Source organism: Halichoerus grypus, chromosome 12 (assembly GCF_964656455.1).
Source record: "Halichoerus grypus chromosome 12, mHalGry1.hap1.1, whole genome shotgun sequence".
NCBI classification, from domain to species: Eukaryota; Metazoa; Chordata; class Mammalia; order Carnivora; family Phocidae; genus Halichoerus; species Halichoerus grypus.
This window is the reverse complement of record NC_135723.1, coordinates 72,749,918-72,822,006: the sequence shown is the minus strand read 5'-3', so window position 1 is coordinate 72,822,006 and position 72,089 is coordinate 72,749,918. Positions and strand designations below refer to the sequence as shown.

At 37.5% G+C, this 72,089-nt stretch overlaps 1 long non-coding RNA gene across 2 annotated transcripts; it reads right to left on the bottom strand.

Moving 5' to 3' along the window:
- Window positions 1–29,482: 29,482 nt before the first annotated feature.
- On the bottom strand, window positions 29,483–62,677 carry LOC118535518 (uncharacterized). Of its 2 annotated transcripts, none has more exons than XR_004917219.2 (3): window positions 62,126–62,677; window positions 61,867–61,935; window positions 29,483–29,601 (listed from the first exon to the last, which is right to left on the bottom strand). It is a non-coding gene; the product is annotated as an uncharacterized LOC118535518 (long non-coding RNA). The 2 variants fall into 2 exon arrangements; XR_004917218.2 differs by lacking the exon at window positions 29,483–29,601 and adding an exon at window positions 59,993–60,103.
- Window positions 62,678–72,089: the final 9,412 nt, after the last annotated feature.

The following is a 72,089-nucleotide window of genomic DNA, read 5'->3' as shown; positions in this document are numbered from 1 at the left end:
TGAACCTCATCTTACTTCTTTTGACGTCATCTGTGTTGTCCTGCATTTATCTGTGTGATGGCTAAGCTGGTCGCTTACTTCATAACCTTTACCACTCCTCTCTTCCAAAATAAGCAACCCATAAGGACACAAAAAGGAAAAACATAAAAATAAGAGGAAGTTGATAGGAGGGTAGGAAGAATCAGGATAAATAATAGAAGATAGAGCCAAGTATAAAATTAATGCACAAATAATTTAATTCCTTACATGACTTTTTAAGAAACTGGCTACAGATTTGCCTCTGAGCTTCCTAAGAGTCAACCCAAAGACGGAAACATGGTCAGTTACTTAACACACAATTGCAGAAAAATGAAGGTTTTCACGTGCAGAAAGAACCCACGTAGGATAGTGAACAATCTGCCAAGGTATAAAAGCAGCCACTTAATGCGTACCATGTGCTACCAGCGTCTTTATAATAAATCTAAAGACAGGTTCTCCATGACTTTTTAAAAATGTTTCAGTACGGCCTGCTGGCATAAGCCTACATACCAGTCAAAATAATCTGGTTTAGCTTTCCATGACCTGGATTATTCCAAGGACGTCCTTTGGATTTTGGAAGGGCTAAAAATACTTTAATTAGTAGTTCTTAAAGTGTGGACCCCAGACCGGCAACATTAGCATCCCCTGGGAACTTACTAGAAATACAAATGTTTAGGTTCCACCTCAGACCTTCTGCATAAGAAATGCTGGGAGTGAGGCCCAGCAATTAATCAATTAAATTGCACGTTGGAGAAAGATAACAAGGGGAATTTATAGTTGAGAAATGCAAATAAAACATGTTTATACAACATATACCTTTTAGTGTTCCTGGAGTATATACTGTGAAACGAATGACTTGGTCAAAGGAAACTGAATGAACAGAGGAAAGAATTTATGAATTTAGAGGGTGTTTCAGAAAAGAGTTGTTATTTTAGGAAATCTTAAGTACTTAGTAGAGAAGGTGAGGAATGGAGTGATAAAAAGGCTGTGAGAGGGGATAGGTTATGTGACTCATGACAAAACTATGTGATCCTGAGCGTAGTTGGTTCTGCTTTTACATGAAACAAAAATACGCAACACCAACAGCTGAATTTTAAAGATTGCATCTGCTCAACCATAGCAGAGTCAGTCATGACTTCAGTGTTGTGAGAAATGCTTCATGAAATAGGGTGTATTGATTTGCGGTTCTGAATGTTCAAAGGGAGACCAGCCATGGAAGTTCAGATATATTGCATTGCTTGGTTCATTATCATTAGGTATGTAATTACATATTATAATTTTAGATATATATTTATATATTATATATATGTATTGAATTTAAAATACAAAATTCAAACATAAGTGCTGTGGACTGAATTATATTCCCCAAAATTCATATGTTGAAGCTCTAACGCCCAAATGTTATGAGTTTTGGAAATAAGGCCTTTGGGAGGTAACTAGGTTTAGATGAAGTCTTGAGGGTGGGGCCCTCATGACGAGCTTAGTGCCCTAATGGTAAGAGACACAGAGCTCACCCTTTCACCCCCTCTCTCTTTCCCTCCTCCCCCTCCTCCTCTTCCTCTCTCCCTGCCTCCCTGCTTTCCTGCCTCCCTCATCTGCCACCAGGTGAGGACACAGCAAGAAAGCAGACATCTACAAGCCAGGAAGAGAGCTTTTAACAGAAACCAACCATGCTGGCACCTTGATCTTGGACTTCTAGCCTCCAAAACTGTAAGATAATAAACATCTGCTGTTTAAGCCAAATAGTCTTTTGCATTTTGTTAGGGCAGCTCTAGCTGACTAAGATAATAAGTTTGAAACAATTTGATTTTAGTCCTTTAAAATTTAGGAGGAATTTTTAGTGCTTTAGAGATTTATGATGCAATCTTCAAATTACTAATCTCTGATAATTGAAGTGATTATTGGAGGCTTTGTTTCAGACAGTAAGGCGCACGAGATGTTCTGCCAGGTCTTCTTGCCATTGTGGAAAAACTAGACCATACAACATTTGACTCAGGGTCAGATTTGGCCCATGGCTTTGGTGGCCAGTCCCTACTCTGTACCATTGAAAACTAATGATCATGTAGTATATCATTTTTGTAAAACTGAAAAGTAACCAAATCTAAGTAACACATTTTGTTGTGATGAACCTATTTTTAAAAGGATTCGGTAAACACAAAATTCAATATAGTGATTACCTCTAGGGGAGGAAAAGGAATGGGAGCATATGAATAGCCAAACACCTTTAATAATATTCTAGTTCTTAGGTTGTATGATAGAATCACGGGCTCTTTTCTTACTGTGCTTCATAACTCGCATATATGTTTCATATATTCTTTTTATATTTCAAATTTTGCATAATTAAAAATATCACTGCCTCCCTAAATGCTTTAATTTTCTAGATGCGATTCTTTGCTTAGTGGTTAGGTCACTGGTTCTCCATGACATCATGTTTCTCACCACCAAAGGACCAGTTGTGAAGCCTTTCAGGGGAAATACGTGAATAAATTAATTTAGACAGACTTACATAGGCAATTATGAAACTCTTTAACATGTATAAATATTGTATATATGCATACTGCCATAAAAATTTTTAAATTTGAAATACGGGATAAAGTAATCTGTTTCCTGAGTTTAGAATAGTTCATAAGATTATGTTTATATGATTCAGAGACAAAGGCTCAATGGCTATATTGTATAGCAGGGACAGTTATAACATCTGTCAACCGCATGTATATATTTTCTAAATATACACATTACGCAAAGAAATTATAAAACCTCAAAACTATAGTTCACCTAAAGTAAATATGGCATTGTATACAGGGTGTTGGCCCAGTGCTAAGTAATTATGGGAAATAAGCTGAATGTGATCCTTAAGTTATACAGGCTTATATCAGGTTTCTGCAAAAATCGTATAAAATTCCTCTTTCTAAGGGTCTGCAGGGGAAACACAGAATATTAATTTCATGGAGTTCCATTCCAGTATTTCTGTAAGAATTATATGTCTGGATAAGGCAGTTACTACATACTGCACTAATATAGTTGAAAACATTCCATGAATTGAATAAGAATATTTCCATCCAAAAAGTGCCAAATAACAGGTCACCTCAAGTGAATGGAGAAAGGTATAATTATGGGTGCATTTAATACCTGTAATGAATTCAACTTTGAAAGCTTTCCATTGTTTATATGTCATATACTGGTTATAAATAAAATTTTAAAAGGTATAGCACAAAGAGAACATTAAAACTTCAAAGATTATATATATATATATATATATATATACACACATATACTGTATTTGTTATGTTGCGATGACATACTGTATTATTCAGTTATATGAGATCCTGACTGCCAAGCAAAATACATTTGTCCAATCTCAAACTATGGATTTTTATTTTCTTTTCTGTTCAAATCCTTTGGATTTAAGCTAGCATTTATAACTATCAAAGCCTGATGGATGATCAGAGAAAGACTCAGAAAAAAATATTCACGTACTGTAAGTTAAAATATGAGTTTTTGGAGGAAAAAAAATCACCACTTTATAATAAATTGAAGTGATAAAAAGAATGTCCATTCAGATTTCATGGAAAAAGTGAAGTAATATTACTTTATGTTATTCAGATAAACTGAACATATTTCATGAGCAATGTTTTAACTTCTAAAAAAAATTATAAAAGTGAACTTTTGGGTAGTATTGTAGATCCCCAAAGACAAATTTTTTAAAGTTTAAGTGCCAATGATATTTAAGAGTCGGAATGAATAGCGTGGTAGGTGTCTTTCAAGTTATGATAGCAGCCTGTGTAATAGACCCTGAATTTTCAGCCATTTTCTTGGATTTTCTCATTATTGATTATGTTGGTCATTGCTAACAATATTAAAGTAAATAGACTTTTTATGTATTTATTCACTCACTAAAAAGCAAGATTTAGCAATTCTAGTAAGTGTTTAGAATGTATTGTCACAGGAGGTGAAAAGATAAATCATATAATCTGGAGAATCACATAGTCTATTAAAAGAATATGTTTTTAAAACTTAATTGGCTTTCATTGTAGTAAATGCAAAACTGTGAGTTCTATTACATATACTTTTATATTAAAATATCATTTTACTTCCTAATAGCCAGGTTTCATTTTCCCCATCTCTTCCAACAAGATCACCAAAATGACATTTTGTGTATCGTACCTTGACCGATTCATGTTACTTTCTTTTCATGGATATGTTTGTAGTATATATTATTTCTAACCACTTATGATAAAAAATATTTTATTTAGAAAATTGGCACATGCTCAGTGAAAAGGGTTGGTAAACAGTGAACTACACAGATAACATTAGATATCATCTAGGTTTCCACCACAAATAAATGATTTCTGCTAATATATGGGCATACCTTCTTCCAGACACAGATTCAGATACAAGTATGCGTCTGGGTGTGAGTCTATGTCAGTAGGTAAACAGATGTGTGTGAAGCAGGCAGTAGGATCTTCTTGCATGCCTGAGAAAAAAATGACCAGTGGTTACAAGGCAGCACCTAAAGAAAGCATAGATGCTGAAGAACAATGTATGGATGTATGGAGGGCCCGGGCATGGTGATTATAACTATTTGTTAGCACCTTACTACTCTAAAAAGTGTGGTCCATGGACCAGCAGCTTTAGCATAACCTGGGAACTTGTCAGAAATGTAAAATCTCATAACCCACCCCATACTTACTGAATCAGAATCTGCATTTTAACAGTATTTCTCTGATCTTCATGCAGATTAAAATTTGAGAAGCACCACCCTAGATGAGTTGGGAGCCAGAAGATACACTGAGTAGATGAATCAGGGCCAACTCACTCATTAGAATAGACAGTGGCTAGAACTTACGATAATTTAAGGGGTCCGTAAAATCATTAAGAATAAAAATTCATAAAAATTGTTAAGAATAAAAATTTAATGAAAATTAAATAAGAATTAAAAAATAAACTTTTAGGTAGAAGAAAATGTTTTAATACATGATCTGGTTATATTCAGCTTTATATAAGCACAACTGTAAAATATAATTTTTCATATGAATTTTTAATGGAGGAAGGCGCCCAGGAAGACAATTTCCTAGGGCTCACAAAAGTCATAATGCAGCCCTGTGATGAATATTTTTCATCTTTCTAATTAAGTATTTAGAATAATTAGGATAATTAAATAAATGACCAAAATAAATGTATATGCGAATTCAAAATCTTAGAAGAACTAGGAATGGTAGACTTCTAAACCAGAAGAAACCTTAGGAATCAGAGGATACAGTCCATTTATGAAGATAAAGGAAAATATATATTTATCTGATGACAGATGACACTGATAATAATTTTCCTTGTTGTGTTTCATTTTAGCGTCATTATTTTTAAGCTGGGACCTCACGTATAAAAGTTTACTAATACCTCTGAGCAACGGGGCAATATTTTTGATAGTTAAAACTAAAGGTGTACAGGCAATTTTCTCTGCTTTTCCTTTTTATATTTCAAATAAACTGTATAGAAATGACTTTGTTTATTCATCTAAGTTCACTTCACTTTCAAGGTCCCAGACTTAAAATTTTGATACTGAGCAGAGGAAATTTCTCTAACATCCATTAGCAAGATATTGAACATGTTTGGACTACAGCCTCCTACCCATGTATCCTTTACATTATATAAGATAGCGCATTCGCTGCCAAACATACATTTTAGAAATCAAATAAATTTTAGCGTAAAGCTAGTTAATGAAACTAGCAAATTTAGACCTGTTTAAATGTCAGTATAATATTAAGTACCATATGCTGTGTGCCAAGCAGTTAAAATTGTTTTTGGAAGGATATGAAATTAATTGTTAGAAAGAGAATTTAGTGACTTAAAGTACTTCACCATCAGTGTTATCATTTAATGCATCTTTTGGCAATTATTAAACCCTCGGGAACAGCATGAATATCCTTATCAAGTCTGGAAAGACACTAATGGGGAGGAGAATGGAGTGATGCTTGCATTTACATGTGGGCATGAGCCCAGAGAAAAGTGAAGGGGGGGAACCATAAAAACACCCTCGGGCTCAGTGCCCGGGGCAGATACAATGGGCAGCCACCAGAGTCTCCAATAGCACCATTTCCTTCATTAATCCAGTGTTTTATTCCTTTTCTTCCTTTTGCATTTTTGGATGCTTGTCAGTTTTAAGGACAGACTTTTTGAAATCCCTGTGCATTATTTACTTCTTAGATGATTTACTCAAATCCATGATTAAGAAGAAAGGCATATTAAGGTCAAAAATGTGTTGGAGAGTTTGGGTTGGTTGAATTTTAAGTGCTTAATGACAAAAATAGAAGAAAACAAGCATTAAGCACTTACTGCTAGGCACTGTTCTAAGCATTTTACAATTATTATTTTATTTAATCCTCCAAATTATCTTATAAGATATTTACTAGTTTTGTCTCCACTTTACAGATGAGGAGACTGAGGCACGGTGAAGTTCAATAACCATTTTAGTTTTAACTTGATGGGAAACCATCTCAAATACCTACTTGCCTGGCTTGGGAAATGCAGCTGTTGGATATAATTGCGCTTTCATTTATGTCTCAGTATCACAAATGCCTCAGTTATCGTGTAACAAAAATACTAATTGTGCTGAAAATATCAGCAGGCAAAGGAAGTAATTGGCAGGACTAAATCCAGAGTTTTGTTTGTTTTGTTTTATTTTTGCTTTGCTTTTTGTTCTGATTTTCTAGTATCCAATTGAATTCTCAATCTAAAAATTTGATTAAAGAAGGATAAAACCTTTTCCGATACTTGAAGAATCTGCGCAGTTTCCACCTAATCTAGATGAGTGGAATGTTGAATGAGAGCAAGAAGACTGTACCTCACTTGGAGGATGGAGGTGAGAGGTGGGTTCCAGGGCAGTTCGAGGGATGTAAAGGGAAGAGGCGAGAATGTCTCCCAGTGACATGTTTGAGACAAAGCATTTTGTGCCAGAGAACACTTCCCTCTACAGTCTCCGTCTGCCGTTAACCACATTCACACCATCACCTCCTAACCAGCAACAGGAGACCAGAATCCTAGGATTTCTTCATAAAACCAGAAGGGAGGGCCTTGGCTTGTATGATTGTAAGAGCTTGAAATGGTCACTGCACAGTCAAATAACCTAGGTTACCAGGTTTGCCAGCTTGAATTAATATTTGATCCAATGTTTTAATTTATTACTACATCTCATAGGTCATGTTTTTAAGTGTTCCTGTGAAAACCATGGCAGGGTTATATTATTTCACTGGTATAATCACAAAGTCTGTGCTTTTAAACAGCGCATGTACTGTGATTAAGCTAAGTAAGAATTATATAATTTAGGACAAGGAAGGGTTTTTTTATAGGCCACGTAGGTAAACGATGGACGTGGGTGAGGTTGAGAAGTTCCAGAAAAGCCTGCTCCTGCTAAGTCTGTCTCCCACTGAACGTTCCATGTGTCCCCTTTTTGTGAAGGCTCTGCATGTGAATGCTAAGAGGTAAATGGTATGTTGGGGAAGGACAAGTAAAACGGAAAGAATTCCTATTAGCTGAGCATCTTCGGCCTGCTGTGCCTAGAAACTGTGAAGGTTTCGATAAATCCTCACATGAACCAAAAGGGGGGTGTTGTCATCTTTCAGAGGTGAAGAAAATAAATTTCATAGTGAGGCTAAATAACTTGTAAGTTCACAGTGCTGTTAGGTAGTAGAAACAGGATTCAAACTCGGGTCTTTTTGTATTATAAGGTATATGTACACTTACATTCTCTTTAGAGCCGTAGTTTAAATCATTTATCAACTAGCTTAGCTACCTAACAAAATCCAGGAAAAGTGGTCATGGACAAGACATAAATTTGGGTCACTATGGGATAAAAAGGATAGAGAGGAAGGAGGACAGTCGTGGAATTGGTATGAAGTGTTCAACTCCACTTAGAAAAAGTTGTTACGGATTTCCCTCCTCAAAGGAAAATATTCTTATTTTTTCTGGAATGCCAAGGCATGCCAATACAACATTGGTTCGTATTACTATAAATATACTATGGGTACACTATACAAGTGAACAGAACCCCATCAAAGTAGAATAGATTAGCAACAATTCTATACATTTTCCTATGTTTCTTTTCTTTTTCATACATTTTCTTTCAAAATTATCTTTGTTGCACGAACAAAGAACTGAATGGAACTATTGAAATGATTCTAGAAATTGCAACGCCAGAAAAGATGCCCACAAACATGTTCTGTTCTCTAAAGTAAGAAGACCGTATAACACTGTATCTGTTTAATTACGAAGTCCATTTAAAAATAACTCCCTGAGGATCATAGAAGTTGAATCTTCACAGTGTACAATTATCTTTACCCAGTCAGCGCATGAAATAACTACTCTGTTCCCGGTTCTCAGTTCAAAAAAATTTTTAAATGTGGTAAGAGATAAATATAGCTTGTGAGCAAACATGGTTTGCTGCTCAATTGTTCAAAAATGTGTTCACACAAACAATTGTGGGGTAATTATTAATGCTAAAAATATGTGAAGTTGCAGTGACTCTGCATTTGAAGTCTAGAATGTGTCATTTGTTTTATTCATGATAAACAGATCGTTTAGTTGGAAAAATCCCATCTGCTTAGATATATCTCTTATTATTTATGAGAACCGTGTTTAGGAATGCAGGCAGCACATGTGCATAATTAATCCTGAAGAGAATTAGACATTGTTTGATTCACAGCTGAATGCAATTAGCATTAGGAAGTTTACATATGTTGGCAATAACACAGATTAGCAACTAAAGTGCTTGTTAAAAAATTTAACCTGAGGCTGCTGGAGCAGACCTCTCTTAATGATGCTTTAAATGTTGTTGATGAAGTAATAATCAATTTTGTTTTATAAATAGTAAATCAAGAATTTAGGTCTAATTAGCAGTGCTACAGATCACTTCACTTACATATCAGATGTACTTGTGATGTGTGCTATGAACTTTCTTGGAGTCTTGTGTGCAAACAGTTGTTACGGAGAAGACGTGATCCCTTCTTGGAAAAAGAAATCATGCCCCAGCTAGAGAAGAGTAAGGTGTCCACCTTTTGGAAGGACTCCCCCAGAGATGTTGAGCCGGAGAGTTCTGGCTTTGTCACTCTGCAGCTTTTAATTGCAGGAGAGAGAAACAATGCCCTCTCTTCTGCAAGCAGAGCCATTAGCCAGCTTTACAGACTGTGAAACGGAGTCATCTAATGGGGAGGGAGGAGAGAATGGAAATGCCGAAAATGAGGCCGAAAGTAAAATTGAGCTGTAATTGTTTACACTTCAACTTGGAGAAGTTCACCATTAATTAAAACGTTTCTGCACCACTCACCACCAGACTGGCAAGAAGGAGGCAAGGCTACGGGAGAGGCAGCCCAGGAACCTGCGGGGAGAGCAAGGAGGCCTTTCAGGAGGGAGGGAGCATCTTCAGCCCACAAATGCCCAGAGTCACGGAAATGCGGGCAGACCACTGTCCACAGGACCGTTTTCAAGCAGCCAGCCCGTGGTGGGGATTTTGACTCTTCCTGCGCCTCCTTCAAATTCGTATTCTACATTTTCAGAATGAATCAGGATGGAGAACAATTTAGCTAGGAAACATTTACCCTATTCCAGAGTCTAAGTCTCATATTTCTTTCACATTTTAACATCTCTGAAATGTGAGTGCCTCTCCCAAGGATAACCATCTTATGGTTAATTGGCAACAGTTTTTTCCTTAGTACGTGAAATAACGCTAATAGCACATGTGAGCCATTTAAATGTGGTACTGAACGTCTCTTCTGTGCCAGGCACCGTGCTAGGGATGAGGAATAAAGGAGATGTAATATAATGCAAGAAGGATTATCATAAACGTATGTACAAAGAACATGCTTGCCATTGAACTGGCAGAATGTTAACTTCACTTACTCACGGCCCTCTGAGCGTGTGACTGTTAAGTTTTCTAACAGGGCCTTAGACTTGCACCCATCATCATTATAGTGACTCTTTTCCAGATAAGCGATGACAGCGGACAAATGTAGAATGTAAGCTGTGTGCAGCCAGGGAGGTTTTTTTGTTTGTTCGCTGCAGAGATCCTAGCTCTGAGAACACTGCATGGCACATGGGGTCACTCAGCAGTTTCTCACTGAATGAAGAACCAGGCCAGGGCTTGGCTTTGCCCTATGAGCAAAGACAGTTTTTACATTTATAAATGGTTGAAAACAAAAATCAAAGGAAGAATAATATTATATGACATACTAACGTTACCTAAAATTCAGATTCCCATGTACATAAATCCCATTTTCTTGGCACATATCCAGAGTCATTCATTCTTTCATGTTTTGTCTGTAACTCTCTTCTCATTACAGAGGCCCAGTTGAGTAGTTGTAACGGCGTTCTTATGGTGCACAAAACCTCCAGTATTTATTGTTTGGCCATTTACAGAAAAAAATGGGCTGGCGCCCAGACTAGGCTGTTGTGGGAAGGAGCAGCCCAGCCGCGAGGAGCTTTGGTAGAGCCCCACTGTCCCGTGCCCTCACTCACGCCTTCCTGTCGGATGACCTCCTATTCCTCTTCTCAGTGGATTAGGAAACCCGAACATCATCACTGCTGACGTGCTCGACGACAGGGAAGCTGAACCCCATCCTGAGCCCCCTCACACGCACACATAGCAATTGTCCCTTGACCCTCATAAAATTAAATTAATTTTGGCTCTCCTGGTAGAAATGCATAAGCTGAATTGTATATATTAAAGCTTAATGATAATACCTCCTGGTACAGGATCAAATTTGGTACAACTTTATTCCATTTGGCTTCTATCCAAGAAGAGCCATTATAGAGAGGGAGTACCAGCTGAAATTCATTATCAAAATACTTTACGTGTTATGTGGTCCTGAGACGTAAACCTAGAGAGTGTTATGCTTTTAATTAAAGATTATCGGTTCTGAAGATCCTCTCCTCATTCGCATCTGCTACGTGCTAGATGTTTTCACTTGTCCACTAAGAGTCCACTAACAGTGACTACAAAGGAATCACAAAGCATGACAGACAGGCAGGGAGCCAACACAGGCTGAGGGTATCTGAGATCAGGGCAGAGTTGTTAGTGTTCCCCTGGACCTGGGTACGGTCACTGACAGGACACAGAAAGCAGCCTTTAAAGAGGAGGAACGTGGGCAGAGAGATAGAGAAAGCACATGTATTCACTGTAATGTTCTGGGTTCTCCCCCTTTTACTCTCAACAGCACAACTTGCTGGAGACAGGAGTTAATTTCTTGTGAATGCAGAGACACAAACTAGCTCATGATTATAGTTTCTGCAAATCTCTAGGCACCATGAAGACAGGGTCCAGATCTGTCTTTCTCATGGCTCTAGGTACGCCTGGCGTCTTGGCATAGTCCGTAGCCAACACATCTTTCTTACTAAAGGAAGATACCCTGGCTAGGTCATAAGCTAGCTGGGTTCTCTTAGATCTCTCCTTAGAGCATGCAGTTCTTTGCCATGTCTTGATGTTATGGAGTCTTTCTGAATGTATGATAGATACAAGTGTGCAAGAAGAATCCTCCTTTCAACAGAATAAATGGGAGGGGGAAGGGGACAATTGGTTAAAAAATAAGACTTTAAGATAATGCTAGTCATTGTTTTATCTTTAAGGAGTAAATCCTAAGCACAGGCAACAACTTCTGCAGTATCTCAGTGAGACTGAAAAGAACACTGGCCCCAGATTTCTTCCTTATCTATCTGCATGAGGATCTGAAACTTTATATGTAGAATTTTACCAGTTTAGGTTAAGATTTAGCAGTTCCTAAAGGTTTATATTAAAAAGAAAAGAAGTTATTTGGGAGCATTGTTATGCAGTAGCCACTAATTTATCACCTATTAATATTTTAGTATAAATTAGTAAGATCATCACTCTCTAAGAACGTAGAGCTGAGGAATGAAACAGGATTGCAAAAAACTTTGAAGAGCTGGATCAAATATCAAAGATAGGAATATAGGGTACCGTCGACAGGCTGGTTCTACAAAGTCATTTGTTGGGAAGCTTTTGAGTCCCCAAGAGGTCCCTCTGAAAGAGATGCTACAACTGGGAAGAAGATTGTTTGTTGCAGAGACTACTAGGTCCCCAGTGTACGTCCCTGCTTCTGCCTTTTAGTTAGAAGTAACACGCACACGCACGTGCGCACGCGTGCGCACACACACACACACACACTGAGTTTTAGCAGGAAGCAGGGTAACCCATTAGATATTTTCTAACCTTCCTTATGGCTAGGCCTGCCCATGTGTCTAAATACTGGACAAGGAGAAGTTAGCAGAGATAATATTTGCAATTTCTATATCATATCCTTAAAAGGAAGCTGCTTATTTTCCACCATGTCTCTTTTCTCCTTCCTGTGTACAAGAATGAGGACGTGCTGCTAGTTATCTAGGGTATTAGTCTGCTAGGGCCGCCATAACAAAATACCACAGAGTGGGTGGCTTACATCAAAGAAAGAGATTTTTTTTACCAGCTCCAGAAGCTAGAAGTCTAAGATGTAGGGGCCATCAGGCCCGGTTTCTGGTGAGGCCTCTCACCAGAATGGTGCCTTCTCACTGAGTCCTCGAATGGCCCTTCCTCTGTGCACACATGGAAAGAGACCTCTGCTGTCTCTGCCTCTTTGTGTGAGGCCCCCAGTCCTGCGGGATTAAGGCCCCATTCTTACGACCTCCTTGAATCTTTATGACCTCTTTCTAGGCCCTATCTCCAAATGCAGTCACATTTGGGATTAGAGCTTCAACATACAAATTTGGGGAGGGACACAGTTCTGTTCATAACAGCGGTTTTGATGACACACCCAGGCAACAGCAGTGTGCAATGGTGGAAGAAACCAGCGGCTCTGGATGACTCCTTACAGCAGAAGTTGTGAACCCTCCTACCTGCCCACTCCTCTTAGGGCTGTTCTTTCTCAGCCGCTGGGATCTGGATGTGTTTGTTACAGCAGCTACATCCTTACTAACCGAGTGTGAAAGAGGAGAGCCAAAAGGAACGTTCTCTTCACAAATCTGCTTGGGGAACTATTCATAAGAGGGAAAAAAAAAAAACAAAAAAACAGAACAGGTCATCCATCCTCTTATCTGAATCTCTTTTTGAATGTGCTTTGACTCCATTTAATACTAATCTAATTACATCCCAATAGGCAAATGCTTAGAAATCAGTCTCATTATTCATATAACGACTCTATCTAATTTGTGGCAGTGGAATTTGTTTTGGTCCTACTTTGTGATAGATGTGAGGATACCAAAGGTATAAATTTAGATATCAGCTTAATTGTATTTCTTGCCAAGTTCATGTTGCCAACTTGAAAAGACGATGCTCATTTTTAAAAATAGATACTTCTGTAAAAATAGAATTATTTGCCATGTAATTAAAGTACATTATGAAAACACCTTCTTTAGGATGTTGAGAAAACCGAGGAGTTCTTGGGTTTCTTTTAGGGATAGTAGAATGTTCTAAAAGTAGATCATGGTGATGGTTGTGCAACTCTCTGAACATAAAAAAACACTGATCCGTACACTTTAATGGGTGAATTTATGTAGCATTGAGTTATATCTCAATCAAGCTGTTAAAAAAAAAAAAAAAAAGAGGGAGGAGTAGGAGGTATATGGCCAAACACATTGAGAAATCTTCCCTACTTTATCCACCCTAGGAGGATTTATAGGTGCTGGAAGATATCGGCCTTAGAGCAAACAAACAAAAACCCATATAACTTTGCTTATCCAAGGTCTTCTTGAAATTATTTAAGCATGACTCACTTAACCTCTTGCAGCCAAGATGTGTGTTCAGCTAAAATAATAGAATACTCTGAATCCCTGCTTTCTTGGCTTCACTAGAAAGGTATATAAAAGTTTCACACAAGTTATGCAAGAAGCCCAGGGGGAGGGCATCCTGGGGCTGGTGCAGCAGCTCAGCAAAGGCCGTCGTGAGACTCTTACTGTCTCCCACTCTCCACTGTCCTGGTCACGTAGGCCTTCCTTTGTCATTTGGCTTGGTGGTGCAAGTCTTTCCCCAGCTCTGCCCTCTGAGCATGAAGAAGGGAAGGACTGGGCAGAAGTTTCCACTTACCTTTTCTGGTGCAGAAATCTGCCACGTGGCCTCTCCTGAGAAACCTCGAACTGAAGCTGTCCAGGGTGTACTCTGCAAGAGGAAGGGGACGAGGAGATGGTTGAGAGCTTTTGGCCTTCCACTGCAGCTTTTGCAAGTCCATCCCTTTGACTATTCAACAGATACGTAATATATATTTCTAAGGAGATGTAGCATGTTTATTGAGAAAAGTATTTAGTGATTGAGAAAAGTCTTCTGTATCAGGTTTAAACATAGAATTAAATTAACGGTGTATCAAATCCTCACCAAATATTTGGACATTGATAGAGAATTAAAATTGTGAAATTATAGGATTTGGGAGTTGGAAGAACCTACATACATATGTGTGTGTGTGTGTTCTGCTGCCCCCCACCCTCAGGCTCTTTATAAGGAATGCGCGTACTCTTCCCTTCAGGACTCAGTTCCCAGGCCACGCCCAGTAACTGCAGCCGCCGGAAGTCCGGTTTCCGTGTCATGTCAGGCCTTCAGCACTAGGTTCTACGTTTCTCCTTAAAGATCGATAAGCTAAAAATGACTTATTTGCCCTGAACCAACCTCAAGACAGTCTCTCTCTACGTAGTGGTTAGAACTGATCACCAAGTGTGTCAATACAAATGCGTATTCCCATAAGGCAGCTTCTAATATATAAATGGACAGCTCAAAACACAGATCTATCATCTATGTGTGCATGTATACAATATATATATACTGATATATATTAGTAAGTCCTTACTGTTTTAAAAATCCAGGCTATATCCAGTTTTTCCTAGGCTCTATAAGGTACCCAAAATCCAAAACAAAAAATTGGATTGGAAAAAGAAAAGGGGGAAAAGCTAAGTAAAAAACCCTACAGCCTTAGAATTGTATTTCAGGGATAAATACGTGGGAGGGACACTAAGAAATCAAGTCAGCCTTTGCTCTGGACACATTTATTTTGGATGCTGTATACGGGTGGAACCAAACAGCTCTGTGTATGTGGAAGAGCGGACACAGAAGGAGACCGCTGGCACGCACATGCGCAGGAGCTAGACTGAATACCCGGGTCGTGAGCATGCCCAGGGATTTTCCTACGGAAGTCACTAAATTAAATAGGAATTTCCAAGAAGACAAGACACACATAGTGCTGGAGTCTCTGCACCTGCATAATCTGTGTTCTGCCTTCTGAGGGGTCCCTCACAGAGTGGGCCCAACACACGCATGCACACGCACACACACACACACACACACACACACATCTTTGTTTCCTTTGTTTTTTTTTTCTTGTGTTATTACAAAATGGAGAGGAACATTAATTAAATACTTTTACCAAGCCAATTGAATTCATTGGTCCCTTTTATACTTTATTCTAAATCTGATACTTCTGAATAAATGGAAGTCTCTATACCTTTGATGGGGGGAATCTTAGGGTCCTAAACAATGAGTTAGTTGTAGGGATTGTTCAGACTCATGTCTTTTAAATCTGAGCATCCAGTTGGCCTTACCTTGTACGTTTATTCCTTTTTATGAGAGTGTTGGTGAAAGCCAAAGTTAGTGCATCTTACAAAGTTTCACAGTTTCCACATTTTACTCCAAGTCTAATTCCTTTTCTTATGCCTTCTCTAGATGTAGAGAACAGCAGGTGATTATTTTACTATACTGTTCTTGAACTGTAGATACTGTTAGACCTTTCTCTTGGCTAAATAATCCAAGTTCCTTTCCTCAAATTTTCCTTTGTAGCTCCTATTTCTCAGCCTTTAACAATCTTCATTGAGGTCCTCAGTTGATACAAATAGTCATTTTCACTTTTTTTTTCTCTGCATGATTACTTGAAATAGTATTTCTAAGAAAAAATTAATAGAACGCTAAATGGTTTTACACTATGCACATTACAGGGTCTAAAAAAAATACACTCCCAAGATTCAAAAAGCCTGGTGATTACTTTTGAAAACTTAGGCTGAACTAGGTAGCTCCAGAAAATGGGGTAAAATAAAACATATAGGTTTTATTTGTCAGAACAAAGAGATTTGCTGTGATAATTACAATTTGGCAAGTCTATTGTGAGGTCCCTGGGGTGGAAAAAAAAAAAAGACTCCTACAGCTTATATGGGATAATAGAAACAAGAGGAATAAGCAGCATGGGATTTTATAGGGAGAGAAAGTCACTCAAAAAACTAAAGTCCTCCTTTCTTTAACAAAAGTACAAAATTAGTAGATGAAGGAAAAGTATTTAGTTTAATGCACCTGGTCAGCTATAAAGCTTTCAATAAAATTTTACCTCAAAATGCAATTCAAATTATCTTATGAAAAAAGTATAACTTTTGAGACAAGTGAAACCTTTTACCTAATAAAGTGCTTACCAAAGATTTGAAGCCTAACATCAGGCAAGGAAATATGAAAACTAGGCTTGCTTCAGTGTTTAGAGAACAAGGTGACACCTGTCACATACCTCTGGGCTAGTTCTCCCCTATTGACCTTCTCCTCAAAGACCAGAAATTGAGTCTCTGAGGGGGGAAAAAAAGCACCAGAACTGTTATAAAGTCCAGGACATCAGGCACTTTGAAGGGTAGAGATAATGTGGGAGGGGGTTGGGGTGGTGCACATGATACCTGACGAACACCCCAGCTCCCTCCCCCAGGCCGCCCACAGTGTGGTGCCCACACCAATCCTGCACCCACACAGCGCTCCCACCCACCCCTAGGAGGTATAGAGGACTCTTCTCTGGAGAAAATAAAGAATTCTAGTGGAAAAACCCATAGACTCTGACATTTGAAGTTCCCGTCACATAAATATCCATGTGGAAATCTTTCTCACACACCAAGAGATGTCATCAAGTTTTCCTTTTTCAATTTATAAATGTGTCTCACTCCTAAGTTTGAATGAACAGTCAAGAAACACCAAATATTTGAAGGAAATATGAAAATACAGTGACACAAATAGAATAAACTAGAGAAAAATGGAGGCAACATAAAGCACAAAAAAAACTTTATTTAAAAATATTATATAAATGATTATTATTCTCCTGATCGATGAGAGAAGATATTGTACCTAAAAGAAACAGCTTGTAATAATAAGAAGGAATAATCAGAAAACAAAGAATAACACTTAGAATTTAAAATGTGATTACAGAAAAAAAAAGTCTCAGAAGATATAAAAGATAGTGTCAAGGAAGGTAGTGTCCCAGAGGGGGGGAAAAAGACAAACACTACAGAAGAGGAAGTAGAGAATTGAAAAGCTACAAAATCCAGAAATAAAGAACAAAGAAAACAGAGGCGACAAAATTATCAAAATCAGTTCAGAAGCATTTCACAGAACTGAAGGTCATACGTCTCCACATGGAAAGGGCCTACTGAAGGCCAAGCACAAGGGAGAAGGATTCTCACCAAAGCAGATTGTTACGAGCTTTCTGAAACACAGGGGTGGAAAAAGATTCTAAGAACTCCTGAAAGAGTAGAAGCAAGGCATGGAGAAATGCTTAGGAAGAAGAAATTGTATTCGAATTCTTAAGAGCAACCCTGAGTTCCAGAAGACTTTGTGGTTCAGTGCCTATAAAATTTCATTATAAAGTGATTTTAAAGTTACCAATCATATATGAGGGTAGAATAAAGGCATCACCAGATATTCGATATCTAAATTAAGTAAATGTGTTTCTTGTGCACTCTTTCTTAGGAAGATACTAGAAGATTTACTTTAGAAATACAAAAGAAGAAAAAAAAAAACACTAACGAAGATCCGGGAATCCAGGGTTCAAGTCCAGGAGACCTGCAGAGGTAAGGACCAGTATGTTAGCTATGCATAGAATAGAGCAAGAGACAGAGGACTGGTATGGGGATGGAGGAGACTGCTTAAAACTGTGTTTCAACATTAAAAAAAGAAAATGTTAGGGACGGCTGGGTGTCTCAGTTAGTTAAGCATCTGCCTTCAGCTCTGGTCGTGATCCCAGGGTCCTGGGATCGAGTCCCACATCGGGCTCCTTGTTCAGCAGGGAGCCTGCTTCTCCCTCTGCCTTAAGCTCCCCCTGTTTGTGCGCTCTCTCACTCTCTCTCTCTCTAAAAGAAAAAAAAAATGTTAATAGCCCTTCGACATATTTTGGGGGTATTTATTTTAATGGATTTATTTTGAAAACTACCTCATAGGAAATATAAATGAAAAATAGAGAAAAACAAACAAGGAAATAATGAGAGAATATTAATTTCAGGGGGGAAAAAAGCTTTATTAAAAAAGAATTGTAATCCCAGAGTGAAAACTATTTACATAACAATAAATAGTTTATATTTATATAAACACTGACTATTACCTTAACCAGAAAATTATAATTTAACTATATTGAGAGATTGGGGAGAGCAAGCAGATGGGGAGCATAAGAGAGAGGTAAATTCTATACTTCCAAAACAAAAAGTCAATATATTATTTCTATAATTGTTAAATTAAGAAATGGATATACATGTGATATATATGGATATATATCTCTGAATCCCAGAATATATATGGAATATATAGGATATATATGCCATAAGTGGACATATGCATGACACATCTATATGAATACCATAGAAGTACCATACCAAGAAGAAATACATTAATGGCATCGAAAATGGTTGTCTTTATAAAGCAGAGTAACTAAGGGCTGTAGTAAAGACTGTTGGATTGTGACATAAGCCTTTTTAGCCCTACATTCATGTGTTAGTTTCAGAAAGTTGAACACACACTCATAAATACTAATTGGAAGAAGGAGGTTGAGAAGATTGTGCTGAGTTTTCTCCAAATCAGTCAAACTGGTTAGGTTAAGCAGTGAAGTAGTGACCTTGACTTTGGTCATTTTTTTTTTTTTTTTAATAGCTAGGAATGAACCCTCTGGGCAAATTCAGACTTATGTGCAGTTACAATAGGTACATAGATTAGGTTACTATTTGTAAAGTGCTCTTTATAAATATGATGTCATTTTATTTATATGCACACAATTTTATTGTTCAACTTGGTTTTCTCAAGTGATTTTGTCTGGCATACAGGGAGGTACAAATCTCATTTAAAGAATTAAAACCACACATAAAATCCCTGAAAATATTAGAGGAGTATATTTTTCATCTGAAATTTTCTGTCTTTATATCTTATGGCTTCTCATCTCTATTCAAGATTTTCTTGTTCAAATCGTCTTCCTCGTTTTTGATACCCGTTTCTTTTTGCCCACATGGTGATGCAATTTCTACCAGCCCCTCAGGCTCTCTGGGACCTCCTGTAACTACTGAGGGCAATGATGGCTAAGAGAAGCTAACCTGAAAGGGGCTTCAAGAATTGCTGCAAAAGGGGCGCCTGGGTGGCTCAGTCAGTTAAGCGTCTGCTCTCGGCTCAGGTCATGATCTCAGGTCCTGGGATCGAGTCCCGCATCAGGCTCCCTGCTCAGTGGGAAGTCTGCTGTCTTCCTCCCCCCTGCCCCTCCCCCGCCACCCGCTTGTGCTCTGTCTCTCTCTCTCTCTCTCTCTCTCTCTCTAATAAATAAATAAATAATCTCAAAAACAAAAACAAAAAAGAATTGCTGCAAAACACCAGTCCCTGCAAATGCTGCAAGGCCCTGTTGGCTCTAGACTTCGGGAAGATAAACTTCCCAAAAATAATCTGAGTTGAATACAGACCAAGACTGTTAGACATTTGGTATGGACTGATATCTGCAGGAGTCAAAAAGAAAAAAAAAAAATTTAGTAAGTTTGCATAAAACAAAGAGTCATTCAGATTTGGTCACAAATAAGAATTTTCACCAAGAATTGCATGATACAGTACAAAATCGAAGTAGCACGCAAGCAGCTGGTGTATTTGTGCAAACCAATAGAGAAAAACCTCAAACCAGTGATTTGGCAGGCAGAATAAAATAATAACCAAAGAAAAGTTTGGCCTGGTTCTTTTACTTTGCAGACAGTTTTGTTGCCTTCTCAGTTCAAACATCATAAAAATAAACTGCTCTACCTCAGCTTTTGGAGATACCTGTTCCGTGTTATTTTTGACGACTTAAAAGGGAGCATACCATTCTGAATTTCACAGTGACCAGCGCATTTGTAACACAACGAGGCTCTTTTATTTCCGGAAGCAGCCAAAAGCAATTAAGGAAGACTGTATTCATCACAGCAGAATGCATCCTGTTCAACTAATTGGAACATTAGACACTACAATCTTGGCCAGACCTACCCACTATGAAGAGCTGTCACTGTCTTAATAATTCTATGATGGCCAGAGGAAGACAAACAGTTGTTGTTGACAAGTGTTTGATCTTCATAAGTCCGCTGCTGCGACAAACTACAAACTGTATTTTATCCTCCACTTCTGTGATCCTTCACCCAGATAAGAACCAACACCTGGCATCTTTTCAAATTTTCTTTTTTTTTTTCCTTTTACATCAGTGGCAAAAGTTAAAAAGGTAACATGAAAAGAAAGATGAAACAGGAATACTGTTCAAATTGAAGGACTGGAGTTTCAAGTTTCAATCCTGTATCAAAACATCTCCGCCTTATCTTCTTTTCTAGTCATCACAAATGATGAGGATAAAGAGATACACAAACATCAGCACAGTGCTGTGTGTGTACTGCAATCCAAAAATCACAGCTACAAAATTATACCTGACATATCAAAAACCGACCGTCACATCCTCCAGATTTCCTTCTCTCGTTCCCATGGACCTTCTTGATTAATAAATCTGACACATAAAAAGCATCTATATGACTAAAGTGCCAGTTGCTGGAAAAGACCGTTTTGATCTATTTCTCAACTTTTAGAAGAAATATTCCCTTTTTCATGAATACAGGATCCGTTCACTGACTGCCAGCTTTCAAATGACCACCTCTTGAAGTTTAATTTTAAGTTTTAAATAAATATTGTATGCATGCAGAATAATTACGATGCTCTAGAGAGATACTGTATAATGACATTGATTCTTTTTTATCTGAAAATGCCAAGCCCTTAAGGCAGCAAAGTCTGCATTTGCTACAGATGTGGAAAGGTTCATTCCATGTGTTAAATTTCAGAAGGGGCATGCAATGCACTTTCATTAAGACACTAGCGGTATTTCCTGAGTAAACTCCAATTTTCATGAGCGTAAAACTTATTTCCATAAGACTCATCTGGTCTAAGCTACAGCAAGGAACTCACTGGCCTTCAAATGAATGTTAGACATATATATATATATTTTAAGTGAACAAAATGTTTCTTCATTCTGAAATGAAGACTATTTTAAAAACTATTCATTAGGCTGTTTCCCTATATACGATACCACAGTTCCCTCCCAAACTTCACAGATTCTACCCTGCATCTTTTTCACATATATAGAAACAAGATGAAGCTAAGACAAGGATCGGAGTTAACATCAGCACTATGTCTCATCTTTTGTGTCCTCTGTTGGGATTCCTTAGGGGAAAAAAAAGCGTTTTATTTAAATATAATGACACTCATAACAGCCATGGGCATACGTGAGGGTTTTTCCACGACTCCCTTTTCCCTTCCCTTCAACAAAGAATTCTTCTCTGGCCACCCCTTTTTATTTTTTTATTTATTTAATTTATTTTTTTATTATGTTAATCACCATACACTACATCATTAGTTTTTGATGTAGTGTTCCATGATTCATTGTTTGCGTATAACACCCATGGCCGCCCCTTTTTAAATGCCACTTTTCACACTGTTTCTTCATCCTGCTTTCTTTTTCTTCATTATGTGTATTACTTCTGTAATTAAATTATGTTATTTATTTGTGTGTGTGTTCATGGTGAGTTTTGACCAATCTAAGCTCCATGAAGCCCAGGGCTTTCTCCATCTTATTTGTTGCTATTTTCCTAGCATCTGAGATAGTACCCAGACAATGAGAATAAAGGAACAGGTATGTGAATGAATGTAGAGGAGGTAAGTGGCTAAGCTCTGACTTATTTTTCAGACATGTTAGATTGGCTTCTGTGAGAACGCTGAGCTAATGAATCATTTGTCCATGCCCACTGAGCACAGGCATATTTTGCCTCAAACTTCTGATTGCCACATTTGTAGCTCTCTGCTCTGAAACTTGCCACAGGTGCTTCTTTCAACTTTATCCACGGTGGCGTAATTTACACATCCGAAACCCTACAGCCTAACAGATACATATGTATACTGATCAAACATTTCAAAGCATGGACATGATGTGATTAATGCAAAAACTCTGATTCTGCCCTTTTCTTCTGAGCCCTATATTTCTATATATGCAACTGATGTCTGAGATCTTTTCGTGTATAACTTGGAGGCACATCAATTTCAACAGGTCTAGCACTGAACTCATTATTTCCTCCTGGACCTTTATTTCCTTGTATTTTTTATTTGAGTCAGAGATACCATGATCTAACAAGTTACCAAGTCAAAAACATGGGAGTCATTCTACAATCCACCCCCTCTACATCCATCCCCACCCCCCAACCTCAAGTCAGTGTTTATTCTGTAGCTTCTAGCCTTCATGGTGCTCCCCTGCTGCCATCTTGGCTGAGGGGCTCATCCTCTCGGGCTATTGTAACTTTCTGTAAGGGTCTCTCTGTCCTTGTATCTGAACCTCTCTGATATTCACTGATATTAACTCCTTCTGTAAACATAGTGGTCTTTTAAAAAAGTAGAAGATATTACGTTACTCACCTTCTTTGAACTCCTCAGTTCCTTCCCAGGGTCTGGAAGTCCAAATTACTCAGCTTGGCTTTAAAAGCCTCCGCTTTTTGCCTCCAGCTAACCTCCTCTCCCACAGTGTCCACCCAAACCTTACTCTTCATCTAACGTGGACAACGCAGATTTCCCTGAAGACACTCTGTTCATCCCTACCCCATGACGCTGCACATGTTCTCCTTCCTTTCTGGAATAATCTTCTGTTTTTTTATACTTATAAATTACCACACATTCTTAAGAATTTTTTTGTTGTTGTTACCACACATTCTTGAGGGCAGCCATTAAGGATTTTCTCTGACTCTTCTCTTCTTTGTGTACATAACTCTTATTATAATAGTTCCTATTTACGCTGAATTATATTTATGCAATTATATTCCTCTCTGAACTCAGTCTATGAGCAGCTTGTGGCTAGGTAGCATATTTTACTATTATAATGTATGCTACCTAACAAATGTTGAATAAATATTTGCTGGGTTAATGAATAAACAATGAATGAATGTACATTCTCTTTTCGTGTACTTCAGTGAATTGGAATTTTTGGCAACTGTTAAAATTATACACTTAAAAGTTATTAATTAAGTCATATCTATATGAAATCAGAATTTTCTTGGTTCCTTTAAAGATAAACCCACTATTATTACTTATATTCAAGCTTTCTGGGGCGCCTCGGTGGCTCAGTCATTAAGCGTCTGCCTTTGGCTCAGGTCATGATTCCGGGGTCCTGGGATCGAGCCCTCCATCGGGCTCCCTGCTTGGCGGGAAGCCTGCTTCTCCCTCTCCCACTCGCCCCCGCTTGTGATCCCTCTCTCTGTGTGTCTCTCTCTGTCAAATAAATAAATAAAATCTTAAAAAAAATTTCAAGCTTTCTATATGTATTATTTATTTCCTTTGGAACATCCCTTTCTTTCTAATTCATTCTGTATCCATTAAGTTAATGCTGATTAAAATTGATTGTTTTGATCTTTGCATAGATGTCACATGGACTTTTATAGACATTCCATTATAATTAAACATATATTAATGGACATTTAAAACATGCCACTATTTTATAATAAAGCTTGTGTCTGTGGTCCACTGCTGGTGAAATGACCCAATAATATATCAGAACAGTAGCTTCTAATTTTGATAGAGAACACATTTGGCTTCCAAGTTTTTAAATCAAGGCCTTTTCCACTTGGTTGGGTACCAAATGCATCACACAGATTCTCTTTACATATAAGAATATTATCTACTGTTGTGGGCAGATTTAAGTGTAGTGCTAAGGGCAGCCTAATTAGATTAAGCTTGTCCTTATTGCACAAGCATAAATTTAAAAATTATGTTAAACCGCTGTTAGAAAATTTAAAGTAATAATTAAAAATAAGTTTTAATCCATTAGCAAGGAAATTTTCTTTTTAACTTGACCTTTCTTGGTTGTATTTTGTTTTGTTTTGTTTTTTTTGTCTTTTAAAAAAATTCATCTTTTTGCTATTATTAATAAAAGACTTATTTGGTATTTGTTTAAAAGTTCCTCATATGGGGTGCCTGGGTGGCTCAGTTGGTTAAGCGACTGCCTTCGGCTCAGGTCATGATCCCAGAGTCCTGGGATCGAGTCCCACGTCGGGCTCCCGGCTCAGCAGGGAGCCTGCTTCTCCCTCTGATTGTTTCCTCTCTCCTGCTGTTTCTCTCTCTCTCTCTCAAATAAATAAATAAAATCTTTAAAAAAAAAGTTCCTCATATGGGGCACCTGGGTGGCTCAGTCGGTTAAGCAGCCGACTCTTGATTTCAGCTCAGGTCATGATCTCAGGGTCCTGGGATGGAGCCCTGGGCTCAGCAGGGAGTCTGCTTGAGATTCTCTCTCCCTCTCCCTCTGCCTCTCCCCTCCCTTGTGCATGCACGTGTGTGCTCTCTATCTCTCTAAAATAATGAATAAATAAATGTTTAAAAATTCTTTGTATGTCCTATCTCAAGGGTTTCCATCAGTGTCTCAGATTGGCCTCTAGAGGTGTTTCACATTTCACATTTCACAGGCTCCGTTTGTCTATGTTTTATATATTAGATATCTGCCGTATATAGCGAGTATCTGTTTGGGGGGAAAGGAGGGGTTCTAAACTAAATGAGGTTTTCAAGCAATTACAAATTGAGAATGTTTTTAGTCCTCATTTCATAAAATTTTGGAAGGAGTATATTGGCTTGTTATGAATATATGTTTCCTATAATAAAGTCATCTGGCATTTGGTCGAGATGTCTTTAGCTTTTATATAGGACTGTTTAGTAAATATAATCATCAGTTTTATAGAGTCTATATAAATACAGTGCTTGCTAGTGTCCACATGCAGTTCCTTCTTTGCTTTGGAGAAAGCAAATTCTCTAACCAGTTTTATTGAATTGCTTAGATAGACAAGTTACAATGTATATGGTGTTCTTGGAGAATTAAAAAAAGCACAGTTGAGTATATCCAACTTCCAATTTCTGAAAGAAAAAAAAAAACACTGTATTAAACTGTCCATAAAATCTGTTTCTAGGAAAGTAAGCTTTATTTGCATCACTGAGCAAAGGAGTAGGGTTTTTATTTTTTCTGCGGAAGCCCCACAGAGACTGGCTCACGTTACCTGCTGTGATGTTACTGTGAACGGAACACAGGTACCCTTCAACAGATTCATCCTGGAGATCATGTGAGTCATCATATACCTTCCCTCCTCCCATCTGGAACCCCTTAGTATTCTGGTGACCAGTCAGTTTGAATGGTCTCAGCTATTGATACTTTGGGAAGGGAGTCTAAAAATTAGGAAGACAGATTATATATATGTATGTGTGTGTGTGTGTGTGTGTGTGTGTGTTTGATACATAGGTCTCCTTCCTGCTGTGTGACTTTGGACAATTCATCGAACTTCCCTGAACATTGGTTTCCTCAACCATGAAAGAAAGGGAGACAATAAAGCATTCTTGTGAGCATTAAATTGGTTCATCTATCTTAGGATTATCTTACGGTCCAGGTGTGAGTTAGGTGCTCATTAAGTTGGTGAAGGCGGCTAAATATTGTAGCGTCACGTTGGAACGCAGACGCATTGTCTGACGAGCACAGCTAGAGAAGAGCATTTGTTGATCCAAGTATTAAGGCCCCGATTAAGCTGGAAGGAGAAAACTATCTAGTTTCAAGATGAGCTCACTATCATAATGGCCCCAAATATTTCTTTCTGAATATAGTATGCTCAAATTATATATATTTATTTCTTTAAAAGAGAACCAAAAAATGGCTGTAAGTAAATTTTCACTTGCTTTTCTTAAAAGAAAAAGCCAAGTAAAAAAATACCTGGTATGCTTGATTCCATATATATTATAATTTTCCATAAACTCAGAGAACAACCTTCACAAAGTTACTTATTTAAGTCTTACGGAAACTGAAACATTGACATGCTATTACTCCCAGGAGCCTAGAGGAATCTTTCTAAAACTGTGAAGATGGCATATTTATATTTATAATCATAAGTGTGAAATGCTCAGCATTTTTCTTAAATTTTGAGCCCAGTCTCTAGTTAATCTGTAGAGCTTAATGTGTAAAACAAAATAGCCCACAGAACTGCTTATAGATCAGCAAGACCATTTGGGGATAAAGATAGAAATCACAGCCATGAGCTAGAAGTTGTGCTCAGTTCTTGACCAATCTTTCCAATATCAATGATTCTGTCTTCTCAGGTGTCCAGGGCCCACATCTAAGTGACCCTCACAAGTATTTCCTCAACTAGCTCTTTACAGTGTGATATTCTACATCTACTAGCCTCCCTCCTTGGCTCCACCATGACCTGATTCTCCTGAGACTCATTGTTTCATGGATTATGTGTGCTACTAGTAATAACTAACTAAAGTCTGAATTAGTTCATGTGATTCCTTTCCCAAATAATACAGAAAATTGTAATGAATCTCCATAAGAAAATGGCCAGTTTCCAGTTTTAGTCTCTTTCAAAGTTTCACTAGAAAAATAATATGGAGCAAGCCCCAAATTTGAGAAGACTTTAATAATAATCAAAGCCACCTTCCACTAGATATAATCAGGCCTTTAATAAGACACAGGTGACATTTCTTCCCCCACACTCCCAGTATCTTCTGTTGTAGAAGAATCATAGTGCTGTCTATGTCCCCTGCCTCCCACCCACCTTAAATATATCCGGTGTTCTGGGAGAGTGTCAGGTGCAAAAAGGATGAGCAACCAAATATTGAAATCATTACAAGGGAGCATATGGTTAAATTTCAAGGATCATTTAGAAACATGTAATATCTGAAGCTTTTATGAAGAACTATGTGATTTCTCACCTTGTGCTTTCTCCATATGGAAAGATAACCTTACAAACACTTGCCCTAAAAAAACAAAAACACTTGTCCTATGAGATTGTGCCATTGAAGACAACAGGGATGGAACTAGAGGGCATTATGCTAAGTGAAATAAATCAGATGGAGAAAGACAAATATCATATGACTCCACTCATTAAGTGGAATCTAAAAAAATGAATAAACAAACAAAAAGCAGAATTAGAACTATAACTACAGAGAAGAAACTGATGGTTGCCAGAGGGGAGAGGGGGTGGGAAGTTGGGCAGAATGGGTGAAGGGGAGAGGGAGATGCAGGCCTCCAGTTGTGGAATGAGTAAGTCACGGGAATAGAAAGCAGATGATACTGTAATTAATGGTGATGGAATGGGACAGGCGGTAGCTACCCTTATGGTGAATGTGGCATAATGTATAAACTTGTCAAATCACTAAGTTGTACACCTGAATGTAACGTTGTGTGTTAACTCTACTGTTTTTTTTTTTTTTAAAATGTCGTTATCAAAAAGCAAAAGCAAAAACAAAAAATTTATCCTAAAAAATTTGCTATCTTTTCTTCACGGGAGTCCCAGTTGTCCCTGTTAACTCATGAAAAAAAAAATCAAAACAATTGAGTTATCTGGATAAAGAGTACTTCTTTAATTTTATGTATTTTTTACTATTAATCAAGATGTTTGTCCCATCACATTTTAGTCCATTAGGAACTCATTCTAACAATTTTCTTCCACGGGGGAAAAGAAGGCTTGAACAAGTGTTTACTAAGAACCATCTCTTTGTGTTGTGCTTCCAAGGAATTTATAACTATTGTTGAAATAGTTTGTCAGAGGACACTGAAGAAGAGATCTGGAAGTTGCTTCCCAAAACAAGAGTTAGAGCTTGTCTGCTACTTTCACAATTCATTTTTAAAAAATAGAACTGTGCTGGGGCGCCTGGGTGGCTCAGCTGTTAAGCGTCTGCCTTCGGCTCAAGTCATGATCCCAGGGTCCTGGGATCGAGCCCCACTTCGGGCTCCCTGCTCCGCAGGAAGCCTGCTTCTCCCTCTCCCACTCCCCCTGCTTGTGTTCCCTCTCTTCCTGTGTCTCTCTCTGTCAAATAAATAAATAAAATATTTTTAAAAAAAATAGAATTGTGCTAAAAATAGAATAAACAATAGAATCAGGTAGACCTGGGCTTAAAGGACGTAATATCGTCTATTTACTCACTGTGTGACCCTGGAAAAGTTACTTTTAACTTTTGTACTTCTCAATTTCCACATCTGTAAAATGGAAAAAGAAATAACTATTTCTCAGGGGATCCAGTAGGCACCGAAGGTGATAATGTGCCTGGCAAGTAGTAAGCAATTTATAAATGTCAGTTTCTTCACACTCTCACTCCATTAATTGACAATTAAGTACATTTAATGTTTAAATTTGCAAAGGAGTTTAGTGTTTTTCAGTTACAAGTTGAAATCACGATTCATAAATGTTTTATAACCAATTTAATATCAATCAAAATATTCTCACCATTAGAGTCCCATGTTGACAAGATTTCATTTTAGATGTCTTTTTCACTATTACAGAGCATATGTATGGAAAAATATTCCAAACTTTAATTATATTTGCTCAGTTCAGATGGATTTATGCTGCAGCTGCCTCAATTTGGGCCTTTTCTCTAGGTTCCTGCAATAACCTCCTGGCAGCTTTCCTGGACTACAGAGCCAGCTCCGCCGTGTTCATCCGCTCCACGGTAGCCATCCTCTGCACTGGGTCTCCCAGACACTTGGGATTGTCTCTCTACCATGCCTCAGAATCTTCAAGAGTTCCCCATTACCGAAAGATTACCTGGCATCCAAAAGTAATTTCTCAGCCTCCCTTTCCCATTGAACTGACCTACCTGTCAGGTATCCTCACATTCTCCCACGCAGCCACTTCAAGAACCAAACACCCACACTGGCTGTTCACAGTGCTGCAAACTCAACATGTCTTGACTGTTCTCACCACCATTGTACAAAGAATTCCTTTGGTAGGGAAGTACCCTGAGGCACCCTATCCCCAGCCCCATTTTTGTCAATGTCATCAAATTCATTTAAATCTTACTATTCTGAGAGGCTCCATGTCCACTGAAGGCCAAGTGAGCTTTCAAACCAACCCTCCTATAGATAATAACTCTTAACTTTAGACAAATATATACACCAAAAACCAAAAGCAGGAAGACTCTGAGATTGACACTTGACAGAAGGGAATAGCACCTGGTGAGTTTTTATTTTTACAGGTCCCAGCCAGAGAAGAGGCTGCAGTCTGGACCATGGAGGTGCCAAAATTCTGATAGAAACCCACAGTGTGTATGGTTTGAAGAACCAGGATAGAGAATTCAGGGAAACCATAGCCACTCAAAAGTAAGAAGGAATCCAGGAAAGAAGAGAGCCAGGGAATAGGAGCCCCCACTTCTCTGTGTTGACTCTGCTCCAATCTTTGGCGAAGCCACGAACAGCTCATTCACCGGGCAGGATGAGTTATCGCAGCCAAGTCTGAGGGAAGGAACCGTGAGTGACTGCTTGGAGTCTGAGTCTGCAGTTTGAGTCCAGCCAGGTTAATCGTCTGCAAAAACAGGCAAAAATATGTCAGTACTTTTCAGGGGAGTATAATCAAATTCAGAGTCTTCAGAACAACCTTCACAGTGTCCAGGATATAATCCAGAATTGCTCAAATAGGAAGAGCAGGAAAATATGGCCCCTTCTCAAAAGAAAAGAAATCCATGAAGGCTGAGCCTGAGACCATTTACATGTTGAAATTAGCAGATCAGATTTTTTTTTTTTTTTAAGATTTATTTATTTATTTATTTATTTATTTATTTATTTGACAGAGAGAGAGACAGCAAGAGCAGGAACACAAGCAGGGGGAGTGGGAGAGGGAGAAGCAGGCTTCCCGCCGAGCAGGGAGCCCAACGTGGGGCTCAATCCCAGGACCCTGGGATCATGACCCGAGCCGAAGGCAGACGCCTAATGACTGAGCCACCCAGGCGCCCCTAGCAGGTCAGATATTTAAATCAGCTATTATAATGCTGTTTAAGAACATGAAGAAAATTATGTCTGCCAATGAATTGAAATATAAAGAATTATTTTAAAAGAGCCAAATGGATGATTTTAAACTACAAAATAAAATATATGAAATCAATTATGCCTTTCCAGGAAACTTACCTAGATTCTCATCTTTTAGTTAAAATTAACCTTCTCTTCATTCACAGATTGATATTTGTCCTTCTATTATAGCAATTTGTGGTCTTACTTTTGTGATTTATTTATGTACATCTCTTACTCTCTGATTATAATTCCTGGCATCATTCATTAAATATTATCCTCCAGGAGCAGAAACCTAGTATACGTTCTCAGAATTGGCAACGCTGGGGAATGGTTACCATCTTGTGCACTGGAGTCAGCCGACCCGCGTTTGATTTATACTCCAGCAATCCTACTTAACTCATCAAAGGCTCCATTTCCACATCTATAAAACCACAAGAATAGTAATTGTGAAAATTAAATGAAGTAATGCATAGAAAGCACTTAGCACATTTGCTAATTTATTCTACAAAATGTTTTGACCACCCACCCATTATGGAACAGGCATTCTGCTAGGTGTTGGAGATAGAGCAGTAAGGACCTTGTAAGGCCCCAACCTTCTTGGAGTTCATAAATGAGAGAGGAGAGACATTAAATAAGTAAAGAAACAAACATAATTGCTCTGTATTTAATAAGTGCTGTGAAGGAAATAAATACCAACTGAACAGAAGGAGTTAATTCAGTTACAGTTTAATGAACGGTGGTTATTTTGTTATTATTATATAATTTTTTGTTCCCCACAGCACTACGCCCATGCTCTGGAGAAAGTATATGTGTAATGAACATTTGTTAAATTTACTTTCTAGTTGCTTAATTTGCATTAGCTACTTCTTACAATAATATGAAAGAAAGGGCTATGGGCTACATGGTACGTCCATAGCCAGACTGGCCCAGCACAACATAGGGCATCTGCTACTCTTTCCCTTCTGAAGGTCTAGACCATTTTAGAAGGAGAAAGTATTTGTTTAAATGCAATGTAATAAATTCAGTAATTAAATCTAAGAGAACGGAGATGTGGTGCTCAAGGGAGTGACAAATTTGAATTTGACTAGACAGATTGTTTGTCCTTGGAGGAGGCATTAGCAGCTAATCTAGGGAGGGAAATTTGTTGTTAAAAGCAAACATTAGAATATAATAACTAAACAAGTGGTTTGACATGTGGTGCATTAATTGTGCTAATTGTAGGTTAAGAAGAGGTAGATCTCACACTGCTAAATGTTGATTACAAGCTGGAAATTGCTGCACAGGAATTGTGGTTCTGTGCTTTAGCGAAAAGAGGTTTGCTTTTGTTTGATTCTGTTTGGGTGCGGGGTGGAGAAGCATTGCTAGAAAACAATTAAGTTGGTTTGTGACACTAGACCCCTTAGGGAGAGTTTCAGAGGACTGCTGTGATTAAGCCCTTAGGACACAATTTCAAACAAGCTTTTCTCCATTTGAGGTCTCTAACATTTATCCCACTCCCTCTCTGCAACTCACAAGGCACACTTACACTCACAAACACAGACTTTAAAAAAATAATAGTAATGTGCACAAAGCCTGTGCGTTGCTGGGAATGCAAGTAAGCACCCATGAAGAAACATAACAAACAGCGCTAATTATTTGTTTTCTTTCGAAAAGTACCAAGGTGGAAACATCACGGAATTTTCTCTGCCTTATTTCTCTTAAGGTCAATATGTAACTCACTAGGTCTAAAAGGGGTTTTTGTTTGTTGCTTGTTTGCTTTCTTTTTAGTGGCTTGATGATATTCAGAAAATTTATAGTAAGTCTCTGTGACTAGAGCCTGAAACTTTAAAATGGACCACAAGTTTCTTCTGAGTGTTTAAGTGGCCCTTCAAGCTCTCTGGCTCACATACATTTCCATTGTTCTAAGGGTTAAAAACTGCACTATCACAATGACAAGCCTTATTACTCAGTCAAAGTAAATGGATCACCACATAACCTTACAGAAATGTTCTTCCTTAAGCTATTAAAACATTCCATGCCCTTAGATGACAACAATTTCTCTGCCTTTTGAAATTTCTTTTCTATCCTGCGGAGTTCATAGAGATATGCTTGGTTAAAATCAACTTATATAAAACTATGCACTGTAAATTCTGACACTTCTGTTTGAATCTCTTTTCAAACACTTGTCTTTGCTCACCATAATAGATGTCAGTTCTTCTGATGTAGTTCAAGCATGAGCTCCATATGAAGACTCAGCTATGTCTATTGCATTTCTGAAGCTACTACTCACTGAAGTTTTGTGCTGTTTGACATCAAAGATAGGCAAGAATCACCTGCTGAGTTCACATGCATGGAGCAAAACATCTTCAAATCACTTTTGCTAGACAAAAGTTTTTTTTTTTTTTTTTAATATTAAGCTTTCACTATCGTGTGGACTTAAAGACAAATGCAGTCCTCGTTAAGGTCACAACATTGTATTATTAAAATATGCATCAGGAGCTCTGAATTTAGCTAACTTTAAAACCAAAGGTAATTTGTGTGGTTGTTTCAGATTTGAACTCAGCTGCAAAGAATTCAGCATCATTCAGACATTCAAAATGTGATTTTTATTCAATACGCAGTTATTTTGCTCAAAGGTAAAAAAGCACTTTAAACATTCTCAAACCAAAAGAGAATCTTCTAATATTTCCAACTTTAATAGACGTCCTTGACATCAATTAAAGAGATAATTCCATTCAAAATACTGTATACAGAGTATTTGAAAACTATAGATTTTTATTTTTAAAAATTCTACTTAAATTTGTAATAATACAGGGTATATCTTCCCTTTTTAAAAATAAAACAATAACCACAATAATTTTGAATTTTTCTAAGCAATGTAATTTGTCATTACTTTTGTTAAACATCAGTATTTCTTATGACAGAATAAAAATGATGTTACTAAAGAGATGTGAACATGATGTTTTTCCTGTCAGTGATGTTCTGGATAAAAGTTTTAAAATTTGGATTCCAGGGGCGCCTGGGTGGCTCAGTCAGTTAAGCATCCGACTCTTGATCTCAGGGTCTTGGATCGAGCCCCATGTCAGGTTCTGTGCTCAGTGTGGAGTCCACTTGAGATTCTCTCTCCTTTTCCCTCTGCCCCTCTTCCCCCTGTGTGCACTCTCTCTGTCTCTCTCTCAAATGAATAAATAAAATATTTAAAAAACATAAAAAATAAAAATAAATTAAAAAATAAAATTGGGATTCCAAATTACTGAGTAATTAAACTCCATGGAAGGTTAAGTGCATGATACTAAAAATGAAACGAAGGCTTGAACATGCCCAGGGGTGGGCCCTTTTGGTAATTTGCATTTTAGATGCCATTAGTTTTCAAACTTTGGTTTTCATAGGATATTATTTTAAAACTTTGGGAGGATATCATACATCTATAAATTTTTATTTGTGTATTTAGGATATGTTTTTAAATGCAGATAGTTACATGGTTTAAATGCATATGGTTTGCCATTACCATTATATTGAAAAGGGTACATTTATATATAATATGTATATTTCTATATTATTATATTTATATAGGCATTTTAATGCAAAAACACTGAAAACATCTAACTTTAAAAATAAGTCACTAGATTGTTTTACTTTGCCATGAGTCAGTATTTAGAAATTCCTACACGTTTTTTCTCCAGCCAATCCAGATATGCCCTGTGCTGATTTGTGGTCACACATATCATTCAACTCAAATCGTCTCAGTGGTGAAGGGTTTGAATATAGCACAAGGACAGAAGAGAAATATGTAGAGTTTTTTTTTTCAATCCACAAAAAAAAAAAAAGTGGAATGGAGAAAGAGATAAAATGTCATGTCAGTATAATCCCTTAGCTAACTAGTCAACCAGAGAATGACCACTCAAGTCCAGAGTACCTATGCCTTTCTTTATTGCAATCACATTTTGAATTATCTTTCTTTGCTATGAGAGACTCTGATTAAAGAAATGTTCTCAGTTTCATATCCTGGAAAGGGTATATAGTTAGGAGTGGAATCAGTCCAGACTTCAACCAATGTTGTCATAGAGCAAAGATAAGAAGGAAAACAACAGAAGAATTGCTGTATGGCACTTGATTCTATTTTAGTTTCTTAAAGAGTCACTATTCGTAAATATACTAAATTTAATTTAAATGCATTATTTGTGCTTGGGACAGAGATGGTTGGCTGCTCACCAAAGTCCAAGTTCTTTGCTTTTTCCTGGGTATATAACTATACTACAGTTTCCCTTGCAGTTAAATATGTTCATAGTATTGAGTTCTAACCAATAGAATGCGACCAGAAGTAATGTGTGCCACTTTCAGACCCATACCTGGCCTATAAAATCCTCCCTTCGTGTCACTGCCCACAGTCTTAACTTCCAGTTTGAAAGGCACGTGTTGAAAACTGTAGGGCCTCTGACAGTCTGGGCCCCTGAATGACTGCATGGAAGAGAACCATGCTTTGACTTATTTACCCACCAAAATAGTTGCATGAGCCTGAAATAGATTTCCGTTGTGTTTGTACCAGTATACATTTGAGGTTCTACTTACTATAATTGATAGTCTGCCATTGACCTACATGTGGGGCTCTACTAAGGCCAAGAGTTAGCCTACCTCTAACCTACAGTATTGAATTTCATTTTCAAATTATCTAACAGACTTTTATTTTTTTTAATTAATACAGGTGTGTGTTTTGTGCTGGATGGTCCATGAAGGTTTAACTGTCACAAGGCATTCCCACAGCTTTCTTCTGAGAATAATGGTCTCTGAGATAAGATAATACTCCACTGACCATAACCGATTGGATGGAGAACTGACACTGTTGCTAAACATCTGCTCTAAGAAACTTGTCACTTGGAGGAATGAGAGAGAAGAATAAGTGGAAGTACAGAAAGAAGATGAACTTATATCTAAAAATTAGCCATACTATACAGATTCTCCTTGACTACTTTTAAGTGCAAAGCATTAGAGAAGGTTTTTTTTTTTCTGTTGCTATCACTGTATAACTAATCACCCCAAAACTTAGCGTCATAAAACAACCATTTTATTATGCTTATGGATAATGGGATCTGGAATTTGAATAGTCATAGAAGGAGTGGATTTTCTCTGTTCCACAATGCCTAGCATTCCAGATAGAAAGATAGGAAGGCTGAGAGTGACATAGTTGCATCTAGAAGCATCTTCATTCTCATGGCTGGTGGTCATGCTGGCTGTCAGCTGGGACCTCAGTTGGGTTGTCAGCCAGAACACCATCATGTGGACTGCATGTGGCATCTCAGCATGGCCTTGATTGTTTCGGCTTCCTTGCAGAACAGTGGCTGGAGTTCAAGAGCAAACATTCAAAGAGAAACAGGTGAACGCTATGTTGTCTTTCCTAACTCAGCCTCGGACGTGACATAGCATCACTCTACCATCGTCTTGAATCTGGCCAGGTTCAAAGGGAGGAAACAAAGATTCTGTTTCTCAGTGGGTGGAGTGGTGAAGTCACATTATAAGAAGATTATGTGGAGGGGCACCTGGGTGGTTCAGTTGGTTAAGCGGCTGCCTTTGGCTCATGTCATGATCTCAGGGTCATGGGATCAAATCCCGCATCAGGCTCCCTGCTCAGCGTCTGCTTCTCCCTCTGCCCCTCCCCCCCTCCAACTTGTGTGCGCGCTCTCTCTCTCTCTCTTAAATAATAAAGTCTTTTAAGAAAAGAAGATTATGTGGAATGGGAGATATTTTAACAACTATCTTTGGAAAATACAATCTGTCACAAGGTCATTAAATGGAGGATATACATACATTAAATATAGTATAATAATATTTAGGCAACAGAGGAGAAATTATGCAGAATAGCTAAGACAGAAAAATGGAGAAGGAATTCTGCTTCTGCCTATGGCAGAGTTGCTGCTACAAATGGAGTTAGTTTGTAAAAATCCTTGTATGGTGAGAATACATATGTGTGTATGTGCATGTGCATACATACACATAGGTATATATATAGGCAAGCACACATATGTGCATACATACACATACATCATGTGTGTATGTGTATATGTGAACTTGTGTGCACAAAAGCTTTATATTAAGGATTAATAAAGAACTGCTACAAATCAATAAGAAGAAGATAGTCAACTCAATTTTTTAAATATACAAAAGGCAAGAGCAAGCACTTTTTTTTTTTTAAGATTTTATTTATTTATTTGACAGAGAGAGACCCAGCAAGAGAGGGAACACAAGCAGGGGGAGCGGGAAACGGAGAAGCAGTCTTCCCGCGGAGCAGGGAGCCCCATGCAGGACTCGATCCCAGGACCCTGGGATCATGACCTGAGCCGAAGGCAGACGCCCAACGACTGAGCCACCCAGGTGCCCAAGAGCAAGCACTTTTTAAGAAAGGTACCCAAATGGCAAACGAGCTTAATTTCAGTACTCATCATTGAAATGCAAATTAAAACCAAAATGAGGTGCCACCTGAATGGCTAATATTTTGTTAATGCTTCTACACGTTTATTTCTTTTATTTAGGTTTTTATTTTAATTCCATTTAGCTAACATACAGTGTTATATCAGTTTCAAGTGTACAATATAGTGATCAACACTTCCACACATCACCCGGTGCTCTTATAATGGCAATGTAAGTGTTGGTAGTAAAGTGGGGCAACCAATGAGATTATACCTTGGTAACACCTCTTTAGAACATTCTGTGGTAGTATCTACTAAAGCTGAACATATGCCTAGTTTATGTTCAGAAATTCCAGTCCTTGATATTTATTTGCTGAAATGTATGCATATGTTTATCAAAAGACATGTATAAAAATGGTTATAGGAGTATTACTCATAATAGCCCATAACTGGAAGCCAGCTAAATCCATTACCAATAGGATGGATAAATAAATCACCATATATTTGTGAAATGGAATATTATACAGCAATAAAAAACCAGTGACTCTCTATGGCTACACAAAATGACATGGATGAATTTCACAAACATAACATTGACTGAAAGAGGCCAGGCACTAAAGGCTACATATGATATCATTTGAATTATATAAAGTTCAAAAACAGACAAAGCTGTTTTATGGTTATACCTGAAAAAGATGAATTTTTGGTATGTAGCTTATATCTCAACCAGTCTGACTATAAAAAAAATTAATCTGTATTCATAGACTAAAAGGTTGTTCACCTTTGAAAGGATGTTTACTGGGATGGAGCAAAATAAATGCTTCTGGAGTCCTAATACTGTCCCTTATCCCTATAAGGATGGTGGTCATCTGGGTGTGTTTCCTTGTAAACTGCCTCAATTTGTTTACTTAACTGTGTGTATGTTATACATCAGAAGAAATAAAGTTTTTCTTAAAAAAATAAATGGAAGTATCACCCAGAGGAAGCAATTGAAGTTAGATTTTGAAAGGAAAGCAAGATGCCTGGGTCAGGGAACCCCTGTTGCAATCCGAAAGATGTGATAGACCTACTTGGGGCCTTCTGTGCCCGTGTGGTGTCCAGTGCTTCTAAGAGGTAAGCCGAGCACAGCTCCCCATGCCCAGGGCAACTGGAACCCTGCTCGGTTTCTTACAACTTGAAAAAATGCTAACAACAACAATTTAGTAAAATATGAGAAATTGCAGGATAAGAGAAAAGCAGTGAGAGAACATGATGTTGTATAAGTAACAACTTAGAGGCACAGTTTGAAATATTCAACCATAGTTCTATGACTTTTTTGTGAAAGTCCAGGCATGGAGCTTTCCAATGGTTTGCAATATTAGCAGTGATGAGCAATATTTTAATCAAAAATAATAACAATGATGGAGAAGAGTGTACTGTGCTCTGTCTTCCTCTGAGGCATTAGTTATGTCCATACGAATGAGCTGACCCATTGGGTTTGGTGAAAAAAAATGCAATATAGAAGAAGAGTACAAATCCAGTTTTCAGGGAATCGATGATGCGCCAGATTTAAAATCCTATCCACCAAAAATATACATGTTTTCTGAAGTATTTGGTTGTGTTCAATTCATGTGACTCATTCATTCATTCACTTACTCATTCGCTCAGTGTTTACTAGGTACCAGGCACTATTCTAGCTACCGGAGTGAACAAAACAGAGAAAACTCTCTGCTTTCACAGGGGTTACATTTTATTTGTGGAAAGAGTGGGTGATACATACTACAAGCATCCATTAGTGAAATATACTAATAAGAGAATAAGAAGATTTATGGAAAAATATGGGCATGGAAAGGGCCTAGGGAGTTCTTGAGTATGGTTGAGGTTGCCGTAATTACAGTGGTCAGGAAAAGATTGCACTGACAAGGGGACATTTGAATAAGGAACTGGAGGAGATGAGGGGGCAAGCCATGAATGCAAACACCTAGTCATTGTTCAGGGGCAAGCACTTGTTGTGAACACTAGTCAAGGACGTGGGAATCCTGGAAAGCACATGGGCTTTGGGCAAGAGCCCTGTCTTTGATCTTAGCTTGTGCTGCACATTTCCCCATTGCTCTGATGGACCCATTCTCCATCTTCTTTGCTCTGCTCTGTTTGGTGGAGTATAACGATTGGGCTCTGGGAACTCCCTTAAGAGACTCTCTTGCCTTGGAGGTTAGTGGACTCACTTGCCCTCTAGGTAACATTGGCTGGAGGCTAATGGGAGAAAGAAGAATGAGTTCAGAGTATTTATTCTTCATGGTTGCCTTCATTTCTCTCCTGAAAGCCTCACCTCCTGTCAGGTGGTTGTCTCTTACAACTAGAGAGCCTCACTGCAGGTTCCTGTAAATTCGCCGGCCCTTTGCCACTTCAGGACTGGAGGACCAACTGCTTCCCACCATCGCTAACCTCGGTGCACTCAGTGTCCCTCTCTTGATGCCTTTAACCCTGCTCTCTCCTTTGTACCTAGTCTCTTTATTCAACTCTCCTCAGTTACCTGCTTTGTGTGCAGTCTGTTTCCTGCCAGGACCCTGACTGATACAAAACACTTTTATTTATTTTCTTAATTTTTCTGAAACTCAGTTTCCTCATTGGAAAGAAAAAAAATGGGCAAAACCATACCTACTGATTTCTTTTCTTTTTAAAAGATTTTATTTATTTATTTGACAGAGAGAGACACAGTGAGAGAGGGAACACAAGCAGGGGGAGTGGGAGAGGGAGAAGCAGGCTCCCCACGGAGCAGGGAGCCCGATGTGGGGCTCGATCCCAGGACCCTGGGATCATGACCTGAGCCGAAGGCAGACGCTTAACGACTGAGCCACCCGGGCGCCCCCATACCTACTGACTTCTTAACCTTATTGCAAGGATTCATTGAGATGACATTCTTAAAGTCCTTTAACACATTATCTAGAAAATAGAATGCAATTATTGAATGGCCGTCGTTATTACTCTTAAGATGAGTAAGACAGTCTCCCTCAGGGAGATCAGTCTAGAAAGAGATGGCTACTTCCATAACCAATATGCCTAATAAAAGCAATATAAATGCTATTAGTTTACACAGATTATCAGTCACTTACAACTACATAATAGCAATAAAAAGAAAATGCTACAAATTTTCAGAATCTGTCTCTCACCCATAATCCATTTTCCACATACCTGCCAGAGGGATCTTATCAGCACATCATCCCTCTGCCTACAGTCCGCTAGGATAAATTCAAAACTGCTTAGCACACAAGGTCTTTTGTGATCTGATTTTATGTCTTCTGCTTCATCTCGTACTGGTCCTCTCTCCTTTTCATTTCATGTTGCACCCGTGGGGAACTAACATCCAGCTGCGTCATGCCATGTTCTCACTCCTCTCCTTCTGCCTGGGATAGCCTCCCTTACTCCTGTCCTCCTCTCCCTTTTCCTTCTCTCACCCACTTTCCTAGCAAGTGCTTCTGCTGCATCCCGCTCAGGCAGGCTTATACCCTCCCCACCTCTACTCTCACGGCACCGCGTAGTATTTCTATCACAACATTCCTCACATAGTATAGAAATCTTATCTTCCCTTCCAGGCCATAAGCTCCCAGAGGAAAAGTACAATTCTTTGTGGTCAGAAAAAAGAAATGTTTACAATCTTTAAAAAACAGAGGGGGGCAGTGAAGACATTTATTACATGTACATTTTTTTAGGGGCAAGACAGCATATAATTCAGCTTGAGTTAACCGAACTAGACACATAGTGAAGCGTGTCTAAGAAAGCTAAACTTACTAAATATACTGAAGTTCTTCTCTAGCAAGATTTGTGTTGGAAATGTTGGCATAAAGATAGATACTCCGTGTTTAGAAATATGATGACACAGAACATTCGGTAAACTTTCAAAAAGTTTAGCGAAACTGAATGAAATGATCTGTATTCATTTTCATGTCTAAATTTTCTTCAGTAAACCAAGCTCTTCCCAGAGTCCTAAATGTAAGTTAATGATAATAATGACAATAATATGCATTGTAATAATATTTAATTTTACTAATTTTATTTGGCCATATGGCACCGTGTTCTGAAAATCTCTTAGATATATACAATTTAGCCTTTAGTGAACAGTAAACTATCAAAATGGTACATATTCCTAATGATGATAGGGATGATGAGAAAAATAGAAGCTTAAACAGTTGAGTGATTATTTTGTTTCAGACAGATGGTTTAAGTAATTCTATTCCCATGTAAAAGGTGCTTCTGTAACACAGATTAGTTCAAGGGTGGATCAGTAAATAGGAGAATGATATTAGCATAAAGAACAAATTCTGTTAGTTCATATGTGATTTTGGGGGGCACGTGAATATTTTACACCACAGAAAACATAGCTAAATACAAAATAAGCTAAGTGAAACTGCCAGCAAAAAAGTCCCCATCGCTATTATTTCTTCAGTGTATTGGACATTGGTCTATCCTTTAAGGTATATTAGTGTCTTATCACTTTTTATTGTGTTTGTCAGCAATCTGGAAACAGAGATGCCTGAATTTTGAGTGGCTGATTCCTCTCCTTCTTTTTCTATAAGTATAATTTTGCTGAATGCAAGGTTTTTCCGGAATGCTTAATTCACTTTTAATCAAAATACCTGGATTTTGCATGCATCATTTCATTTATACATGATGGATAAACCTATATAAAGGACAATGATAACAAGAGTGAATATCCATGGCAAATATATTAAGGACTTTGTAAAATTTTCTGTTTTCAAAAACAATACATTTTTATTTCTTCTAAATAAACATTCAATATTCTTTAAAATGATAATCACTGAAGGGTGAATTAAACCATGTCTGCATGTTTGATTTTAGATTTCACGGGAGAGATTCAGCAGAAGTCATTTTTTTAAAAAGAAAACACCTATGATAGAAAGTATAATATTCTAAATCACTCTCACAGAGACCATCATCTAGAATAAAAATCTAAACAAAACCACACACAAAAAATAATTTATCTCCTTGCTCTGGTCAGTCTTTACATTTCATATACTTGCTTGATTCCCATGTCGTTTAAACTCATTAGGGAATGCGATAATTACATATATACTTAAATACGATAACTTACTTATTGCATAAATGTTTTTGAAAATACAAGGCAAAGTAATAATTTTGCTCCCACGTGACAAAGAATATAAATGAAATAGGAATCAATCCTGCCATCTGCAAGTAAAAGCACAATACCGTTCTAGTCCTGACTTTATTGACTCCAGACGTGCCGAGTGACAATCTCTGAGCCAATCATTGTAGCAAAGGGAATGGGATGTGCAGATTCACTCAACCTAATGAGGCCCTCCTCTACCATAGAGGCTCAGAATATGAACGGTGGTTCCCAAAAGTTATCAACTGTTAAATATACGAAAAGATAATCATCCTCATTTGTAATAAGAGAAACACCAATTAAAACTACAATGAGATATAATTTCTCACCTATCAGATTGGCAAAACTCCAAAAGTTTGACAGTGAGGCTGTGGAGATTCAGGAACTGTCATACATTGCTGGTCAGAGCGCACATGGTTACAAGTCCTGTGTCCCTGGCAATACCTTGAATAATTATATGTGTCAGTAGACCAGGAAATGCCATCCCAAAGAAATCTGCCCTGACTGTCTACCTCTCCAAATATAAAACAAAATTTGAAATAATACAAATGTCCTTAAATAGTTGTTTAAAAGAAAAAAAAGCTATGCTCTGAGGGCACAGTGTAGTATTATGAGAGCATTAAATTAAAAAGAATGGAAAAGATTTCTATATACTGATATGGAGTGATATCTGGTATTATTATTATAGAGGGAAAAAAATCAAAGTACGGAACAATGAATAGATTATGACACTTTGGGGTTAAAAATTGAAAAATTGAAAACATATATTATATACCAGAATGTAATAAAAAAATGGTCACTTATAGGGAAGGGAGGTGACAAGATGGAGAGGACAGGGATGATAGCAAACTTCACTCATAAATTGTTTTACATTGCTTTGACTCCTAAACCATACACAAACCTAAAAACTGAAAACAAATTGAGACAAATAAACCTAATTGTATATCAAACTGGCAACATGACCACAAAGAGGAAAAAGAAAAAAGATTCTTCAAAGTATCATCTAAACAATGCCCTGACTCTATACCCTCAGTGAGGTATACTCTAAAGAGAAAAGGAGATTCTAAGAAATCTTCAAATACACTCAGTAGTGAAAATGTAGATAGAACCAAAGCAAGTATGGCAAAAATGTTTACATTTATTGAACATGGGCCACGGGCTTATGGATATTCATTGTAATGATTTCTTCACTTTTTCCGTATATGTGAAAATTTTCATAACAAAATGTTGGAAGCATTATAACCATTAACTAAGCCAAGAATTTTTGAGACATTTTGTGGGTTATCACTTTGTTCCAAAGTAGATATTTTGTAAAAGAAGAATCAAACATTCTTACACCACATGCCTCAAAACCTGGGAGAAAATCTAAACAGCTATTCTGTGTCCTGAGTGTATGTGGAAAGACAGAAACTACAAAGCTATAAATAAGGGGGTTCAAGAAAGAATATGTTATTTAAATACAGAAAAATTAAAGATCTATCTTCGGCGAAGAACATAGTAAAAAGGAAAGGTGACGACAGGGAGAAGACATTTGCCATATTAAAAACAATGGAGTAGCAATATCCAGATTATTAGGAATCCCTGACAATCAACAAAGAAGACAAAAATTTTAAGAGGAAAAGGAGCAAAGGAGAGGAGCAATTTGCAGAAAATGAAACCTAAAAGATGCCCAAGATTATTAGAAATTAGAGACATGTAAATGAGAATCTGGGGATAGACTTGACTCCTTCTAAACTCCCGAGTATGGGAAGGAATGTGGGGATAGAACACAAGCCACCGCAGGTGGGGGTGTCGACTGGTCCAGACATTCCAGAGAGCATGCCATAAGCAGCAATCCCACTCCAGATTTTAGATCTCAAAAGTCTTCCCAGCGGGAATGTGCACAAGGATGTTCCTCAGAGTTAAAACTATGAACCAGCCCGCACGTACCAGGATGGCACACTTGTTTTTGTTTTTGTGTTTTGTTTTGTTTTTTAGAGCGAGAGAGCACAGGGGTGGAGGAGGCAGAGGGAGAGGGAGAGAGAGAGAATCTTCAGCAGACTCCATGCCCTGCATAGAGCCCCACACACAGCTCAATCTCACGACCCTGAGATCATGACCTGAGCCAAAATTAAGAGTCCATCTCTTAACCGACTGAGCCACCCAAGTGCCCCCACACTTGTTTTTAAAATATTGAGATATACCCATATTGCTTGGTGAACCAAACCAGGTTTCTAGGAAGCTGCTCCAGTGCTAAGACTGGTGACTTTTGTGATTGGACAAGGACTGTGATGCACCAGCTGTAAATATTTCAACACCAGACTGCTTACAGCATTATTAGTTGTGATGAGGAATTGGATGCAATCTAGGCATCTATCCTTTAAAGCGGGAATAGGTAAGTATGGTGAAGAATCATGCAGTAATTAGAAACAATGGACTGTGTTCACTTAGCAACGCAGATGTGTGGATATAGCATAATTTATCCAATTAGTCTCCTGTAGATGGGGATTTATATTTTTTCCAATATTTTACTGTGCAAATAATCTTGTACGTATGCCATTGTGATTTATAGAAATATATATATATATATTTGAGATTTTATTTGAGAGAGAGAGAGAGAATGCATGAGCAGGGGGAGGGACAAAGATAGATGGAAAAGCAGACTCCCCACTGACCAGGGAGCCCAAATCACGGCTCAATCCCAGGACCCCGGGACCCCATGACCTGAACCGAAGGCAGAGACTTAACCAATTGAGCCACCCAGGAGCCCCTAGAAGTATATTTTAAGTGTAAATTTCTAGCAGGGGATTGCTGAAGCAAAGTGTAAATATGTATATAATATAGATTTGTTAGATACTTCAAAGTCCCTCCCAGTAGGGTTGTTCCATTTTGTACTCCCACCAACAATTTAAAAAGGCATACCAGACTTGCAAAGAATAGATCATTTCAGTCATCTAATAACTTTTCCAGAAAAGAAAGAAATAGAGGAACCAATCCCCAACTCATTCTAAGAAGTAATATATGTCTTGATTATGGTAGTTTTATAGGAAGTCTCTTGAAGTCTAATAGCATCGGCCCTTCACATTTCTTCTTCTTCGATGCTGTGTTGGCTACTCTAGGTCTTTGAGTAAGCCTATGCTTTTGTAAACTAAACAAGTGTTTCTCAGGGTTTTTTTTCTCCCCCTGAAGTAGGGCAGGAAGGCTAGAATAGCTGAAGTTGGGTGTTTCCCTCTCCCTCTTGAAAGGTTCCAGCTGGCTGGGGTTGGATCTACTCCTTCCCCAGGGTCACTTAGGCTCTGATAAAGCCCCAGCTGTTTAGGCTCCAGTTAAAGTCTCTCCTGAGGGCAGACCTTAAGAACACAGTTAAGAACAGAGGGCTCTGGAGTGTTTCAAGATGGTTCCTTTCCCTCTGTCCTGCTGAAAGCCTGGGGGAATTTTTTCCTCCAGTATTCACTGTGAAACCGGGTCAAGTTCATGAATGTGAAACTCTCAAATGTGTGGGGACCCTCCTATGACGGGGTTCCTCTGGAGTTTTTAACTCTAAGAGTTAATCCATGGAGAGTCTCCAGCAATTCATCTGTTGCAATTCTGGCCTTCTTAACCCGGCCCTGGTTTCCCCCGGTTTCCAAGGAGGTTTCAGCTTCTGAGTCTCTGCTCTGGTAAGTTGTGATTCTCTGTATCGACTTGTGTCTCACTCTAATTCTGCAGGCAGAATTAGATCTCATTTCTCTTATAGATCTAAGAGAAGAGTTGTTGATTTTTCAGTTTGTTTGACTTTTTAACTTGTGAGGATAGAGTAAAACTTCCAATCCCTTTACATAAGGAACGGAAACTGGAAGCTCATATTCGATTTTTTTGTATTTACATGTTTTATGAACTCTTAGTGAGTATTGTCAGTTTCACAATGATATTTTATTAACAGTGGTTGGTGTCTTTATTAGGAGAATCTTTGATAAAAAGGAAAGTCATCAGTGTGTTTGAGATGGATTAAAAATCAACATCTTCCCATTGCATTAATCTTCAACCTTTCAGCAACATTTTACCCAATTTGCCTTAGTAGTGAAAAAATGGGGCTTTCTGTATATTTAGGTTCCATTATCACTTTTTTCTGATTCAGTTCCTCGGTGGTTAAAAAGAGTTAGTCTAGAAGTCACCTACTTATAATCCCTCTGCCTTTCACGATTCTATAAAAGTTAAGAAATGGAAATTGTCTTTGCATTTGAAAATCAATCATATGGTGATGATTGATGATTAAAACCATACACAAATTAAATGCTTTCAGAACAATTTCCTTTCCTTCATCACGCCTTTTTACAGTCAAACCCCCAAAGAGTGTGGTCATACTGAACAGTAATTGTTCCTCTCCATCCCGCCAGTCATGTTATAAAAGGTTTATTCTTTGGGAAATCTGATCCATTGCTTCCTACCAATTGTGACTGGGAACAGAGTCCAGTTTATCTCTCCTTATTTAAAAAAAAAAAAAAAATGTGATTTTGATTGGAATTCGTATGTCTCTACAGTGCAATTTCCAGAAGCAGAACTTGGTGTTCATCTTGGAGAATTTCATGGTTATGAAATGAAATAAATATTACATTTATTCTACTAGGTGAAGTTTCCAACAATGAGCTATTTCTAGAGCTTTGATCTAGAGCTCTGAATTCTTTATTAGAAGACATTCTATCAAATATCTTTTCCATCTCCCTGTGAATAAATAGCCCACAAGGATCATTCACTTACAAATAATTAGGGTTATGTGGATTGGCATACTTTCTACTCCATGAACCAGGTGGCTTACATAGACCCCGTGAGAGAGATCCTGGAAGCGCAGGCGCAGGGTGGAGGTCCCCACTCTTTGTCTCCAGCAATGTCTTCATCCCTACCATTTTTACTACACTCTCATGAAAGGCCTGCTGAAGCCTGTTGCCACCAGCTTTAGCAAAGAGACCTTACTCACAGGGTACTGGGACAGCAAATTCTCTGTGGTTCAAGCCTGCAGATTTCTTGGTCTTAGAAAATCATACAGATTGTCTCCTGGCTGTCTGTTCTTTTCCCACTGGTATGCAAAACCTTAGTCCCTTGGCAATAAGAAGTAATGTTTTTGTGGAAATGTATTTCCAGAAATGTGTTCTTCCTCTTATTCTCTTTCAGTTATCCCCAAATACATTCAGGTTGACGGCAGACGTCTGTGTATAGAACATAGCTTATTTTCAGCATCATGGGGGCACAAAAGTGATTGGTACTTACTGTTTCTGTATTAATGTCTCTCCCACTAGGGACTAACTTTCGTCTTTCTCTCTCATGGTGCCTAGGCCTAGTCTCTGCCTTAGTGTTTTTGCCTCTAATCATCTTTCACAGAATAGTTTTCAATTAAGAGAATCAGTGTGGAGTTGACTGACTTCTATTTAGAATCAATGATGTACTTGATTATAAAATACCAAACTGGGGGGCACCTGGGTGGCTCAGTTGGTTAAGTGTCTGTGTTCAGCTCAGGTCATGATCCCGGAATCCCAGGTTCAAGCCCCGCATTGGGCTCCCTGCTCAGTGAGGAGTCTACTTCTCCCTCTACCGCTCACCCTGCTTGTTCTCTGTCTCTCTCAAATAAGTAAATAAAATCTTTTTTTTTTTAAAAAAATACCAAACAGGGGCGCCTGGGTGGCTCAGTCATTAAGCGTCTGCCTTCGGCTCAGGTCATGATCCCGGGTCCTGGGATCGAGCCCCTCATCGGGCTCCCTGCTCGGCCGGAAGCCTGCTTCTCCCTCTCCCACTCCCCCTGCTTGTGTTCCCTCTCTCTCTCTGTCAAATAAATAAATAAAATCTTAAAAAAAAATAAGTAAATAAAAATTTTAAAAATTTAAAAAATACCAAACAATGAATCATGGAACACTACATCAAAAACTAATGATGTACCATATGGTGACTAACATAACATAATAAAATAAAATAAAAAAATACCAAAATGGGTTCTGTGTTTTCCTGCAACTACATTCTCTCACAGAATGCTCATCTTTTCTCATAACCTCAATTATCATCTCTATAGAAGTATATGTCCTCCCTCCTGGACTCTGCATCTCTCTTCACTTGTTTTCTCTCCTGAGAAATCTCTAGTTGAATTTATTGTGTTATACTGAGCTCCTCTTGGAGTCGCCATAAACTGAACATCTGCAAACCCTAAGTTGTCGTTTCTCCTACCTGCTTCACACTGTCCTCACTCTACCACCTCTATCAATTACACCATCATTTTTCTTATCACAACTGTCCTAATGATATCATTAAGTCTTGTCTGTTCTTCCATTCAACTGTCTCTCTTAGCTAGCTGTTATTTCTTCCCACTAAGAGGACTATAATTTAAGCTTTCTCTATCTCATTTGGAGTATTTTATAGCTTTCCCATTGGACTCCAAGCCCCCGTTCTTCTGGGCTCTGAGTCCACGTAGACAAGAGCAGAAGAGGCAGGGGTTGGAGTCAGGTCAGGCAGGCAGGTTCAGAAGCCTGGCATTCAGGTTCCGACTTCAGGAAAAGCACTAGTGAGCAGACTTGAATGATCATATGGTAACACCATTTGCAATGTTCTCAATTCTTTATCATCTGGTTAGTATAGCCATTCCTAGCTACTAGTTATAGTCTAAATAATAAAGTTAAGTTTTTCAAGACAGTCCTATTCCTGGTTGAGAAAAGGACAGGGATGCAAGAATTAAATCATATTATTACCAGTTCTTTATTGCCTACTGCATTAAGTCCAAACATTTTTGCCATCGACTTAGGGATCTGGATAATTTATTTCATCCAACATGTCTGAATCTGTTGAAACTTTCCAAAATTTCCAAAATTCAGTCTCCTTAATATCCCACATGATAGTCCAATTTCCATCTTTGTATCCATTTATACTTCTTTTCCCAGAATGCTCTGGAAGTTTTCTCCACCTGAATATACTCTTTAATGCTCAATTTAGAGTCTTTTGTAATGAAACTTTCTTCAGTTGTGTCCAATATTCACTTTCATTTTTATATGTAGCCTTCGATTAGTTTGTATTACATATTGAATACTGTTGTTATTCACTCAGCCACTCCCTGGATATTGACTGAGAATATCGTACGAGATTGATTCTGTATAATCAAAGATATAATCCTGGTTCTCAAGGAGCTAACTACCTCTTTGATGAGGAGAGGTATGTTAAACCAAAAGAACATAATGAAGCCAATTGTACTTCTAGGTGTCATAAAACCATTTATAGAAATACTTGCCCATTAACTGAATAGTAAAGAGTGAGAAATATTTACCCGCTAACTGAATAGTGAAGAGTGGGCACCATCTTTCCAGGTGCATGAGAGAAGTAAAGGGCACTCCAGCAAGAGTAAGACTATTTCTGTGCATGCTATACCTCCCTATCTTCAATTATTAATTTTCTAAATGACTAACAGTAAACAAAAGAGAACTGAGTGCACAGATGGTACTCTCTGAGTACTTTTTATTTCCAGTGAATAAACTACCTGGCCTCCCACAGAAAATGACCACACAGAGAGGGGAATGTACGACTGCTTTGGACTGAACTGGCCAATAAATAAACTGATCGGCTACAATAGTCAAATTAAAAATAGACAGAGCCAAGAGAAACTTGCTGGTCATCTGCAAGTAACAGTAAAAAGTTGTAGGACGATGGTGATGAGGAAAGGATGTTTGTGGAGTATATTTTCAGTAGTGAGCAAGTATAACTTGGAATAACTTAGCATTATTTTGTATCTCTTATTTATTCTCCCAGGAAAATTATCAACTACGCAAGTAATGGAAGTCTCCAGTTATGCGTAACAATAAGGAGAAACTATTTATTGAATTTTAGGGTGTGCCTCGGCAGTCTGTACAGCCTAGAGAGGGTGCTTTCTCTGAGAAGAGGAAGCAGAAGGGCTGGACTCCTCACTCACCAATTGCCGTGTCTGAGGGCTCACGTACAGGAGTGTGGGGTCTGGAAGGCAATGTTTTTAATACAGCAATTCCCGTGATTGTTAGCACTTCAGTAAAGCTACTAGAACCACAAAATACTGTCTGTCATTGAATTTCTCATAGAAAATGGAGAAGAGGCTGAGGTGCAATTTCTTTGTTTGCTCTGAGGTAAAATCTAGCCAGCACCCTTGGGTGCAGAAACCTGTGGCCAGAGAGAGGCACTGGAAATAAGATCTGGGTCACTCACAGAAACTGGGGGGGGGCGCCTGGGTGGCTCAGTCGGTTAAGCGTCTGCCTTCGGCTCAGGTCATGATCTCAGGGTCCTGGGATCGAGTCCCGCATTGGGCTCTCTGCTCTGCGGGGAGCCTGCTTCTCCCTCTGCCTCTGTCTCTCTCTCTCTCTCTGTCTCTCATGAATAAATAAATAAAATCTTTAAAAAAAAAAAAAAAAAGAAAAAAGAAACTGTGGGGAGGGGTATGAACTAGCATAGCTCTAAGGGTGGAAGTGGGGACTGTATTTCCAGGTCTCCAGAACTGGGAGGATGCAGCCAACACTGCGGTTATTTATAATCAGATTTAATGATTATTGAGGCAACAGTGAAAATGAGAAACATTTTTGCTTGGTATTCCTGTCTATATTTCTGTCTAAGATTCAACATACTGTTGAATTCTATATTTAAGCCAGTGCTTGCTGCTATTTCTATTATTGCTAAGAGGCCAAACATTTTAGTGATGAGTTTTAGAAGACCTCAGAATTACTTGGGAATATTTCAGGAAGTCTGTCTAATGAATATTTCAGAGAATAGATTTCAAAAATATACTACAAAAATGTGTTTATATGTTTGGGAGGAATATTTAAAGCTCTTAAATGAAAGTAGAGTGAACATTCAGAGAACATTTCCCTTCATTAACTTGGGGCTAGAGAGGTGGTTGGCATAGGCCACTATGCCCCACAGGAAAAACTCTGAATAGTGATCTAGATTATGAATATAAACATTAATTTTTTTAAAGCCCATTACCTCCTTATATCTCAAGATTTCAAAAAAGGCTATTATGAAGAGAGACAGAGACAAGAGAGAGACACAGAGAGAAAAAGCAAGCAAGCACACTTGAACTAAATAAGCTTCTGCAAGATGATCTAACTATGTCTTTAAAAAGGGATCTTTGTTATAAAATAAAAATTAAGGTGCTACAGTTTCAAAAATGCAAAACGCTATTTCCCCATGTTACCTCATTTATTTATTTATTTATTTATTTATTTATTTATTTATTTATTTTGTAAAGATTTTATTTATTTATTTGACAGAGACACAGCGAGAGAGGGAACACAAGCAGGGGGAGTGGGAGAGGGAGAAGCAGGCTTCCCGCTGAGCAGGGAGCCCAACGTGGGGCTCAATCCCAGGACCCTGGGATCATGACCTGAGCCGAAGGCAGATGCTTAACGACTGAGCCACCCAGGCGCCCCCCATGTTACCTCATTTACATTCTCATGGATCCATAAAAAAATAAGCTGAAGGCACTAGTGGTTTATAATGTGTGCTCCAAACAAGTAATTCTCCCAAAGCAGACATAAGCTCGTTGGGAATCTGGAAACCAGTAGAAGCTTCCACTCACCTTCCTTTCTGGGTAATCCATTCTCTATGGAGCCTGAAGGAAATTTTCTGTGTTGTATTTGATTTTTCTATAACACTATTTAATTTTTAAACATTCAGAATAACTCATTATGTAACTATTGATCCATCCTCAAAACAATTTTATGGATGAGAAAATAAAATCTTCATATTAAACCTATATTCTAGTGGAAAAATGTGAAAACTAAAAGTATAGATGCATAATGTCAAACAGTGAGCAGTGCTACGAAGAAGAAAATAAAGCAGGGTAAGTGGACGCAGATAACGGAGGTAATCCTACTTCAGAGAGAGTTCTCAGAAATAACCTGTCTGAGGAGGTGACACTTGAGCAGACATTTGATGAAGTGTGGGGATTATCCAAAGAAAGAACAGTCAAAGCTGAGGGAATAGCAAGTGCAAAGGCACTGAGATGGAAGTGACCTTGCTTTGTTCAGTGAACAGCAGGGAGATCTGTATGGTTATAGCATACAGAATAAGCAAAAAAACATCATGATAGGGAATTTGGTTGAGGACCTAGCCATAAAGATAGAAGTATATGTGGTCCAGTAAGCCAAGACAAGAATCTTTCATTTTACTCAAAGTATAAGGGAAATAAATTGGAGAGTTGAAAATGCAGAACATGATATAATCTGATTTACATTTTAGTAAGATACCGCTGATAGCAATGTGGAAGACATGACTGTGGAGCATGAAGAAGGGAAGTGATGAGAACAATTAGGGAGCTATGGAAATGATGCAAATAAGACAGTGGCTTAAATTGAGAAAGTAGTTGTGAAGTTGGTGAGGAAAGAGGTTTCAGATATATATCTGAAGGATGATAGTACCAGCAGGTCAATGCTGGGATTACTAATATATTAATTCGTAAAAATGAATAAATACATACATACATACAAATCAGGATTTCCACTGATCAAATTTATCTTCCTGCATTATGCAACTAGAGGATAGGCAAAATGAATAAAAGACTGTTTTTCAAACTTTGGGCAATTGGCAGTTCATGAATGTGATCCCTGAATGAAGGAAAAAAAATAAGGTGAGCCCTCAGTTCACGGAGACAGTTTCCAGGCAGCCTCTCAGCAAGAGGAACCCCACAGAGTTTCCAGATGTGTCATGGTATTGAGAAATCAGAGTTTGAAGATCTGGGAAGACAAAAAAGCTAAAATTTCCAGAAGAGACTATTGTAGAGGAGGGGGATACACACACAGAGAACTCTGGATTTTACACAGGGACACTCTATAGTTTTTTGCTTTGTGCTTCACTACAAATGTGTCAGAGAAACTACCTGAGGCTGAGGAGAGAATCCGTGGAAAGGAACTTGCTGAATAATTTCAGGGGCTGCCGTGGTGTTCGGAGCAGTTCACATTCCTACCAACCCGCCTGGAGAGACACTGTAAGATATGGACTATCAGCTAAAATCCTCAGAAGGGTATCTCCTTAGCACAGAGCTGAATTAGCCTAAGACTACAGACAGCACTAGACCTATCCTAATAAAACTTTAAGGCAAGCCTTAATAGCATCCACCTGATTCCAAGGAATTTAATTCTATGCCAGAACAAAATCCAATTCTATTTAAGGGCATGTAACAAGATAAAATTCACGATATCCAACAAAAACAAAACTCCACAAATTACTAGGTATGCAAAGAAGCAGGAAAATATCATAACCAGGTGAAAAAAATCAATAAAAACTAGTACAGATGTAAGAGGGAGAGTGGAAAGTGCAAAAAAAGAAGGTTGAAGGAGCTACTGTAAACATGCTCCATTTGTTCAGCTAGGTAGAGAAAAACATGCATGATGAGAGAAATGAAATACAAAAAGACAAAAAGAACATCTTGAGATTTTTTAAGTGCAATATTTGAAATGAAAAACACACTGGATGGCACTAGCAGTGTATGAGACACTGCTGAAGAGAAAACGAATAAATTTGCAGACATTAAAATACAAATAATTCAAAATGAAAGAATTACTGAAAAATATGAACAGAGCACCAGTGTTCTACCGAATGACATCAACATCTATCGTGTTTGTAATTAGAGTTCCACAAGGAGAAAGAAGTGAAGGCAGAAAGATATCTGAAAAAATAATGGATAAACATTTTCTAAATATGATGAAAACTAAACAGATCAAAAAACACAACAAATACCAAGCAGAATAAGCATGAATAAAACCATGACAAAATGCACTAAAGTCAAATTGCTAAAACCAATAAGTGAAAAATCTTAAAAGTAACCAGAGAATAAAGATGCATATATTGAGAGGAAAAAAAAAATTAAAAATCACAGCTGACTTTTTGCCTGGAACTATGCAATACAGGGGACAATGAACAGACATTTTTAAAGATTCGGTGGAAAAAATAAAAACTGTCAACCAAGAATTCTTAGGCCAGTAAAAGTATCACTCAGAAATTAAGACAAAATAAAAACTTTTTCAGGCCAAGAGAGAATTAATCACATACAGATGTGTATTATAAGAAAGTTCTGGCAACTCTTCAGAGAGGAAGAATATGGTACCAGAGGGAAATTTCAATCTGTTCAAAGATGAAGAGCACCAGAAATGGTAAATACATGACCAAATAAGCCGTTTTTTCATTTATAATTTTGTTAAAAGATGATTATTTAAAGCAAAAATGCTATCAATGTATTGTGGGTTTTATAACCTTTGTTTAAACAACATGGATAAATCTCAAAAGAATCGAACTACATGAAAGAGCCAGAAACAATAGACTACATACTGCATGATTCCATTTATATTAAATACTAGAAGATGTAGAGTGAGTGAAGAAAACAGATCAGTGGTGGCCAGAGGTGAACATTGGATAGAGGACTGACTGCAAAGGAATGGAAGGGGAACTGAAGGATGATGGAAATGGTTTTTTTGTTAAGAATTTAGTAGTGGTTAATCACTAGTCACAGATTGAATTGTACACTTAAAATTGGTGAATAAATATCATTGTATGTAGAGTACCCCTCTAAAAGCTGATTTTAAAAGAATTAAAAAAAAAAACACAAGAGTATCAGTCAAAAATGAAAATCATTAGTCAAGTAACAGTTGTACATTTAAAAAAATAGTTGACAACTTTTATTTTGACTGAGTATTTTTGATTGGCATCTGGTTTTTGGACTGGTTTGACTGTTTTTCAGTCAAACTATTCAAACATTTGTGGACATGGACATGACCTTCATTCAGAATGATCTTAATTTATGCTTTCAGTTGATAAGCCATGAATGGACTATAAATGAAGAATATAATTTTTAAAAATCTGGTAGAAGGCACTAAAGCTAATGTAGGAAGCTGGTTTCATCTGTTCTTACGTTTCTTACGTCATTCTTAACCAGTTTCTAAGGATAGTAACAGTCCTGCTAGAGTCTGTGATGCCAACATATTCTTAATTTCTTAGGATGCGGGTCTTATGTTTCACCATGCCCACAAAAGTTGTAACTATGTGATGCATTTATGTTTCCCCACAGTTATTATAGGGAACTAAACTTAGTGAATTTAGTCCTCACTCAGCGAAGAATATTTATCATGCTCCAAAAAGAACTGAATACCATTGTTTCATGCAAAAGGAGAAAAAAAGTTCCAAGTGGCTATTTTTCATTGTGCATATAAAAATATAGATATTGTCAGAATTGTGCTCACTTGTACCTGTCATGATATAAAGACGAACTTAATGAGATTTCAGTCAGAGAATTTGAAGTGAAGTAAAAAATTGCACAAGTTATTTTCTTTTTAATTACACTAGCTGCATTCCTAAACATATTTACAAAATATTTCCTTTATTTCTCAGTGTAACAAATATCCTCACTGTTTTATTTTTTCAAAATAGCTCATCAGTTGAGAAGTTGATTTAGATAGAAAATCTACTTTAAAATAACCACATGAAATCTTACCCCAAAAATCCAAATATTAATGAAAATTCCCCAAATCACAAAATCTAAATTATATAGTTCTTATTTTAAAGTTGAACTTCACCACTTCTCAGAGAAAACAGATGGAAAAATATCTAAATCTAAACAATTGTATACATTTTTCTGCCAAACCATTACTTATATATGTGAAAGTTTTCACTAATATTCTTATCCAAAAATTTTCTTGGCTTAAAAAATCTCATAATAGCAGAAATTTAAGGACTTGATAGCTAAATTTGCACTAGGGCAGAATAAAAGAAAGTCTGCTTTCTAAAAAAAAATATTTGAATAAATGTCATTAGTTGTAAATGTCATTTATCATGTTACTTAACAATTTTAAATACTTATGTATATTTTCATTTAATTTTACATACATTTGTGTTAACAGAAAGCCTCAATAACAATAAAATACTGGGACACAGTATAATATCCCAGAATTATGTCAAAACCAACATGCAATTTATTTTTTGGATATTGACCTAGTAACCAAGGATTCTCAAGGAGAAATAAGACATCTAGACAACACTCGTATTGACCTAGAATATTCGTGACAATTCTTAGCCTTGCTGTAAGACAGTTTCGTAAGAGATTTCGTCATAAAGCGTCATAAAACAGTTAAAAGATGAATTTTTATAGAAAATATTGTTATCTTTCAAATAATAGTAAAAAACCAAAACGTTGTGTTGAGTGAGACCTGTTTCCACCTCTGGGGGCGGGGGGAGTTCCCACTGTTTGGAATATAGTAAATACCTTCAAGGTGTCTGCCTATAGTCCCAGAAGGTCCACTCATTCCATGGTTTTTAGGTGTTGGTGTTGCCAAGAAAGGCAACTCACACAAAATTGAATGGAACAACATTTACTCACATAAAGAGACAAAGCAACGCAAGTTTAGTGATTGTTGGTAGTGAGCATCAGTCCTCCATGGCTAGTGGACCTCACTCTGGAATCCCCAAGCCTGGAGATGGTCTGCACATAGGCCTCCTGTCCTACTTTTCCTCTGGGAACAGATATAGCAGTGAGGTTGACCGTGTATCCTATGGCAGGCATGTGTCATCAGAAGAGACAAGTACCTATCAAGTCTGTACCAGGGGAAGATATTCTCAAAGAAATATGCCCATCACAGGCTGTGAGGGCTCCTTATTACTTTGAAAAGGGAACATTCTGGACCCAAGGCACATTCTTACCTCGCCATGTAGGAGTCAAAAGACTGCATACGTGGGACTGCCTTTCCCAGGAGTAAGTTTGTCCAAACAATGGAATACGGGTCAGCAAAGTACTGCTCTCAGGCCCTGACCCACAGCAGGCCTTTGTCGATGAAGTTGTATTGGAATAGAGTCCTAGCCATTGATTTCCATATAATCTATGTCTGTTTTCATGTACAGTGTAGAGCTATGCAGTTACAACAGAGATCTCCTGGTCAGCATCACAACAGAGATTGTTGGGCCCTTTACAAAAAGGTTTGCTGACCCCCACGGTAGGATACTCCCAACTATGTAAGAATGTGATTTATGCATATAATTTTGCTGGTTAGATATAAAAGCAGTTGAGATATATTTGCCAACAAATATTCTTTTGATGTAAATCTGATTGCAAGAAAGCAAAGCAGAAGTTTATTGAATCCCCAAGAAATAAAGTAATTGCAGAATGTGCTCCATGGAGATCTTTAAAAATCTAGCAGAAAAGTCTCTTCTCTTTTAGCTGAAGGCAGGAGACTGTACTAGCTGGTTTCTTAAAGTCCCTTCCAGTCTTGAGTCAAGTGATTCTCAGCACGGACGAGGAGTTTTGCTTTTAGACCAGTCAGATACATTTCTGCTAACACCAGAAAATGCTTCTAAATGTACAACAACTGATATTCTTAAAAGTAAACACTGTGTCTTTTCTTCTGGAAGATACTATTGTTCAAATAATGACACTTCCTCTGACATTGACAGTGGCGAGTGGAGTAGAATGTCAGACTAAGATGAGAGACTATGTTCTAGTGAAAATTTGGATCAAGAATCCCCAGACACCACATCAGCATTTAACAAGCCAGACTTACCTGCCATTCCAGCGTATGCTAAAGGACAGGCATAGAATCAATGAAACAATCACTAAACAGTGTAAGTTTTTTCTTTTTGTTTTTAATACCAATAGCCAAAAAACACAAAACAAAACAAAACAAAACAAAAAACTACACCCTGGTTCTTACTAATGGTAGCTCATAAACAAAAGGAAAAGCAGACCAAGACCTAAGAAACAGAAGAAAATATATATCATATCATGAAACTGGAAGAAAAAATTCTTCCCGAAATGTTTTCAGGATCATAGTCTACTTTTTCCCCTCATTTTTAATTCCTTTTGTGACATTCAAGTCCTAGAAAATGTTTTTGAAAGCAATTATATTTCTAAAGTAAGTTTTCCCAAACTCCCACAGCTTAACTTTTCAGCTTAAAATATCATGTTTTAAAAGGTGTTGGCATTAAGTTTTACCTAACAAATAGCTGGGTCTTAGAAAAGAAGAACGATCTGACAATTTAAAAAGAAAAAAGTGTGTGTGTGTGTGTGTGTGTGTGTGTGTGTGTTTTGCTTTAAATCATTGACTTATTTGAACAAGTTTTTAAAACTATGAGAATTACAGACTTCATTTTTCACATCAGATAATGAAAGGACACTAGATAAATCTTACTCTTTTGAAACTATTCATTTGAACAGGAAACCTAAGCCAGCTTTCTGTGCATCCATTTTTGCTTTTCTCTGATTTTTTTTAATTGAAGAGTAATTGACACACAGTATTACATTAGTTTCAGGTGTAGAGTGTAGTGATTTCAGTATCTCTATATAGTACACTGTGCTCCCCACAGTGTAGCTCCCGTCTGTCACTGTACAACACTATTACAGTATCACTGTTGGTTTTGCTATTCTAATTGTTAAATGCAGCCTTACTTTCACTGCAGTTATAAGAATTGGAAATTCTTAAAAACAAACTTTGGAAATAAAACTGCAAAAAAAATTTTTTTTCTGAAAATATCTTTTCTAGCTTTGATGTATCTGGAACCAGGGGCTCTCCTGCCGTAAGTAATGAGAAAATAAATATTAAACACTATTATCAGAAATTGGGCTGTACAGGGCTGTTAACTATGAAAGAAGGAGATAAATGAGGTGTTCTCTATGAATACTCTTTCTCCCTGGAGTCATTTTCTAGATCAGGATGTAGAAAAGGAAATTCCAAATGGAGCGATCTTCCTATGTCGAAGGGACAGAGATTGGAATCTTCCTAATTGGAAGGGACAGGGATTTGAATTTGGAGAGTCTGAAGTGATTAGGATTTGTGGAATGGAATTATTGAAGAACAGAAAGGAGACTCCACAAATCTGTGGAGGGGTCTTTTGGAGTCTTCATCCAAATATTAAAGTATTCACAAGTGCAGAGAGTACCCAAGACCAGGCAGGGGGAGAGAACAGCTGAGTGTGCTAAAACCACACAATTTTCAGAATATAGACTGGAGTTACTCAGGTTCTTATCAGGCAATACAAAGATGTTCTTGAACACTCATAGAATTTAATAAACTACCATAAAAAGATGTTTTAATAGTAAACAAACCCTAGAGTAAAGGTCTCTACCCATTTTATAAAGCTTAAACACAAAAATGACCAAGCCGAGGTGCGCCTGGGTGGCTCAGTCGGTTAAGTGGCTGCCTTTGGCTCAGGTCATGATCCCAGGGTCCTGGGATCGAGCCCCGCATCAGGCTCCCTGCTTGGCGGGAAGCCTGCTTCTCCCTTTCCCACTCCCCCTGCTTGTGTTCCTTCTCTCGCTGTGTCTCTCTCTGTCAAATAAATAAATAAAATCTTTAAAAAAAAAAAAAATGACCAAGCCGATATGCAAGCAACTTAAATGCTTGCCAGAACAATATTCAACAAAATTCAGGTATTCAACAGCATAGCATCCACAATATATAGTATCTAATCCAAAACTACTTGGTAGTAGAACAAGGAGAAATATGCTGTGCAAAGATTGCCTTTTTAACAAATGATGCTGGAACAACTGAACATCCACACGCAAAAAAAAAAAAAAAAAAAAAAAAAAAAATCCAGAGAGAGACCTTACATCCTCCACAAAAATTACTCAAAATTAATCACAGACCTAAATATAAAATGGAAAACTATAGAACTCCTAGTAGATAACATGAGAGAAAACCTTGGGTTTGGCAGTGACTTTTAGATACAACACCAAAGTCATGTCCCATGAGAAAAAATCATTGATAAGCTGGACTTCATTAAAATGAAAGAAACTTCCTTTCCGTGAATGGCAATGTGAAGAGAGTGAGAAGACAAGCCACAGACAGGGAGAAAATATATGCAAAAGACACATCTGATTAAGGACTGTTACCCAAAATATACAAAGAACTCTTAAAACTCAAGAATAAGAAAATAAACAACTTGATTTAAAAATGAGATAAAGACCCTACAAACACAAGTTTCACATCAGATGTCCTCAGAAAAATGCAAATTATAATGAAATATTGAGGTACCTGGGTGGCTCAGTAGGTTAAGCATCTGACTCTTGATTTCAGCTCAGGTCATGATCTCAGGGTTGGGAGATCGAGAGCCTGCACCGGGCTCCGTGCTGGGTGTGGAGCCTGCTTAAGATTCCCTCTCCCTCTCCCTCTGCCCCTCCCACCAACCCCCTCCCCGCTTGCTCTCTAAATAAATAAATAAATCTTAAAAATAAATAAAGTGAAATACTGCTACACACCTATTAGAATGGCCAAAATCTGAAACAGTAACAACACAAGTACTGACAAAGGTGTGGAACAACAAGAACTCTGATTCATTTCTGGTGGGAATGCAAATAGTATAGCTACTTTGGAAGACATCTGGCAATTTTTTATAAAACGCATTCTTGTGATCCTTCTGTTGTGCTCTTTGGTATTTACCTAAAGGGCTTAAAAATTATGTTAACACAAAAACCTGCACACAGGTGTTAATAGCAGCTTTATTCTTAATCGCCAAAAGTTGGAAGCAATCAGGATGTCCTTCAGTAGGTGATGATTGAACTGTAGTACACTGAGATCATGGAATATTATTCAGTGCTAAAAAGAAATAAGCTATTAAGCCATGAAAAAAGCATGGAGGATCCTTAAATGCATACTATTAATTCTGATAAAGCAATCTGAAAAGGTGATCTTCTATATGATTCTATGTATATGAGATTCTGGAAATGGCAAAAACTATGAAGACATAAAAATACGAGTGATTGCCACAGGTTAGGGAGGAAGGATGAATAGGTTGAGTGCAATAGATTTTTAAAGCTGTGAACCTACTTTGTATGATACTCTTATGGTGGATACACATTATACATTTGTCTAAACACAAGGAATGTATGACACCAAGAATAAAGCTTACTATAAACTATGGGTGTTGGGAAGCAATGATTTATTAATATAGGTTCATCAATTGTAACAAATGTACTGCTCTGTTGGGAAATGTTGGTAATTGGAAAAGCTATTCATGAGTGGGTGCAAGGTGTATATGGGAAATCTCTTTTGCTGTGCACATGAAACTGCTCAAAAAGATGGTCTGTTTTAAAAAAAAAACTTCTGGAAAACAAAAAGAATGGTCAAACAATTTCCAAATTTGATGAAAATTAGAACCACAGAGACCCTAAAACTCCACTGATTCCCAAGATGGAAGAACATAAAACCAAGTTCCTGAAAGTTAATGATATAGATAAAAGTCTTTAAAAAACAAAGAAAATGACATAATATTTGCAGATAAAGAAAAACTAAGAGCTGGCTTCTCATCAGAAGCAATGCAAAACCAGGTATGATGTAAATAACATCTCTAAAGTGCTAAAAAACAAAAAAAAATGTGAATCTAAAGTTCTATCTACAATGAAAATATCCATAAAAAATGCTAATAAAATGAAGACACTTTCATTCAAACAAAATGAATATACCCCTAACAAAGTTGTGCTATAAAACATATTAGGAGGAATTTCTTGAGGCTGAAGGAAAATTCTACCAAATGGAAATTCAAATGTATGTTATTGGAAGAGCACAAACATTTTAAACATGAGTAAATTAAAAATATATTTTATCACTTTTAAGTCTTTTTATAAAATCACAACTAGGAAGGAAAAGTAAATTAAAACTCAAATGAGTAAAAGAACGAAAACAATAAAGATAAGAGCAGAGGTAATGAAAGAAAAAAATTGAAAAACAGAAAAGAATGCAATCTAAAGCTTGTTTCTTAAAATCATGACCAGACTTATTGTGAAGATCATTTCAGAATGTATACCAATATCAAATCACTATGATGGACACCTGAAATTAATAAGATATTGTATGTAATTATACTTCAATAACAAAAAAAAATCAATAGTATTGATAAACATCTCGCTAGAATGGTTAATATGAAAGGAAATGACCACACACCAATTACCAATATCAAGAAATAACTTGAGTTCCAGATATTTAAAGGACAAATAGGGAATACTGCCAAAAATTTATAAGAAATGAACAAATCCCTTGAAAAACAAAAATTATCAAAACTGAAATGAAATTACACTGCTTCGGAAAATCTGAATTGCCTTATATCCATTAAAGACGATAAAGTTGTAATTAAAACCTTCCAAAATGTAAGTTCTAGACCCACGTAGGTTCATGGGTGAATTTTATAAAAAAAAAAAATTTAGGAATAACTAATATAAATCTTCCATAACTGTTTCAGGATATAGAAATAGAGGAAATGTGTCCTAATTATTTTTCTGAGGCCACTATTATTCTGATATCAAAATGATACAAAGAACTTATAGGAAAAGACAATCAGAGTAATAATCAACATAGGTACATACCTTCTCAAATACTCAGCAAAAGTTTCAAGCAAATGATCTCTGCAATCCATATAAATAAAAATGCATATACTAAAAAAAAAAAAAAAGGAATCCATATAATCATCTCATGAGATTCAGGAAAAAAATAACAAAATGCAACACCCATTTATTACAAAATTCTCAACAAACCAGGAATAAAAAGAAACATTGTCAAATTTTGAAGGAGAGCTTTAAAAAAAACTACAGCTAACATTAGAATTAATAGTGGTAAACTAAATACCTTTTCTCTAAGTATTTGAACAAGGGAAGGATGATTACTTCCATCCAGTGCTTCCATTCAGTAATGTACTGCAGGTCTTAGTGAAATAAGAAAGGAAAATGAGGGATGCCTGGGTGGCTCAGTCAGTTAAGTGTCTGCCTTCAGCGCAGGTCATGGTCCTGGGGTTCTGGGATCAAGTCCCACATGGGGCTCCTTGGGAGGCCTGCTTCTCCCTCTGCCTGCCACTCGCCCTGTTTGTGCGCTCTCTTTCTGACAAATAAATAAGATCTTTTTAAAAAATCTTTGGAAACAAAAGGAATATGAAAGAAAAATAAGTTGTAAAGAAAGAACTAAACAATATTTATTCCCAGACGACATGATCATGTATGTAAAAAAAGTACATAGAAGCTACTAGAAATAGTAAAGGAGTTTAGTAAGGATATAATACAAGAACATATATGTAAATCAATTCTATTTCTACAAATGCAGCATGAACCATTAGAAAGAAAAATGAAAATAAGAGCATGAAAACCAAGATTTGTCCCTAAGAATAAATTTTTTAAAATATGTGCAATTATCCCCCGAATCGTCTACAGATTCCATGTGATCTCAATAAAAATACCAGGAGATGATTTGTGCATATTGACAATCCAATTTTAAAGTTTAAAAAGAAAAGCAAAAATCCACACCCATTGGAAAGACTAAAATTAAAATATCTGGCCAAAGCCAGGAGCTGGAGGATATGGAGCAATGGGAACTCTCCTGCATCACTGGCAAGAATGTAAATGGTACCTTAGGGAACTGGTTGGTAGTTTCTTAATAAAGTCAAACAGAAGTTCATATGACTCAGCAGTTCCACTCCATTTATTTACACCAGAGGAATGAAAACCTATTTCCACCCCAAAACTTGTATGCCTACATTCATAGAAGCTTTACTTATAGTCCAAAAGTAGGAACATCTCAAGTTCTGAAATAAATGGATAAACATGATGGGATATTCTTTCAATGGAATTCTCCCTGACCAAAAATATGCTGAATTAATGAATCCAGACACAAAAGATCTATACTGGATAAACCTATTTATGGGAAATTCTATACTGAACTGATTTAATCTATAATGACAAAAAAAAAAAAATTGATCACTAATTGCCTCAACTTAGGAGTGGTAGACCAGAATTGACTTCAGAGGGGCACAAGATGTTTTTCTGTTCTGTTTTGTTTTGTTTTAGTGAAGGAACAGTTCTGAATCCAAGGATATACATTTGTCTAAACTCACTGAATTAGATTGTCCAATTTATTGTAAGTAAATTATACCTGAAAATTTTAATTGAAAAAGTAAAAAGAAAAAACACTGATTTCAGGTTGGAGGTTTTCTTAATACTGACTGCCTCCCATTCACCTCAGCCCTAGATTTTACTGACCTGTGCCCAGAGGACCTGGGTTTTAATTTAGGTTCCACAGTTAATTAGCTCTGTGATCTCAGCTAAGTCACTTGCTTCTCTTAGCTTCTTCCTTGGTAAATGAGAGAACTGGACTAGACAATCCCAAAGGTCCACCAAACTCTGAAAATCTGGAGTGAAGAAATATATAATTGAAGCCATAATAGGGTCATTAAAATGTTTTCCTTAGTCCATTTTACACTTGGCTTAATAAAAAATAATTATATATTTAAATGACTGATAATTTAATGTTGAAATATTTTTCCAACCCTGAATAATATTACCTACAAGGACAGAGGTTAATCTAGATATGACATAGGATTCTAGTGGCTTAAACAAGAGAAATAAATACTATACTCTTTCTTTGGGATTGTTCAGAAGGGATCTCAGAGTGAGGTAAAAAGTTTACTTTTTCTGATTTTTAGTCACCAATACTATTACCAGATAAAAAGGTGATTATTAAATATCCAATTCTTCTAAGAATGCAGAAAAGTATTGAAAAGCAGAAAAGATTCCCTGACTTGGATATTGCATTGAAATGTGATCTATTTATATGATCACAAATGCAATTCACCCCTGGCTTTCCAGCAGTCCCAATAAAATTACTCTTTGTTTACTGAGATATAATTGACATATCACTATATTAGTTTCAGATGTACAACATAATGATTTGATATTTGTATATATTGCAAGATGATCTCCAAAATAAATCTAGTTAACATCTGTCACCATACATAATTATAAACGTTTTTTCTTGCGCTAAGAACTTTTAAGATCTACTGTCTTAGCAGCTCTCAAATATACAATACTGTATTATTAACTACAGTCACTGTGATGTACATTATATCTCTGGGATTTACTTATTTTATAAATGGAAGTTTGTAACTTTTAATCACCTTCACCCATTTTACCCATCTTTTGACAATAGGTATTCACGTTTCTCTGTCTTATTTCACTAAGCATAATGCCCTCAAGTTCCATCCATGTTGCAAATAGCAAAATTTCCTTCTTGTTTATGGCTGAAGTGTGTGTGTGTGTGTGTGTGTGTGTGTGTGTGTGTGTGTGTGATATTTTTTTTTTACCCATTCATCCATTGATAGACCCTTAGGTTGTTTCCATATCTTGACTACTGTAAATAATACTGTAGTGAACATGGGGCATGGATATCTTTTCAAGTTAGTGTTTTTATTTTCTTTGGATAAATACCCAAAAATGGAATTTCTGGGCCATATGGTAGTTCTATTTTTAATTTCTTGAGCCACCTCCATGCTGTTTTCCATAGTGGCTCATTTCAATGTACATTCCCACCCGCAGTGCGCAAAGGTTCCCCTTACTCCACATCCTAGCCAGCATTTATTTCTTGCCTTTTGATAGTAGCCATTTTACCAGATGTAAGGTGATATCCTATTGTGGTTTTGATTTGCATTTCCCTGATGATTAGTGATGTTGAGCATCTTGTCATTGACCTATTGGCCATCTGTATGTCTTCTTTGGAAAAATAGCTATTCAGTTCCTCTGACCATTTTTTAATCAGATTGTTTATTTATTTATTTATTTTGCTATTAGGTTGTATGAGTTCTTCATATATTTTATTCATATATTTTAGATACTAATCTCTTCTCAGATACATGATTTGCAAATATTCTCTCCCACTTGGTAGGTTGCCTTTTTAGTTTGTTGGTCTCTTTTGCTGTACAGAAGCTTTTTAGTTTGATTTAGTCCCACTTGTTTATTATTGCTTTTGATGCCTTTGATTTTGGTGTCACATCCAAAAAATCATCACCAAGACTGATGTCCAGGATACCACCTATGTTTTCTTCTAGGAGTTTTATGGTTCCAGGTCTTACATTCAAATTCTTCCTCCATTTTGAGTTAATTTTTGTGGATACTGTAAGATGTCAGGCCAATTTTATTATTTTGCACGTGGCTGTTGAGGTTTCCCAGCACAATTTATTGAGGAGACTGTCCTTTTCGGCTCTTTTTTTTTCTTTTTTTGTAAATTAGTTGACCATATATGTGAGGGTTTAATATTAGGCTCTCTATTCAGTTCCATTGATTGATGTATCTGTTTTTATGCCAGTACCATCCTGTTTTGATTACTGTAGCTTTGTAATATACTCTGAAATCAAGAAGTTTAATACCTCCAGCTTTTTTGTTCTTTCTCAAGATTGCTTTGACTGGGGTCTTTTGTGGTCCCATACAAATTTTAGGATTGTTTGTTCTATTTCTGTGAAAAATGCCACTGGAATTTTGATAGGGATTGCACTGAATCTGTAGATTGCTCTGGGTAATAGGGCATTTTAATAATATTCATTCTTCTAATCCATGAGCATGGAATATCTTTCCATTGATTTGTGTTTTCTCTAATTTTTTCTTCAATGTCTTGCTTTCAGTGTATAAGTCTTTCTTTCACCTTCTTGGTTAAACATATTCCCAAACGTTTTATTTCAGAAAAGTTGCAGGATACAAAAATCAATATGCAAAAATCTGTTGCATTTCTATACACTAACAATGAACTATCAGAAAGAGAGATTAAGTAAACAATCCCACTTACAATTGCATTGAAGAGAATAAAATATTTGGGACTATTTTATGCAAAAATCTATTGCATTTACTTATTAGTTCAAACAGTTTTTTGATGGAGTCTTCGGGTTTTTCTTTTAATTTTTTTAAAGATTTTATTTATTTATTTGACAGAGAGCGAGAGACAGCAAGAGAGGGAACACAAGCAGGGGGAGTGGGAGAGGGAGAAGCAGGCTTCCTGCTGAGCGGGGAGCCCGATGTGGGGCTCGATCCCAGGACCCTGGGACATGACCTGAGCCGAAGGCAGACGCTTAACGACTGAGCCACCCAGGTGCCCCTTGGTTTTCCTATATATAATATCATGTTGTCTGCAAATAGTGATAATTTTACTTCTTTCTTTCTGATTTGGATACCTTTTATTTCTTTTTCTTGCCTAATTGCTCTGGCTAGGACTTCCAATACTATGTTGAATAAGAGTGATGAGAATGGATATCCTTGTTTTGTTCCTGATCTTAGCAGAAAAGCTTTCAGTTTTTAACTGTTACGTATCATGTTAGCTGCGGGTTTATCAAATATGGCCTTTATTATGTTGAGGTACTTTCCCTTTATAACCACTTTGTTGAGAGTTTTTAAACTAGATATTAATTGCCTTTTCTATATTCTCTATTTTTTATTGTATATATAAATATCACTAAAATCTGAAGACTATACTGTTGCACTCTCCTTTGCTAGTTTAATCATTTATATGGCTCTAATATGTGTTTTAAGGAATTAAAATCCTTCCAATTCTTCAAAATATACTTAAGTTGCACCTAAATACCAAATAAAGTTTTAAAAATGCTTTTACCTTCCTTATTTACTGCTTTGTAGTCAGAGGCACTTTTAATCTGTAAGGAGCCTAATGTGCTACCTGGTAGATAGACTCAATGTTCAAGAAGCGCTTGGACCAGGGCCAGGGTGAGGCAAGTGAGGCACTTTCCTTGGGTGCAAAAATACAGAAGGTGATTATTTATCATAATCAAGGTAGATATTTTAATGCAATATTTTAAGAAATCGCATTTTAATTTAAAAATCCAAGATAAACCACAAAGACGGGATCAATAAGGATACTGAATTGAACGGCCTGTTTTTATTCACTCTTTCTGAACAAAATTGTGTTGTGAATGAGCCATTATACATTACCTTAGTCTTACAAGTATATTTCAGATGGCCCTTTGGGACACTGAACTAGAAATAAGAAAAATTTAATTTCTTCTGTGCTATGAAGAAACCAAATTTGGAACTGAAAGGTAGAACAACACATTTCTTTTTTTTTTTTTTCCTCTCTCTCTTTTTTTTTAAATTTTTTTATTGTTATGTTAATCCCCATATATTACATCATTAGTTTTAGATATAGTGTTCCATGATTCATTGTTTGTGTATAACACCCAGTGCTCCATGCAGAACGTGCCCTCCTCAATACCCATCACCAGGCTAACCCATCCTCCCAACCCCCTCCCCTCTAGAACCCTCAGTTTGTTTTTCAGAGTCCATTGTCTCTCATGGTTCTTCTCCCCCTCCGATTTCCCCCCCTTCATTCTTCCCCTCCTGCTACATTCTTCTTCTTCTTTTTTTCTTTCTTAACATATATTGCATTATTTGTTTCAGAGGTACAGATCTGAGATTCAACAGTCTTGCACAATTCACAGCGCTTACCAGAACACATACCCTCCCCAGTGTCCATCACCCAGTCACCCCATCCCTCCCACCCCACCCCCCACTCCAGCAACCCTCAGTTTGTTTCCTGAGATTAAGAATTCCTCATATCAGTGAGGTCATATGATACATGTCTTTCTCTGTTTGACTTATTTCGCTCAGCATAATACCCTCCAGTTCCATCCACGTCGTTGCAAATGGCAAGATCTTATTCCTTTTGATGGCTGCATAATATTCCATTGTATATATATACCACCTCTTCTTTATCCATTCATCTGTTGATGGACATCTTGGCTCTTTCCACAGTTTGGCTATTGTGGACATTGCTGCTATAAACATCGGGGTGCACGTAGCCTTTCGGGTCCCTACTTTTGTATCTTTGGGGTAAATACCCAGTAGTGCAATTGCTGGATCATATGGTAGCTCTATTTTCAACTTTTTGAGGAACCTCCATACTGTTTTCCAGAGTGGCTGCACCAGCTTGCATTCCCACCAACAGTGTAGGAGGGTTCCCCTTTCTCCGCATCCCCGCCAACATCTGTCATTTCCTGACTTGTTAATTTTAGCCATTCTGACTGGTGTGAGGTGGTATCTCACTGAGGTTTTGATTTGGATTTCCCTGATGCCGAGCGATATTGAACACTTTTTCATGTGTCTGTTGGCCGTTTGGATGTCTTCTTTGGAAAAATGTCTGTTCATGTCTTCTGCCCATTTCTTGATTGGATTCTTTGTTCTTTTGGTGTTGAGTTTGATGAGTTCTTTATAGATTTTGGATACTAGCCCTTTATCTGATATGTCATTTGCAAATATCTTCTCCCATTCTGTCAGTTGTCTTTTGGTTTTGTTGACTGTTTCCTTTGCTTTGCAAAAGCTTTTTATCTTGATGAGGTCCCAATAGTTCATTTTTGCCCTTGCTTCCCTTGCCTTTGGCGATGTTTCTAGGAAGAAGTTGCTGCGGCTGAGGTCGAAGAGGTTGCTGCCTGTGTTCTCCTTTAGGATTTGGATGGACTCCTGTCTCACATTGAGGTCTTTCAACCATTTGGAGTCTACTTTTGTGTGTGGTGTAAGGAAATGGTCCAGTTTCATTCTTCTGCATGTGGCTGTCCAATTTTCCCAACACCATTTGTTGAAGAGACTGTCTTTTTTCCATTGGACATTCTTTCCTGCTTTGTCAAAGATTAGTTGACCATAGAGTTGAGGGTCCATTTCTGGGCTCTCTATTCTGTTCCATTGATCTATGTGTCTGTTTTTGTGCCAGTACCATACTGTCTTGATGATGACAGCTTTGTAGTAGAGCTGGAAGTCCGGAATTGTGATGCCGCCAGCTTTGCTTTTCTTTTTCAACATTCCTCTGGCTATGCGGGGTCTTTTCTGGTTCCATACAAATTTGAGGATTATTTGTTCCATTTCTTTGAAGAAAGTGGATGGTATTTTGATGGGGATTGCATTGAATGTGTAGATTGCTCTAGGTAGGATTGACATCTTCACAATATTTGTTCTTCCAATCCATGAGCATGGAACGTTTTTCCATTTCTTTGTGTCTTCCTCAATTTCTTTCATGAGTATTTTATAGTTTTCTGAGTACAGATCCTTTGCCTCTTTGGTTAGATTTATTCCTAGGTATCTTATGGTTTTGGGTGCAATTGTAAATGGGATCAACTCCTTAATTTCTCTTTCTTCTGACTTGTTGTTGGTGTATAGGAATGCCACTGACTTCTGTGCATTGATTTTATATCCTGCCACTTGACTGAATTCCTGTATGAGTTCTAGCAGTTTTGGGGTGGAGTCTTTGGGATTTTCCACATAAAGTATCATATCATCTGCAAAGAGTGAGAGTTTGACTTCTTCTTTGCCAATTTGGATGCCTTTGATTTCTTTTTGTTGTCTGATTGCTGTGGCTAGGACTTCCAATACTATGTTGAATAGCAGTGGTGATAGTGGACATCCCTGCCGCGTTCCTGACCTTAGGGGGAAAGCTCTCAGTTTTTCCCCATTGAGAATGATATTTGCTGTAGGTTTTTCATAGATGGCTTTTATGATATTGAGGTATGTACCCTCTATCCCTATACTCTGAAGAGTTTTGATCAAGAAAGGATGCTGTACTTTGTCAAATGCTTTTTCTGCATCTATTGAGAGGATCATATGATTCTTGTTCTTTCTTTTGTTAATGTATTGTATCACGTTGATTGATTTGCGGATGTTGAACCAACCTTGCAGCCCAGGGATAAATCCGACTTGGTCGTGGTGCATAATCCTTTTAATGTACTGTTGGATCCTATTGGCTAGTATTTTGGTGAGAATTTTTGCATCCATGTTCATCAGGGATATTGGTCTGTAATTCTCCTCCTTTGTCTGGTTTTGGGATCAAGGTAATGCTGGCCTCATAAAATGAGTTTGGAAGTTTTCCTTCCATTTCTATTTTTTGGAACAGTTTCAGAAGGATAGGTATTAATTCTTCTTGAAATGTTTGGTAGAATTCCCCTGGGAAGCCATCTGGCCCTGGGCTTTTGTGTTTTGGGAGATTTTTGATGACTGCTTCTATTTCCTTAGTGGTTATAGGTCTGTTCAGGTTTTCTATTTCTTCCTGGTTCAGTTTTGGTAGTTGATACATCTCTAGGAATGCATCCATTACTTCCAGGTTATCTAATTTGCTGGCATAGAGTTGCTCATAATATGTTCTTATAATTGTTTGTATTTCTTTGGTGTTGGTTGTGATTTCTCCTCTTTCATTCATGATTTTGTTGATTTGGGTCATTTCTCTTTTCTTCTTGATAAGTCTGGCCAGGAGCTTATCAATCTTGTTAATTCTTTCAAAGAACCAGCTCCTAGTTTCGTTGATCTGTTCTACTGTTCTTTTGGTTTCTATTTCATTGATTTCTGCTCTGATCTTTATGATTTCTCTTCTCCTGCTGGGTTTAGGCTTTATTTGCTGTTCTTTCTCCAGCTCCTTTAGGTGTAGGGTTAGGTTGTGTACTTGAGACCTTTCTTGTTTCTTGAGAAAGGCTTGTATTGCTATATACTTTCCTCTTAGGACTGCCTTTGCTGTATCCCAAAGATTTTGAATAGTTGTGTTTTCATTTTCATTGGTTTCCATGAATTTTTTTAATTCTTCTTTAATTTCCTGGTTGACCCATTCATTCTTCAGTAGGATGCTCTTTAGCCTCCATGTATTTGAGTTCTTTCCGACTTTCCTCTTGTGATTGAGTTCTAGTTTCAAAGCATTGTGGTCTGAAAATAGGCAGGGGATGATCCCAATCTTCTGGTACCGGTTGAGACCTGATTTGTGACCTAGGATGTGATCTATTCTGGAGAATGTTCTATGGGCACTAGAGAAGAATGTGTATTCTGTTGCTTTGGGATGGAATGTTCTGAATATGTCTGTGAAGTCCATTTGGTCCAGTGTGTCATTTAAAGTCTTTATTTCCTTGTTGATCTTTTGCTTAGACGATCTGTCCATTTCAGTGAGGGGGGTGTTAAAGTCCCCCACTATTATTGTATTGTTGTCGATGTGTTTCTTTGCTTTTGTTATTAATTGCCTTATATAATTGGCTGCTCCCATGTTAGGGGCATAGATATTTACAATTGTTAGATCTTCTTGTTGGATAGACCCTTTAAGTATGATATAGTGTCCTTCCTCATCTCTTATTACAGTCTTTGGTTTAAAATCTAATTTGTCTGATATAAGGATTGCCACCCCAGCTTTCTTTTGGTGTCCATTAGCATGGTAAATGGTTTTCCACCCCCTCACTTTCAATCTGGGGGTGTCTTTGGGTCTAAAATGAGTCTCTTGCAGACAGCATATCGATGGGTCTTGTTTTTTAATCCAATCTGATAGCCTGTGTCTTTTGATTGGGGCATTTAGCCCATTTACATTCAGGGTAACTATTGAAAGATAGGAATTCAGTGCCATTGTATTGCCTGTAAAGTGACTGTTACTGTATATTGTTTGTGTTCCTTTCTGGTCTATGTTGCTTTTAGGCTCTCTCTTTGCTTAGAGGACCCCTTTCAATATTTGTTGTAGGGCTGGTTTCGTGTTTGCAAATTCCTTTAGTTTTTGTTTGTCCTGGAAGCTTTTTATCTCTCCTTCAATTTTCAATGACAGCCTAGCTGGATATAGTATTCTTGGCTGCATATTTTTCTCATTTAGTGCTCTGAATATGTCCTGCCAGTCCTTTCTGGCCTGCCAGGTCTCTGTGGATAAGTCTGTTGCCAATCTAATGTTTCTACCATTGTAGGTTACATATCTCTTCTCCCGAGCTGCTTTCAGGATTTTCTCTTTGTCTCTGAGACTCGTAAGTTTTACTATTAGATGTCGGGGTGTTGACCTA